The 72,089-nt window shown below is 41.9% G+C and overlaps 2 protein-coding genes across 2 annotated transcripts in view; one reads left to right on the forward strand and one right to left on the reverse strand.

Annotated features, from left to right (window-relative positions):
* The first annotated feature begins 1,074 nt into the window (after positions 1-1,074).
* On the forward strand, positions 1,075-60,565 carry wdpcp (WD repeat containing planar cell polarity effector). Its single transcript, XM_070841201.1, has 19 exons — positions 1,075-1,162; positions 6,338-6,422; positions 9,999-10,038; positions 10,073-10,125; positions 13,653-13,703; positions 15,717-15,787; positions 16,718-16,777; positions 17,611-17,725; positions 21,989-22,125; positions 24,800-24,991; positions 32,576-33,179; positions 38,110-38,298; positions 38,887-39,010; positions 40,253-40,316; positions 47,105-47,204; positions 54,094-54,208; positions 57,144-57,235; positions 58,966-59,009; positions 60,119-60,565. Exons 2-19 carry the CDS (start codon positions 6,362-6,364, stop codon positions 60,167-60,169), a joined length of 2,163 nt encoding a protein of 720 aa, XP_070697302.1. The 5' UTR covers positions 1,075-1,162; positions 6,338-6,361; the 3' UTR covers positions 60,170-60,565.
* A 10,075-nt stretch (positions 60,566-70,640) lies between these two features.
* Positions 70,641-72,089, reverse strand: part of otx1 (orthodenticle homeobox 1) — a 3,116-nt gene continuing 1,667 nt past the window's right edge. The window contains exon 3 of the mRNA XM_070841111.1: positions 70,641-71,397. Coding sequence (XP_070697212.1) covers positions 70,648-71,397 — 750 coding nt within the window. The 3' untranslated portion in view covers positions 70,641-70,647. The remainder of the gene's footprint in view (positions 71,398-72,089) is intronic.

The following is a 72,089-nucleotide window of genomic DNA, read 5'->3' on the forward strand; positions in this document are numbered from 1 at the left end:
CATCATACTGTATATGGCTTTCCATGCATACGTATGTGCTTGTGTGCCGTGTGAGTACACATATCAGGAGTCTGAGAGATTGGAGTGTATGCGATGTAGCATGGACTTGACTGCCTGAGTGTCCTTACTGAATACATGAGTGCATGTGTTCATGTAGTCTGTGACTGAGACTCGGTAGGAACTCCAAGGCACCTCAGATTGGAAAATATGCACTCATACATTAACAATTACACACTGTTACCCACCTATCTCTCTCTGTGGATATACTGTCTGGTCGCTCTTTGTAAGTTCCTCATGTTTGCCAAGTTTCTTTCCGAGAGCCAAAACAAGACCAGGCAGTCGCTGAGAGAGAGCGTCTGCGAGAGATAAAGGTTGTAGGAGAAAACTCAGAAAATTTGAAACTTTGTCCTTTTTGAGAGAGATGAGACAAAAGAGTAAGAAACTACAAGAGAGAAAGAGAAAATCAGACACTGAAATACTGTCCTTTGAGAGAGACGAGACAAAGACGAGACAAAAAAATTGCCAGGAAAAAGTGACTTAAAGCTTGCAGACAGGGTCAGAAAGCTTAATGCATTTCTAATAGGAGGTACCGCAGAAAAACATGGGAGACAAGAAGAGAGAGAAAGAAGATAAAAGGCAAGGGACAAGTAGGCAGAGGGATGATAAGTGAAGGTACATGAGGAAAAAAGAAAAGGTAAAGGGAAGGAAAAACTGACAGACAAACCTACACAGAGTCAGTTAAGGGTGACTGTGTGTATATGTGTGTGTGTGTGTGTGTGAGAGAGAGATGTGTAATGAAGGTGTGTGTGTGTGTGTGTGTTAGGGGGAATGGGGAAAGGCTGTGATGGCCTTGTGTCAGTCACACTATGGCAGCTCTTTAACCCTGTAATTTACCACATCACTCTTCTCATAGTGATGGGACCACTGCGCCAAATGACAGCACTGCCTCTGGCGTGTGTGTGCGTGTGTGTGTGAAGAAGGATCCTCAAGATGTCAAACAAAATGTCTGTGAGCCTGCCTTCATTTCTTGCCTGTCTCTCTCTCTCTTGTTGCAAAGGAGCTCCAGATCTGGATCGAGGCCCCAGCAGACCCTTGGGTGATCGCCAAATTTTAACTCATTTGTTCGTGACGTCTCTTCTTTTGCAACATAATCTACATTACTGTAAGTACCTCAAAGTTATCTCAGTAAGAGAGTAACCTTGATCACTGGTCGATGATGCTTGAAACCTAGATACCCTCCTGACACAACAGGTTCTTCACCCATCCAGAAATAATAATAATAATGTTTAGTCCGGGGCACCTGGTAGAGCATAGTTCTAACTATAGTGCCCAAGTCCAGCCTGTGGCCCTTTTCTGCATGTCATCCCCTCTCTCTACCCCCCTTTCCTCTACTCTGTCCTATCTATTAAAGCATATAAATGCCCCAAAAAAATCTTTATAATGTTTAATCGAGCCCCATTTACTTTACAAGACTACAGAATATGAGGAAAGTTACCTAATATCACATGATTCAGAGCAACACCACCACAAAAAACGTATTTATGCTTGATAAGGGATTAATGGGAGTCCCATCATAGATACAGATGGCATGAGCTTTAATTTTACAGTTTAGCATTGGATTGATGGCACCCCCACAGCACTAAATGGTTGGTTGGTATGTGATTGGGCCATATTGTGCTTTTGTTATTATCATACGTTGCTTAATTTCTTTCTTGAGCTAGGTTATATAGAAGAATGGTGGGGAACACACGTACGTTTCCCTCACTATCAAATATCTCTACCAGCATTAGAAAACTTGTAGGAGAAAGCACAAGCAACCAATCACAGGTATTACGCCTCCCACAGGATCATCTTTTCTTTGCATTGCCAGAACAATTAATGTGTCACTGATTGTCCCTCCTGCCACACCGTACATTTTCGTCTCACCTTGGCCGAGGAGAGATTTCAGTAGGAAAGCTCAATTAGAGGTTTCAGTTGTCTTCATCCATCATCTCTCTAACTATGTCTACTTTTCCTCATCCTCACCGTCATCATCTCATCCATCTCTAAGTAAATAAATTTTTGAGAGGTCATTATATAGTTTTATTTTAAAGGTTCAATAAAAACATTTCCCTGAAAATGTCCATATTCAATATACCAATAAATGATGCACTTCTGATGATACTGCTTTCCTTAAATATAGTTTTGGCGACGAAGCAAACACAATTTTTGCCTTGTTTTTGTTTTTGCGACTTATAAGAGTCAACAAGTGATAGTTCTTTCAGACAGGACTATTTATGGTCAGTTTTTAAGAAAAAATTCCAGAGAAAATACTACTCTTAATTTAATCTAGAAAATCAAATGTATAGATTTTAATCTGGTGATATTAGTCAGTGTTATTATACTATATAATGTAGAAAGGTCAGGACATGTCATTCCTCCACATCCTGCAGAGAAATGACATATTAGAGAGGCCATCAGTCAGATTCAAACTAGGTACATTGTTTGTGCCAAATATCCACTTGGATGTATACCCTCAGAGCGTATAGAACAATAGCTCAATGTTAGGTTCTGTTAGCTTAAATAAATGTCTGTTTGAGTAGTGGCTGTTGAGAGCAAGGAAGGGTGAGAGATGGGACAGGACTGTGATCCAGATATCTTAGAAAGACCTCCATTGTTTCTCTCTCTCACTCTGAGAAAACCCGTCTCAAATAAATATTTACTTAAAGTTCTGTCTTTGACTTTCTCTTTATATCTCTGGCACACACACATCCAAGCACACTCATTCAAAGACACTTTCTGTTGCTCTTGTTCCTCTTTCCACACACACACACACACACACACACACACACACACGCGCATACACACAGACACTCTCATACTCAGTAAGCACCCAGAGGGGACAGTGAAAGAAGAGCAGAGAAAGAGATGCAGAGAGCAGACAAGGTCGTAGTTCCTGTGGACTGTCTTTGAAAGAGGAGTCGCATGTTTTCCCTCCCCTCCTTTGATGTTAAAGCAGCCTCTTTACTAGTGTAAAGACAGGGTACAATAACCTAGACCCCCCCCCACCCCTCACACAGCCCTCTGTACACTTGCTGTGCAACCCCACAAAGCTCTGCGGGAGGACAGGTAACCCACGGCAACCCCAGCCAGATATCAGAATGAGTGTGGCAGCTGTCCAGGACCTGTACAGCATGCATGTGTGTGTGAGTGTGTGTGTGCATGAAACTTTTTTGAGTGCAATAGCTGTACCATTTACCCAAATACCTATTTTATATACTACTGTCCTCAAATTATCATCATGGAGCCAAGCTCTTCATATGATTATTTTTTTTCTTCTTTTTTTAAAGTGGACCATTGTGATGATGTATGCACATGCTACCATATGAGTGTGAGGAGCAAGAAATTGGTTCATCTTCATTGTTTCAAAAGCAAATTTATAAAAACAAGATTGTTGATCTGATGGTCACCCACAAAAATGAGAAATATGAGACACATATATACAGTAACCTCATACTTTGTGCCAAAAACAATTTTAATATTCAGTACTGTCAGTACTGATACACTGACAGACCAAAATAACTAAAATCAGCCTCACCAGATGTGCATTTTATTTTAGTTACTTAACAGTTTGATTCCCTAGAAGTGCAATTCTGACTTGTTCACAATCTACAATCCAATTGGATGTCACAGGTCATCATGAGGTGATTCTTTTTAAGCACATTTTTCTATTCCACCAATGTTAATGCAAGTAGTCAAGTGATATGTTTGCCTTTTGTGTGTTTGTGTAAAGAGACTGGAGAGGCAAGTCATTAGACAAACAAAGCTGTTGCTTAGAGGACTGACAGCATAGAAGAATGACAGCCACTGTAAATGGGCTGATCTTCAGAACCTGAACAAACCCTCTCTCTGTCCTTTGTTAGTGCCTCTCTTGCTCTCTGTATTTCCTGTATTAAGACTTATGTGGCCTCAGGTCTCATGGACCCACATGTCATTTTTGTCCCGCACACCCTCACTCAATTTGCTCACATTTTCTATATCTGTGTCAGCCCCCTTGTTTCCTCTATTTTGCCATAAATTCCCTGAGACCTCAACAGCTGGCAGAACAAGGTCTCAAGAACTCTTAGGTTAGCCAGACTGGCAATAACTAAATGAAAGCAGTCTGAAATGAGGTTTCCCCTCCAAAAGGGCTGACTTCCTCTAAAAAAGCTGGTTAGGAGAGGATAAAAGAATCCTCTTATGTCAGTAAACTCGTTACGCTGTTGCTGCCATGCCATGCTAGCCCCAGCGTTTCCATGGCACCCGGTGTTATCTATGTGTATTTTTGTTGGGACATGTAGTTTTGGGGGTTGAGTGGCAAAATTAGATTTTTTTCTTCTCTCCCACACCAGGAGGTGCAAGAGGGGAAAGATAAGAGACTGTCCCCTCTCAGCGTTAACGAGAGAAAATAAGAGGGAGAGGATGGAGAGATCCAGAGCATTAGCTGCACAGATAGAGAAATAAATGTTGGATGCAGCACCACTGCTACACCTTCACTATGCTATACAAAGAGTCTGCACTGGCCTGTAATTTACACCGAGTCTTGAACACTTGAATGTCCAAGAGTCTGTCGCTCCATAATGTTCTGAGAAGCTTATATTCTTTGTTCAACGTGGCAGACACTTGGCGTCAGACAATGAAGAAACATTGGTTAAAGATTAGTTTGGTTTTTGGGAAATATACTTCTATCCTGTTTTCCCAGAAAACGTAATGGAAATACCAGGAGTGGCTTCTTGGAAAGATTGGTGGCAAGGCTGGACGGCAGCCCAGTATCCAGTTCTTATGACATATCCATGGATCAAATATATGGGATCTAAGACATGCTAGGTTAATCGTGACTGTCATTACAACTTCAGATTGCATGTAGGGACATAAAAAGTCCAGCTTAGTACAAGTGATAACGCCATTCCTCCCAAAAACAGACTACTATCAAGATTGAACTTTAGAGAACTCCCTTAGACCAACAGACATTTTCATATGGAATGGTATTAATAGTTCTAACATAAACATTAGTAACATCATCAGTAATCTTAGTTTTACCGTTAATTCAACAGTAGTGGTAGTCTATTGAAAGGACATGCCATTTTTACACACTATTTTTCAACTATTTTTTAAATCAGTTGTTATACTGAAGAAGGCACACAGATGTGTTAAATTGCTGTGTTAATGTACTGATGGTAGTATAACACTTGTAATATTTGCACTGAAAGTAGTTGCAGTGGTTCTATTTTAAGTAGTAGGATTACAGAGCAGTGAAACGTAATGCTTGTTTCAATAACAGTTGTAATTGTAGTGATGCTGGAAATGGCTGTAGCACTGATCAATAGTTGTAAGAGTAACAGCAGCAATAGTCAATGTGATTGTTATTTTATTTATTCCACAGTAGGGAGTTCTTTTATATCACTGAAACATCATAAGTGATACAATACACAGTCAGGACGAAATACAATTACAACGTACAGTAACAAACCACCAATACTCCAGGACAAACCCCAGAGAGAGGACCGGAATAAAGAGACAGATTAACCCTCTAGCAAGTGTAGAGAAGTGACTGGAGAATAAAGTCTGTAATAAAGAGGGAGGGGTAGCCCCAGCACCTGTCACAGACTCGTCCTGTGTTCATTATCTGATGTGTGGAATGCTGCCTGCTTTGTCTTACTGTCAGCTGCAAAGTGTGTGTCCATCACTGCTCACCTGTGATGTGTGAGTGAAGGTACGAGTGTTGCCGCCCGTGACCTTACCTCAGTGTCAGTCTGAGTTCATGTGCATCTCTGTCTGTCTTTCTGTTACATTGTTTTCAATTAGCTTTTTTGGTCAAAATGTGCATTCATGCCTGTATGTAACCCAATGCTATTATTCCACCTTACTAGTAATACAGGTATAACAGGTACAGGAAGTGGAGCTGCAGAAGAGTATAATGTTGCAGTATTTCTTTGATAAGGAAAGCCTGCAACTGCTACAATTACTAACTACTTAAAATCCATCACTACACATTACAGCAATGTTTCTTCACTTACCTTTGCGTTTACATTATGTGGTTGTTTGATGATGTTTTGCACTAATACACTGCCTTATCTTACTTAATCAACTGTGCCACACTCTTAACTTAGAGAAAAATGACATTCTGCCAGCATAGATACATGGTCAGGCGCTATGTGAGCGTGTGTGCCTACACGCATGCTTTGTTTGACCCTTAGGCCTATTCATGTCAATCTATTATGTTGTCTCGTCAAGATATGCATCTGCGGTTGTGTTTGGTCTGCCCCGTCTCTTTCTCCTTCTTTCATTTGTTCTTTCTCTCACTTGTCCCTCTCTGCAGACTCGGGTTACACTCCTCCATCAGATGGCGTTCTGCCTGGCTGAACTGCACTTGTGGTCCACCAAGAGCTCACTCCAAGTCAAAGGTAGCACTTATCGTCGTGTTCAATCTCCCACTCTCTCAATAAATCTCTCCCTGTCTACTTTCTCTTTTCCCCCTCACTCGGTCTTGCTCTGGCTCTTTCTGTCATCACACACTTTGTTTTCACACCTTGTCCCCACCTTACCTATATCTGCTTTAACAATCTGACCCTCAGTCAACACCAATTCTCACTCTGTCTGTTTTCACTTTATTCTTGCTCTGACATGACTTGCGCTGACATTCTTTATATTATTTCTGCAACATTAAACTGTATTCGTGCATTGTTTAAATTCGGTTAGGATGACCACAAGCAACTCAGGAGACCGGTGAAGCATCTGTGCGTCCTGGTCAAATTAATTAAGAGATGCCACCATTTGGCTTTTGCTGGCAACCAAAAATTGTTGTTTAGTCTATTAGTGAGATACCTTTCCCACTATAAGTTTACAAGTTTCCCAATACGGATGTCATGTTTGATTCACTTGTGACATTCAGACATTCAGCTTATGATGTCAACATGAATGTACATGTACATAATTACATGCACACTAATTTGCAAGTGCACAGGGATCAGTTCTGTGAAGTCAGCTGTACATCACCACCTACATCACCGTCATTCATACACGGAGAGACATTAACAGCGGATAAATGCTGCTTTGTGAGGCTCAGTGGGAGGAATGGGCGATATGACCTAAAATTATCAAGATGTTTTTCACTTTTTAGTCGGTGCTGGTATAAAATCACAGTTTTGGCAGGAGTAGCCTATTCTGTCCCCTGTCCCTGGAGTATGGTCACAGCATCACACCTGTTCCACAACACTGGAACAGGACCCTACCGCACTTCCAAGGAGTGCACCCACACATGTCCAGGCCGTGAGACGCATTAGCACAAACGGAGCAGGGAAGTGGGGACGGAGGTGACAAGAGGCTCAGGTGAAGACAAGACGTCACACCTCAAGTAACGCCCTCGGAGAGTTACGCAGTTTTGAAGAGACTGAAATGTCTTGTGTTTTAGAGTTATTGATGATTTATCACTGTGATGACACTATTGCAAAATCGATGTGATGGCACAACAGCGCACCGGTGATGACCATGACACCAGTGTACTCCCCACTACCACGAGTGGGCGTGGTGTAAGTTTAACTTTTCTGGCAGTTTTTGTACGTTTTCCTGCTCGCCACCTATCAGTCCATCGCTTATGTTTGACAGAAATGCTCTGTTTCTCCATTTTCTTGTTTTTTTTCCTCCCTTCCATTCTGTCTTGTCTTTCACAGTCTGCTGAGCTCTAGACGAAGATAGTGTCTCTCAGAGGCTGTCTGTGGTGTCTGTGTGTGCGTGTGTGTGTGTCTTTATGTGTATACACAAAGCTACGATCCTAGGTGATGGTGACATATCCTTATTTGTTTGTTTTTTTCCTGCTGTGTGTGTCTTCTGCTATCTTGGAAAAATGTGGATGGATACATCTGAGCGAAGAGGCCTGGTCGCTGAGGTGTGACGCTTCCTATCACCTCCACCTTACATCATATACATTCACCTCCAAAACAAAAATAAAGATTCATGAAGCATCCACTATATAATGCTGTGATATATAACGCTTCACATGGGTTCCTTTGTTCTTGTGGACCAAATTTGGGGAAAAAAAGGAAATCCTCCGAAGTAAAAATATTTTGTCTTTACTTCCACAAGAGACTAATTTAGGCAGCAAGGTAAAGTCAAAATACTCTAAATATGTTATATACTTAAACTTCTCAGGTGTCTGTGCAAAGACTCCTGTGTGCTAACTACCATCTACTGTAGGTAATACTCAGACAATGAATAAGTTACCTCATACAACCCCCACTTCAAAAGCCCAGACAGTCCCTTTAAATCTGAGTGTGAAGGTCCCATATTATGCTCATTTTCAAGTTCATACCAGTTTTTTATTTTTTACTTATTTATTTGGAGGTCCTTCTAGAATAGGTTTACGGGGGCATTATCTTTCTCATACCTCAGCTGCTGCAGCTGCGTTAGTGAGGAAAAAACATTGGTGGACAGTAAGGAGGACCTGCTGAAGGGCCAGAGGAGGTCATGTTCAGCAGATCTCCTTATGACATCACAAAGGGAGCCAAATCTAAAGGGCATGTTTTCACACACATTTACTGAAAGATAAAACGGGAGAAAAAGGAGAGAGGATGGTTTTCTCTTAGTTTGAGGGTCTCTAGGAACATGGGAGACACATTTATGTTGAAAAGATATTAAAAAGCATATTTTTAATGATACAGGACCTTTTACAAACCAACAATGGTTCAATATTCAACTTACACACGTATAGTGAAATTATTATTGAAAGCAGATCTTTATATGTCATAATACATGTCTAGAGGGCACCTTTTTTCAGTCCATAAAATCCCAGTCCCAGAAATCTAGTTTGGTCTGATATCATACACACTGAAACACCATGCAAATGCCTGTAGCCTCACTTTGAACAGCATGCTTTAAATAAAATTTGTGATGTGCTGCAGTTGCCCTCCTACACATTCAGCAGACAAAGAGCAACATGAGCATCCCATTGTAGTCATGTTTCTAACCTGCTGATGAGTGTAGGTCGGGGTTTGGTCCACAAACACCCGAGAAAGACATGGGTCTAACTTGTTAGATACTCAGCTGTCTTTGCCAGCCTCTTGTTACCTGACCTCTCATTTTTTGTAGTTACAGCATGCTGATAACGGCCTCATATGGTTATAGGAGGATGTGGGCCAGATAATCAAAACAATGAGCAAAGTGGTCATATGCATATAACTGTTTTATGCAGGTTTAAGTGTTTTCATACAAATGGTTTAAGGACACCTCAGTTATTGTTTAATGGGAAAAAGTATCACATTGGTGTTGGCAGATACTCAAGGTTATAGTATCACTATCCCTGTCAGAAATGAGAAAGTCACATCAAGCCATTACTGATAGTGTTCTGTTTGTGTTTGTCTGTGTGTCTGCCATCAGCTCTCCTGTTGTATTAGTGTGACCTGGCCTCAGGAGCAGCAGCAGCAGCAGCAGCGGCAGCAACAGCAACAGTAGTGTAGCGATAAAGAAACGATGTGTTGTGCGAATCTGAGTCTAGCTGCTTATGGTTTTGGGCCTGCAGGAATAACACAAAAAAGGCTCAGCTCAGCAGTTTGTGTGTGTATGTGTGTGTTGTTTGTGTGTGTGTGTGTGTGTGTGTGTGTTGTTTGTGTGTGTGTGTGTGTATGTATGTATCTATCAGTATGTGGGTTTATTGCCTGCTATTTGTATGTTGATCATATGTATTCGTAGCTGCCTGCTGAGTCTGTGTGTCTACTTTTAAGTGTATATGTTGCATGTGTTAAATCAGTCTGTCCCTCAGGTGGGATGGGTTAAGGCACACTCCTGTCTTTATTAATACCCCTCTGCCCCCCACCCCAGTTGGACTCGGACCCCCCCTACCCTCCCACCTCCTCTTCCTCCTCCCTCACAGGGCCTTATCTCAGCTCAAACCGTGGTGCTGGCAGACAGGACAGGCCACTGGCTGATAGCGATTGTTTATCCCACGGTGCGAAATTGCTGATCTGTCTTCTGCTTTTCCCTGACAGCTAGATGTTCATCTCTCTCTCTCTCTCTCTCTCTCTCTCTCTCTCTCTCCCTCTCCCTCTCTGTCTCTCTCTTGCCCCACAGATACAGATATTGGCACCTATCAGTACTACGATAAAGGAGAGCCAGGTAAATAGTGTTTATATTGGATGCCTGTTTGTGTTTAAGATAAGCTGCATTTGTCTTGTTTTTGGAATGTATGTGATTTCCTTATATATGAAGAAGGGCTTTTTGTTGCCTCCCACACTCCCATAAGCTGTAACACACACACACAGACACACAAATTATTGGTCCTGCGTGTTTCAGTGCCTTGCACCCGTTTGCCACACATACACTTGTCCACACAGTGGCTATTAGTATGTACGGTTTACACCCTAAACCCTTATATACACATGCACATACCAGGCACACTCACACACAGGTTATTAGGCCTCTCTGGTTCTATCTCTTACACTCCCTGTGTTCCTGTTGACCCGGGGTCCTGCCACACAGCGATAGGGAAACTAAACTGTTGACTTTCTCCTAGATCACATAGCAAGAGGCCCCATGTAGTTCAGCCTCATATTGCCTCAGGCCAGGATGCTTCCCTCACCATGAGGAAGCGCTCAAATCGCTCCCCCACAGCCCTAGCAGAGCAGTCTCTTCCTTCGCTTTTCTCTTTTCTTTGGTGTGTATTCATTATTTCATGAAAAGGATGTATCTTGTTTTTAAAAATGACATTGGGTGGCCGTGGAGCGCTCCTACGTAGTTTGTTTTCATCTGAATGTCGAGTCTTAGGAGAAAGAAAGTCAACTGTTTTTCACAATTTAGTTAGTATATTTTGCAAATGCAAATAGTGTTAAATTAATATTTTAGACTACAAGTGTGCACCGTTTAGTATGTAGAGTCCAGTATATGCTTCAGACCAGTGTGACTGAATTCACATGCCAGGAGACTTAACCTGTTGCAGCACCACAGGAAGAACTATATGCCTTCATGTATTTGACCCTTCTGCTATGCTAAACGATGACTTACTTGATAATATTCTTAAAAATATGCATTAGAGTTTAAAATGCTGCTACTTTTCCTTTGGAAAATGTTTTGACTCCATCCTTAGCAAGGGATGCCACGTGTATTTCTGCCATATCTATGTTTTAAAAAAATGTTTTCAGTTTTCATCATAAAGTAATTTTACATTTTTGGTTTTTCACCTTATTTTGATAACATTTATTTAAACCTTCTTAATTTTTTCTTTTTTTCACCATAAGCTGTAAACACAACATTGGATATTAACCCCTTATTAAGTTAATATGTGGAACAGCAAACAGTTGCTCATTTACCCATCCAGCAGACACAGAGCAACATTATCTGTCATTTGGAGTCCTGTTTGTGTCTACCTGACCAATGTACAGCCAATATTTACTCTCTTTTAGCTCTGTTTCAGTCTCCGCCACCTCTTGAGACAAATATCTGTCTCCTTAGCAGCTAAATGGTCCACTATGTTCACTAGCTAGTCGCCAACTATCTGTCTGCTACCCTTAACACAGCGCACGGGAGCGCTGAGAGTGAATCAAAAGTAAAGTTGTGGGCCATAAAGCCAAAGCAATGAGCTCAAAAAAGGTAAAACACTCTGTAGAGCTGAGGGGAACAGCAGAGTCGGGCGATAATTCTCTGTGGGTTCGATTGTCATTTGATCCATTGATACTATGAAATATTGGTTAGAGCAGCTGTCAGTTATCATTAATTTCAGTGAGAGTGCATTTTGCAACATGATGGATCAACCAAAGTACATAAACCCTCTCTCACCTTTCTTTCTCTCTATTAAAGACATACAGTTAATATCTCTTTCTTTTCCCTGCTTTCCTCCTTCAATCATTCTTTCTCATTCTCACCATTGGCAGGTTTTTCCATTTGTTACTGTGCCCTTCTCAGATGTTTCTGCCTCTCTCATCGATTTCCTTCTCTTTGTCTCAGTTTTTTTCTCTCACCATGTATATTTTGTTCTTTCCCATTTTGTGTACACTGAGTCTTCCTGTCTCTTCCTCTCTCCCTCTCATCACAGCCTTCTCTCCCTTCTCTCTCATCTGAGTAGCTGCCTTCTCTTTCATTCCAATCTTCAGTGGAGAGACGATGCTCTCGCTCCAAATCCTTTCATTTGGAGGATTACTAAAGTGTGGCTTGATATCAGAGTGGGGGGAGGAAAGGGGGAGGACGACGACGAGGGGAGAAATGGAGTAGGGGAGGCAGAATCACTATCCAAAAATATCACAACATTTTTACACAGCGGCCTAACAATGGCTCAGGTCATGATGCAGTTGCATATACAGTAGGGATTAGATTAGATTCAGGTTTGTTTGTTTTATATTATGTATGGACTCTGTGGCATTCAGCTTGAACAAATGAACAAAGTGTGTGTATGTGTGTTCAGCCAGTTTGAATAAAATTACATTTCAAAATAGTATACTGCCTCAGCATTTTGGCTCTTACAACACAAAGACTATCTAGACTTGAGTATTTCTCTATAACGTTAAATAGTCATGACTAATTAAGCAAAAAAAAGGCTTTTGTTATTATTTAGCACTCAAAAAATTAGCTAATCTGCTTCACCAGAGCTGTGTGAGTGTTATTTGATCAAATTTGATTGACACTAATCAAACAACCCATCAGGTGTCTTTAGATTCAGAAATCTGTCATGCGAAGTAACAAGGTATTTTCATGATGGAGTTTTCATGACTCCGTCACTCATAGCAAGAAGCTGTTTGAGAAAACATGTTTCATTGGCATTACGTACGCTTATTTGCCAGTTTATTAGGTACAGCTAGCTAAAGCTAATGCAGTCTAATACAACAGTCTTAGAAGAAATCCTCCCCTCATGGAGGTTATATTATCCAGGTTTGCTTGAAACACTGTTAGAAAGGTGTCGATTGAACTGTAGGATTATTTTTGATTGTGTTGCTGTTGAATTGTACTGACAGGTGTTTCTCTTGTTTTGTCTGCCCAATTTACATAAGGGTAGACTAAATAACAGAAACACCTCTCTGTAAAACATAATACTGTTCAACAGCCTCACAAACTTAGTGTGTGTGTGTGATGTTGCTTTTACTTTGACATTTAGGTGACATTTACATGAGCATCTGTAACATGTCCAAACACACTGTGGATATCACATTTCCAATGAGGCCACATTGATTGGTTCATGGATTGTTCTTGTCTCTCTGGATATCACTATCATTGAAATGGTTATAAAGTTAAGTGTAGTTCCACATCTACCCACTAGAGGTAGACCCAGGCTCACTGGAGCAGCTCCGGGGGTCCCCTGCAGCCAAACACCCCCTTTCCCAGCCCCAGAGCAGGTGCCCATGTCTGGGCCTGTCTGGCCCCTCACCCCCTTATCTGATTAATACTACTAATCCTGGAGGTGTTCCTGCCTGCCAGAGAGGCCGGCCACCAGACTGGCCACTTTCTTGCTTACAGTGACCGGGCCATGAGGCACGGTTATGGGTCACACTTTGCCAGCAAGATCTCTTGGAGCTAATGAGGGACGTTTGAGCTCCAGTTTAGCTTTCTGTTCCTCATTATCTGCATCATATTCATCAGACTAATATTATTTACCCTGTACACCATGCTATTTTCATATATCCAAGTCAAACCCTCAATTGGCCTTCTTATTTTTTCAGATAGTTCACTGGAGCATCACTACTACAGTGAGAAACTCCATTTCTGTGAGGGTAAGTTGCCTACAGTGAAACTCTAAGAGTGATTGAAACAATTTCATTCTTCAGTGTGTGGACCCTATTCATCTTAGCAGTGGATGACCATCTTCCAGAAATCGCTGTCCTAGTCAGTCAACTGTCCTACTTCCTCCATTCTCTCTCTGCCTCCCTCTCTTCCCCTCACTTGCTCTGCTTTTCACACAGTAGTGGAATACAAACACCCTTATCAGGAGACGAACACTCATCCCCCTGCCCTCCCCTCCCTCATCTCTCCCCTGACCCCCCCCCACCCACTCCACCACACCCTCCACACCCTCATTTGCATGCATCTGTTTACCTCTCCCCTCATTCTTAATAGAGAATCTCACTCCTTAATGGTTAATTTCAGTGAAGATGAAAAGGGAGACTGTAAAATAAACAGATAGGCAAGTGATTGCACCATATTAAAAACAGCAGTCTTTCCTTTTCTTTTTTTTTCGCCTCCTGAACTTTATGTATTCGTGTGGGCAGAAGCAGATGCACAAATTCAATTAGCTGTTTTTTTTTCATACCCTTCCCTCCCTCTGTTTAACCACTAGAGATGGAGGGGAAAGGGGGGGGGGCTGGGAAATTAAAATGAATGGGCCTTGGTGTTGTACGTGTTGAGATATGTGCTGCTAATGTGTTGTGAGGTTGCATTTGAGAGATAACTCAACTCAAGAGCGCCAAAAGTCCTCACGATTAAATATTTGCTTCTCCTCAAGGACCATTTTATGTGTTTTGAAGGGACACTTTGCTTTCAGTAGAATATTTTCACTCCTTTAGTGCAGCTATATCAATCTGTAAAGAGCAGACTTCACACTTTTGCTGCTTTGGGGATATGGTGGTCTGAAATATAAAACTTTTAACTACATTAATATAGACGCTCCATACTAAATAATGGTTTCACATCGGGTTCTAAACATAAAAGTAAATGAGTGACATAGCTACTGTATCAAGAGTAAGCAATGGTGGTGTCAGATGTTCACAAAGTCACTGCCATATACTTTCAATTGGAATTGAGCAAAGAGTTTTTATCATTTCATTAAATTTGCTGATATTAAATTAAATTCATCCACAGATGCCTGTTGGTTGCTCTTAGCCTAAGCCTTCATGTGCCCACATTTGTGCTTTTGCTGTTTGTGGGATCATGTGGAGCTCTTTACCCACAGAGCTTAAAATGGATCTTGACTGGGATCATTTGATTATTGTGTCATATTTGCTATTTTGTGCTGTTTTGTATTTATTTTCTGGTTCAGTTTTGTGTCATTTTAAGGCCCATCTCATGATGGTCACTGCAAACTAGCCAAAGGTATAAGACTGTGGTATGTAGCACTGGTTCATGCTATATACTTGTGAAATACATTTTAAAATTAAAGTAACACTCTTGGGAAAGTGACTTCTTCAAATTTTATGCTTTTTGTCTGCTCAACAGTCCAAAACCAAAAACTCGTAAATTTACATGAATATGGAAACAGAGAAAATCAACAGAGCTTCACATTTGAGAAGCTGGAACCAGCAAATGTCTGGCCTCCTTGCTTGATAAATCACTAATCAAAATAGTTAATAGAAAAATGCTCAATTGATCGAGTCAGCGACTTAATCGGCTTCTTGTTTCAGTGTTAACTGGAACTGGATTTCTCCCTGTTGTCAAAATGGAGGCAAAGTTCATGAGAGCAGTGATTTCTACGTATACATTCAAGAACAGATTCAGCATTGCATTTTGGAACACCTGCTTCATGTACCTGCACCTCTTTTATTCCGCCCGACCATCTTGTCACCACCCTTTATTCCTCATGTCACCCCTTTTCATACTTAGATCTCACCACAGATATAAAGTTCAACCCTTTTAGCCTTTCCGGATTTTGTTCCCGCTTTCTTCTGAATTCCCACGAGGGCCTTTTTTTTTTTTTAGGAAAAAAAAAGATAAATAAATTATTTCTCCAAAGTCTGTGTTTAAAAGCTGAAGTCACATGATCTTTAGATTCTTCTCGTGTTTTTCCTTCATAGCTCGAGGCTTTTCGTGGACCCCCAGGAACCGCCGACCGGAGAAGCTACGCGATTCGCTGAAGGAGTTGGAGGTACCCGCCTCCTCTGTTAAACCTTCCACCACCACCCCTCCGAGTTCCCCCCGCCCCCGTCTTCTTCCTCCCTCTGGGGATTTTCTGAGTTTTCCCTTTCCGAAACGGCCGATTGATTAACAAATAGGGGCATTCTCTCTCTTTTCTCCCTCTGCCTTCACTCTCCCTGTCGTTCCCGTTTGTTCTCCTCTCTCCCTCTCCTCTCTCATCACCTCTCTTTCGGCCGAGCTCTGTCATCGAGGGGGATATTTGAGGGGATCAGGGGGCTGCAGGCTGCCCCCTCATCCCTTTTCTTCCTCCCTCCTTCTCTTCCTCCTCCTTCTCCCCTCTGTACTTGTGGTAGTACAGACCTAGCTTTGTTTGCTGGAACCTGTCTGTGGCTGTTTCACTAATATACACACACACACACACACATTCACACACACTCCCCACCCATCCACCTCCTCCACCTCCTTCCTCTCACCCGTAACCATTGTCTGAAACTAGAAACACCCCAGCTCACCTCCACATCCCACCCTCCTCCTCCCTCTCCGTCCCTCTCTCCTCCCATCCAATCACCCCAGCTGGGTTTGGAATGTGGCAGGAATGACTGACCTTACACACACACACACTCTCATGCACGCAGGCAGTCCTTACCTGCATCCTCTTTCAACTCTCTCCCACCCCTCCATGAGTAGGAACTGCTGCAATGGCCACCTGTGGTGGCAAGTGTACCGTCAGGATAATTAATGCAAGTATGAACCTCACTGGCATTACAGTTCAGTGTTTAAAGACTTTGGCAGAGGAAAGCAGATGCCAGAATAACACATTTAAACCATTTAAATCAATTTCCTGTAGTTACTGGGTGCATTAGATACCTGGACCCCAATTCACCTCCTATTTGGTCTATTTTTCTCTCTGCCTCTCTTTTTATTTATCATGCTCATTTAGGAACAATTGCAGACAAATACCTGCGTTCACACCAGATGGAGGAACAAGCGTTGCTGCCAGGTACACACCCTCCACAGCCCACCACAGCCCACCACATACTGTACACACACACACATAAACATGTTCAACCAGAATCTGAACGAACCTCCTATGGTCTGCCCAGACCACGCCTCAGATAAAGAGCTTCACTGGAGTCTAAACCAGTCACCAGGTCAATTAAGCTAATAGCGAACATCTTAAACATCTATATCAATTATCCTTAAGGGTCACGGGGGGGCTGGGGCTATCCCCAACTGACATTGGACAAGAGGCGGGGTACACCCTGGACCGGTCATCAGTCAATCACAGAGATAGACAACCACTCGCACTTACATTCACACCTATGGGCAATTTAGAGTCACCATTTAACCTGGAGAAAACCCACACAAGCACAAGGAGAACATGTAAAGTCCACACAGAAAGGCCCCAGGCGGCCAGCAGGATTGAATCTGACACTTTCTGGTTGTGCTAACACTGTGCTGCCCACATCTTAAACAATGTCATCACAATTATATAGTGAAGCTTTTTGATCCCATAAGGCAAATTCTCATGTTGCTTGCTGAGGTAAAAACAAGACTTCTGGATGCATATAATATTGTTGAAATGTTGAAATTTGTGTCTTAAAAACTTTGTTGTTCCCCTGTACATTTGATAGGTTCCTACTGCAGCTTTATTTTCTTTGTTGCATTTAAGGGCAACTTAAAACTGTATTTTAAGTATTATGTTTAATTTAATCTCTTTTTTTAATTCTTTATTTTAAGTGATATTATTCAGTTTTATTGCCTATTATTTGAGTGTCTTTCTACCTTGAAGTGTGTGTGTGTGTGTGTGTGTGTGTGTGTGTGTCCTTGCAGTTGTTTCTGAGCAGTGGAGTACTGGTGACCCTGACCGTAAATGGACCTCAGCTCGAGCAAGTGTGTGTGGACCGCACATTAGTGGGCCGACTACCAGCCAACACTGTGACTGATGGTTAGTTACAGACAAACACACACACACACTTGTTGTAAATAACAATACTCAAGTTCCAGTAGACATCAGCCTGGTTGGTCCTGTGGACATATTTACCCTCTGTGTTTGCTTACCATTAAGCTTCAAGGAGCTTGGGAGGTTGTTTTTTAGCCTTTGGTATATAATATACAGAAGAACAAAATGTTTTTATTCTTTAATCCATCACTGGTTCCTGGTACATTCAAGTCTTAAGACATTTTTTACTGTGGTTTTGGTTACTTTGGTGCTGCTGGTGCTAATTAGAGCTTTTGCATAACCACTTGTTATTGCAGTGAATGACGCTTTCTCTTTGTTGGGATTTTTGCATTTGTTAAATGGTGGTTTATATGTGATTTAGATATTCCAGGGGTTCACCATGGTGTAAGCAGATTTAAGCTGATTTTTTTGTTTCCACCAGATGGCTGGGTTACCTATCTCTGCCCACAGCACACACAAACAAACATTTTCATTTAAATGTTCAGTATTTTAAAACCACAAAACCACGTACCTTCTCTCACACTGTTAGCACCTGCCATGTGCTCACAGCTGCTCAATACACATGCAGCTTGACCTCTACCACACACACACACACTCACACTCTCCCCACTGTCCCCACCACTTTGTCACGCAAGCACTCTCTCACACACGCACCGCCTCACACACATAACAGGTGCCACAGGTGAGCGAGGCGACTCTGCTAGCTAATTGCGGGCAAATCCTTTTGTGCTGTGTGTGTCCAGGGGCCTTCCCTTAAGAGCATCCATCAGTGTTTTTCCTCCATCGCACGTTCCTCCAGGGAGTACCGCCCCGCCTCACACTGCACTCCCTCGCTCTGCAGACCTGGCAGGAGAGAATAAGGGGCCGTGGACACCAGCCCAAATCTGCTAATTATTTCTTTCTTTCTGTATCAATTATTTGTTCATAACACCGCCCTACCTGCTTCCGTCGGGGTCTCCAGACACCTGATAAAGCCCCTATAGTACACACACACACACACACACACGCTTGCACTCTCACGCGCTCTCTCACATACACACAAACAGGCATACACACACCCGTTCATGTGTAATTACAGACGCGCATTACAAACTTTTTCCTTTTTCTTTTTTACAGACCAGCAAGCACTTACTCTACGTCCACTCACATTTACAGGTGTACCTGCACACAAGAGACCGGAGCACACACGCACATGCCCACATACACAATAGCACATATTGAGGTACACACCCACACAGACCCAGGTACACATACACCCTCTCACCTCCCGCTGCGCTCCATTCAAAGCCTCAGAGGCACTAATTATTAGAGTAATGGTTGTGAGAGGGTGGGTTCCGGGGATTGTGTGTGTGTACGGGGGGGGTTTAGTAGGTTAGAGGCTGTTCTCACATCTGCCACTTGTTAAATTAGCCTGAGACAATTAGAGTCAAACCAGATCACACCATCGAACACATTCACAATGTACAATTCCTGAAACAGTTTACAATTACCATCAAGTATGGTTTGGTGTAAGAGTGTGTGGTGTTGTGATATATTCTATAGATGGTATTATCCTGGTGTTGTCTGTCAATGTCAAATCAATTTTAAAAAATATATGGTGGCAACTAAGAATTATTTTAATTATCAGTTAAGCTGCCTATTATTTTCTTGATTAATTGTCTGTGAAATGTTAAAAAGTAGTAAAGAACGAACGCTTGTTTCATCTGACCAACAGTCCATAACCAAAATGCACTCAATTTATTATCATATAGGATAAAAACAAGCAGAAAATCCTCATATTTGAGAAGCTGCAACTTGCAATCTTTTGCCATTTTTGCATGAAAAACTAAATGGAAAAATGACTGAAACACTTTCTCAATTACCAAAACTGTAAGAAATAGTGAAATCTTAAATTAAAATGTAATTCACTGTGTAATGACGGAGAATTCATTTTACATTTTCGGAACAGGATTTGACAAGTTTCTAAAACAAAAGGTTCTCAGTATTTGAATGCCGAGAAAATCCCCTCTCTGATTTGCATGGATTCAACTGAATGTGAGGCCTGTTATGTATTTGCCTCTGTGAGACAACAAGCAATGGCAGCCAGGTCTGTCTTTTGTCTTATGATATGACAAAGCAGGCTTACTGTCCTGTCTAAAACTTTGCATCCTCAATGCTGGTTACCTTCCTGTTTGTACCATGAGCTCTGATTGCATCATACACAGCAGTAGATTACATATATTTTACACCATCAAAGTATTACTGGCGTCCTTTGGCCGATGGCTGGGCCAAGCTGTGCATATGCTCCACGATTAACCATCCTTAAGTGATTTTTTTTTTTTATAGCCGGTTTCATTTACCCATGTTTAAATGTGCTTTGGTTAAGCCCATTCGCCTCTTATGTCAACATGCTGCTGAGGAGATGGCATTAAATGGATTTAAGGGACTGTGTGTGTGTGTGTGTGTGTGTGTGTGTGTGTGTGTTTGTGTTTCTGTCTGTGTGTGTATATGAAGGAGACAGAGTGAGTGTTTTAACATGTGTTTGGTTTGTTTTATGCTTGTGGGCGTGCATGTTTGTATATTGATGTGTGTAACTGAGAATGCATAAGGCATGGTTGCAGGCTTGCATGTATGAATGTATATGTAGCTATCTGCGCCTGTGTGTATGTGTCTAGAGGGTAAGTATGAAGGTATACATGTATATACTATGAGTGCGTGTGTCTGGGGGTTGTATCAGGGTGGGTCATGAAAGTCTGGCCCTTAATGCCAAATCAGCCACCTGGTCCCAGATTGGGCCGCAGCCTGGTTTCATATCCCCTCCTTCATTTGGGAATGAATGGGATTAAACCTAATCCCGTTTATAGACACCCATAGAGATCAATACTAAACTGCATTTAACTTGATTTGTCTGTAATCTATTACAAAGACGCTTACTATTGCATTAAATGTTGTTTCGCAAAGCCAAGGCATCGTTAATGGCTGTATTTTGTAATGGTTTAAGCCTTGAACCAGTTTTCATTACAAATGCTTTATAATCCAACTTCAGCATAGGGACAGACTGACTCAATTGACCTGATTTAAGATGCTAGTTTTTCTGTATTTTCAAGCAGTGTTTCACTTCCCTCGTGAATATTTGCATATTAATTTGAAATTTTCACACAACAGGATGATTTGAAGTGTAATCATACCAATACCCGCACGTTTATAAATACACACATGCCATGGTTAATTGGCGGTTAGATTTCTAAATCTCGGGGTGCAGCCTTACTCGTTCAACTCAAAGCAGGATATCTGAGAGACATGTGTAACAACCCCCCCTCCTTTCCATTTAATTGGTTTCATAAACAGATTAATTTGAAGGAGAGGGGGGCTTAATTGCTAATCAGCGTTTCCATGCAGCTCCTGAAGAGTTGTACAGGATCAAGTGTGTTCTTCTACCACAAAAAGGCCTTAGAGCCTGCAGTACACTGACAGGGGAAGAAAGAAAAGAACAGGGAAGGAAAGAGATACAAAGAATACAGGAGGCGGTGGAAAGGGGAAGAGAGGGTGCTGGGAGGTGGAGAGAGAAGAGGGGGACTAGAGTGAACGGGAAAGAGTTTGACAGAAGAAGCAAAGGAGAGGGGAAGGAAAGAAGAGAGAATGGGGGACAGATTAAGAAAGACAGAAACTTCTGTCCTCCCTCTCCAAACTAATCAAAACTATATTACACAGTATAACAGGGATAATGATAAATGGCACTGCGGTATAATGAAGTGAGAAGAAAACAAATCAGAAATGTCTGAGAAAATAGTTGGTTGATGACTTTCGAGTGCTGCAGTCTTCATGCAATCTCCTTAGATGTAAGCTTCTGAGATTGTAAATCCAGAAAGTTTCCTAAGGAAGTTAATGTCATCCCCTCTGGGTCCCAAATCGCCCTTATCAATGCTGATAAAAGCCAAATCCATCTGTGAATGTTTGGCCTCTGAAAAGTGTGTGCCTACTGGGTGTGTTATGTCTCCCATTTTGATTGAGCTCCTGTGTTCCTGGAAGCTAAAAGCCTTTCAGAATATAGAATTGTATCAGAAAACACTTGGGCCTTCATTGCTCTTTATTGATAACTCATTTCAATCACATTTGTCCATGTATCCTAATTTCTATTCCGAGTATCCTATTTCAAGTTAGCACAAAAAAATTGCAGACACATGGAAACCCAACTGTGTATGTGTCCCCTCATCAATATGCAGTTGTTTTTGTCTTGAATCATGACAAGTGTGGTGATGTCATTCCCAGCGGTGCTGAGCGACAGGCTGATCCTGCTGTCCTTCCTGGAGCAGAGCCAAGTGGCTGCAGTCTACCTCAACCAAAAGAACCAGGACTCCCCAGAGACTGGCAGACGAACAGACAAACTCTCACCCTCTGAAATCAAGGTACAGTAGGACACATTGATAGAGTGTGTGCAAATCTTTGTGTGTCACTGTGTGTCACTCTGTGTGTGTGTGTGTGTGTGTGTGTGTGTGTGTGTGTGTGTGTGTGTGTGTGTGCATTTAGGTGTTTGTAAGAGAGAAAGAAGTAGAAGAAAGAGAAAGGAAAAGACAAAAGCAAAAGAAAGGTGTTAACATTTCATCTTGTATCACTGTCCAACTCCTTTTTTTTCATTGTTATAAAGAAAGCTATTAGAAGCATACTATGAAAAGTAGAATACAGTTGCTTTCAATTTGAAAATCCCAAAGATACTAAATATTTGAAACCCAGTCTGTTTGAATTGAGGTTTAGCAAGCAGAAACACCTGCTGGGTCTTCGCTACATTATTGACTTTTTCCCCATGACAGCCAGTTAAACAACCTACTCTGGGTCTGAAAGTCTACTCAGAATATTTGCTGTTAAATAAACAAGTATTACTTGTACAGACATGGAAATGAGGACTTCAGATACATCACTTATGTAACATTTATGCTATTTGTTACAATCTTGTAGCAAATAAGCTACAATCTTGTAGCAAATAACATTATTACAGAACTACACACTATTTTTGATGCCTATATATCCTGCCCCTTTAAATAGAACTTAAATATGATGGGGAAGGCATGAGTGATTGTTCGATTCCTGTTTGTATCTTTGTGCACATAATTTCAGCAGGTTCAGTGTAATCACTATGGGAATATGGCCCTTTGTGCCATATGCCTAGTGCCCAGGTCGCCTTAAACTCCCTACGTCTTTCTCGTTTCTGTCTATTAATCTCTCATGAAGGTGTGCATTGAGAGGCAGTGTGATCTGGAGGTGTTTTCTAGGTATTAGTAACAGGTCTCGTTCTTCCCTCCCCCAAAACAAAAATACACTGTGTCCTCCTTCACTAGCTGGCTAACCGCTAACCCTGGCATTATCACATTACTGCCAGGCCCTTTTGTTAAGGTGTGTGTGGGTGTGTGTGCGTGCGCGTGCATGTTGGTGTGTATAAAAGTAATCGTTCATGCCGTGCGTCGGTCTCCAGAAGCAGAGTCCTGATAACACCCCCCTACCACCCCATATTGTACACCCCACACCTCTGTCAATGCATGTGTATGCAACCTGCAATATACACACACGTGCACACCCCCCCCACTACCCATCCCCCACAACAAACACACACATGCACAACCACATACACATCGCCCTGGTCCAGTGGGCTAAGCTGGAGAAGGGAGAGTGGGGGGCGTTGGAGGGGGGGTAAACTAATCCGGCCCACAGAAAGTGGTTTTTGATTATTGCTGACCAGCAAACGCCAGCAGAAAAAAGACTAGAAGAGGGAAGAGATGGGTAGGGATGGAGGGGGCATGCAGGGGGTAGAGATAGAGTGTGTTATTAACCCCAGTGATTTTCAGATTTTCTTTTTTTTTCTTCTTTCCCATTTCTAATCTGTCAGTGATCTCCCGTTCAGCTGTTTGGGGCAACTCTTTGTTCCTTTTATCATCAGATGCTCTTCCATCATTTTAATTTGTCTCTGTATTTGTGTCCAAAGCAAATATCATCCCAAGGGGGCAAAAAGGGCAGACATGGACCACTGAACCTCAAATCTGTTCCACTGATACAGTACTGCTTGTCAATTAACTAATTTCTGCATGTTTCTGTACTTTAAACCATTTTTTGTACTGAGCAGTGTGTTGTTTTTTTTTTAATCTAAATTTGTTGAGAGATAAACAGGTATTCCTGCTTTTTCAATATGCTTTTCCGTCAGGCCTTAGCCACTCCTCTGCACTGTGACAAAGGTCATGGACACATGTCGTGTGCATGTGCGTGTGTGTGTGTGTTTGTGTGTCTGTGTGTTTGTGTGTGTGTGTGTGTTACCCATTGACTCTTGTAGCTCTGATGGTTCATTGTGTTAGTGAGTCATGTTAGTGTGAGTGGAGATATAGAATCATAAAAGGCCTTTAAGATTATGGGACTGTGCGTGCGCGTGTGTGTGAAGAAGGAATGAACTGTGGTGTACATAAAAGGCAGGGTCACAATGTAAGACCTGCAATTTCACCTGCTTAAAAGTGCTTCTGGATCGATCACTGTGTGTTTAATGGTGTGTGTGCGTGTGGGTATGTGTGTAAATATATGTGTTAATATACACTTTTTACATCAGTACCCCCACATGTATGTACATGTGTATTTGTGTGCATACATGCATGCATTCATGTATGTGTGTGTGTTTCTGTGCGAGTGTGTGCACCCCTCCCTCCCCCCCAAGCACCACGAGAGCTCATTACTGTGCGTCTCTTTGTTGTGGCCCGTAGAGCGTGGCGGACCTTCCCAAAAATATGCACATCACTAAAACAACAAGCCCGACAGAACAAAACACACATACAAGCATTAATAATGGAAGATAAAAAACAACCTTAGACACCAACAAAACCAGGATGGGGGAAGGACAGGATGGGGATATGTGGGACTACATGTGAAAGTTTCAGAGCCCTCCGGCCAGGCAGGTGAATCCTAATGGATGAATCACTAAGAGACTCCGATAGCTTCCCCTTCTTCATAAGACATGTTTTAACGCTGTGGGTCTATCAGACTGCACTGCTCATTCTGACTCTCTTCCCAGAGCGTACATGACATTCATGTGTGTGTTTTCATGTCCAGGTGGTGTGCGTGGACATGAGCGGGCGGGGCCGTAGGCTCCACAGACATGTGGGTCTCAACCGTCTCCAGGATGTGGCACTTTGCTGGTGGAACCTGGACGAGCCCGGTGAGGAGCTGTGGCCCTGGACTCCCACAAACACACACAGGAACAACTTGGTCCTGGTCAGCTGCTCACCTACTGAAGGCCTCAGGGTACACACACCCACACACACAGAACAAATCAGACAGTGAGTGACAATCAATTACCAGGTCAATACTCGCAAATGCTGCTTCATCATTTCAGAGTCTATTCATACAAGAACAAATATAAAAGAAGCCATTCCTCTTGCTTTAAAGGCAAATTAAATCATTATGTAGAACACAAAGAGAGTATGCACCACTGAATGCTGCATTTATAAAATAGAGCAGGGTAAAAGTTGTGGAGTGCAAGCAACATGCTCCTCAAAATGCCATAAGGTAAGATAATTAAACCTGTATCGGACCATCCCTTTACCTGTGCAAGTATTCAGAGAGGGGAAGCTGGGGGTGGTCATCGATGGAGTTTGACCATCCAGTGTTTGGTTGACTTGACTTTTCTGTGAGTGTTAGATTGTGTTTGTGATTCTCTAGCCACTGACTAGGAGTGAAAAGAGTCCTGATCGGTGACCTTCACCAGCAATCCACCAGTTTATGGAAAATGGTGGATTCTGAATTGCCTTAAATGAAGGAATTCAAGTATTGATCATAAGTTACTAAGATGGAGTGTTGTGTGCTGTGTTGGTGGTGTTGCAGGTGTTGTACCGAGCTGTCACAGTGATGAGGAAGCTGAGGCTGACAGTCAAGCTCTAACTTTACCAGTTAAACCACAACATATTTAAAGAAATTGAAGCTCAGACATCCAGAACGAGCTCGGACTAGAACCGTTGCTTCTTTACATTGAAAGTGATCTGATGTGGATGCAGGCTAAACACCTTTTATGGAGGTATTTTGGTCACTCCCAGCTGGGGCGAGACCTTAGGGCAGACCCAGAACACGCTGTATGGCTTACATATCCCACCTGGCCCGAGACCACCTTGAGATCACCCAGGATCAGGATATGGCTGCTAAGCCTGCTGACAGAGCAACATTGACCCAGATAAGTGACAGAAACCAGGTGGATGGATAAATGTAGAATTAAATAGGGATCATTGAAATGTGTGTCTCTCTTGACTTCAATTGAAGCCTTTGTTGAGACTTTTTAACCCATCGCTTTCACACTAAAGTGTCTTGCTCACCGAACGAAACTTACTTGTTCCAAACAGAAAGCAGAGCTTTTTTTTTCCAAATTTCTTACTAATCCTAGCTAATTTAGGAATTTAAAGATTATACACAGGTCATGGATGCAGCATACAGTAGGGTCTAATAGAAGTATAAAATCAATGCTTACATTGTAGAAAATTGCATTGTTGGATAATTATTGTCTTTTAGTATGAGACACTGAAAATCTGGCTCTTTCAAATTAAATCAGCTCTCATTATAAGCATGTCTCCCAAATTTTCAAGACTGCAAGCTAAGCTAAATCCACTTGTTTTATTTACTGTATTTAATCATTACAGTCATTAGTTAGATTTAGTTAAAGAAATGAGACAGAACAAAGCGTAAAAACACCCATGACAAAAGTTCTTTACCTTAAAGCTTTTTTACTACCTTTTAGAGCAGTTTGAAGCCTTAAAATCAGTACACAAATCATAACTCCAGCTGTTTATTTTTGTACTTTCTCACACACGCTCGCTCTCTCAGGCACACACACACACAGTGAGGTCACTTAGTAAAAGGCAACAAAGCTGCTGTTTTGAGTGGAGACCTGTGTTGTTGTGGATGGGATTGGGGATGGTGTGTTAGTCACCTCAAGGGTGGCACCTCTGTGTTGCACCTCCATGCATCACCATATGAAATAAGCAGGAGAGCTAAGCTGTGGTACAGCGTGAAGGAGAACGCCTACACACACACACACACACACAAACACACACACGTGCATGCTGAGACACGCATCCTCATGGCCTCTGGCAAAACCCTACCCGTGACCCGATTCTATGTCAACGTAGGATTGGCCTCATGCCGAAAGCAGATGAAAGATCCCAAATTACCGAACCGAGCTTAACTCTACTCCTCATACCGTGTACCTCGGTAAGCATATGCAAAATATTCACCACACCAGAGAGACAAGGGAGAGAGTCTGCGAGAGGGAGGAAAGATGAGCGTTACCAATTGCATGCTAGGAAAACAAATTCACACAGGAGAGAGTGAGGGAGGGATGGGAGCTAGGGGGGCACTTGAATATTGAAATAAGCAAAGCAGATGTTGTTCGCTGCTTTTTCCGCTTCTTGTTTTTGGAACGCTCTCTACATTTATCACCTAGTTTATTCTCTCTGTCTCCTTCAACCCCCCCCCCCCCCCCTCCACCTCTCCTCCTTCCTTCCTCCACGCTTCAAGAACATTAAAGTCTCTTCGTGGGGCTGCGGCATCGTGCTCTAATGAAAGCGTTTGTTGTCATTTTTCAGATGCGCGGTGTGAAATTAAGCGAGCAGTTTATGTAAGAGCCGTGGCGGGAATCAAACGCCGGGCACACATCGGGAGACGCCAGCTACTTCAATCACTTCAAGCTCATATATATGTTCCTTTTGTTCAGTTCGCTATCTGCCGCACTAAGCCAATTTTCTAGCCAGTCTCTCGGCATTTAAAAAAGTCTGATTTCTTTCCCTATGTGGTCTTAATTCATATGCCCCCCCTCCTCATGCTGATAAGTGGAGCCACAGCACGCAGGGGGTGGAGGGTGGGAAGGAGAGAAAAACACATACATAGTTTGTTTTTATGCAGCCAGTTAACATTTTTAATTATCCTTCCTTCATGCTTCCCTCCCTTAACCCCCCCACAAACACACACAAACCATTTTCTTGAATTTAATAATCTTAATGAAAAGAAAACACCAGATAAATGCTTTTGCTTTTTTTTTTGTCATATTTGATTTTGTTTGTATGTGTGTCTATGTTTGTGAAGACTTTTACTTTTTTTTTCTTCTTTTTTTTTTTGCTTTTTTTAAAAGCGTATGACTATCCTGTTATCTGTCACCAAACAGTTTCTCTGCAGTTGTTTGATCTGCGTTTGAGTGATTTCTGTTGTCTTTTAATTATTATTGACTTTAGCACTGTGCTGCTTGGCATTTTTCCTCTTGCAAAACAAGAAAAGCCTAAACATATTGTCAATGGAAGACCATAAATGAAATCAACTGTATAGAAAGAATGTATAATTCTATAGAAATTGAATAATTCAAAACTGCTAGAACACTGCACCTAAGAGTGTATTAGGAGCTAAATTAACAGTGTAAAATGGCCTCTAGAACATAAAAGCTGCAGTCTTAAGCACGTGCAGTAGAAAGCATATTTTCAGCAATGCGCCACAATCAATAATTTGGACCATGAAAGGGTCGGGTGTGGAATCCAAAGTGCAGAATTACCCCAAGCTCCATTGCTTTATAAAAATCACAGAGGAAACACTGCTTCTACAGTTTCAGGTCTTGTGAACAATGTTCCCGCTGCACTACAATTATGTTCAGTGGCACCAATTATGACAGTTAAGGTGTGAGGAATATTTTGGTTCGTAATCCCACTGTGCCTGTGCATTTTCTCACATCAGTACTTCAACACTAACCCTAATTCACACACCTAAAACCAGTCCCCCCCCCCCCCCCCCCAAAAAAAAAAAACACCCCTCATCCCTTCATCCCTCGACTCTCCTCCGAGTCCCTCCGTCTCTCTCTACCCGTCTCTCCCTGTCTTTCTCTGCTCCGTGAGCTGGAAAATTGGCTTCAAAAGGCCACTGCTGTGAACAAGGGCCAGCCACACAGTTGGGCCCGTCCGCTTTATCTTTCACGCCACGGAGGGGAAAAAAAGGTGCTGGCAAGAGGGAGACAAGAAGAATGGAGAAGAATAGTTTTGACCAGTCACTGAAACCAATAACCAGGAGAAAGCTACTTACTAGAGGCCTCTCTCTGCCTCTCTCTCTCTCTCTCTGCCCCTCTCTCTGTCTCTCTCTCTCTCTCTGCCCCTCTCTCTGTCTCTCTCTCTCTTTGCATCTGTCTCTCCACCCCCCCTTTCTCTCTCCTCTCTTCCTCTGTCTCCTTACTCACTTCCATTCTCACTCTTTACCATCATCTTTTGTGCATATTTCTCTCTGTCTGAATCCCCCTCTGCCAGTCTCTCTTGCATGTTCTTTCACTCACTTGCTCACTCCCTCTCTTGACCTTATTCGTCATTTTTCTATTTTATGCCCTCAGAACCAGGCAATACAGTATGCTCACATGCCACAATATATTCTGGAGAGTTCACAGGCACACAAAGCTTTGCTTTTATGAATATGTTAAAATGACACATGCATACTGTATTTCAGAAGTCCTTTCTCTACATGTCTGGCTTTTGTTTTGAGTTCCAAAATGTATTTTCATTAGACTTTATTCATGCAGCACCCTGTAAAACGGATTCAAATTGTTACTTTAAAAGTAACAAAAGAATTGCAAAAGTACTGAACATCCACAGCCAGTATTGTAAGATCAATGCCCAGAAAACTGCCCTCTCACCTGCTTTTTGTGAATGTTTATATTTAACATGCATGGTCACATTAGTGCTCCCAAAAAATCACTCAGCCAGCTGAGTTTTTCACTAGTCTATCTTCAGATGACGTCTTCTTAGCTACACAGCTGACCATGAGAGTTCGTACAGCTGCAGATAAATCTATATGTCATCATTCATCTGATGTTCATGTCTCATCATGCTTACTGTAGCAGAGTGTTTGCAGTTTAAGAGTTTATGTTTTTAAAGGTTCAAACCCCATGACCCTGAAGGTCTCGAGTGCAATGCTCTAATCTCCTAATCAGCTGTGTTGCCTTCAGGGGCCTTTTGCTTGCCTTTGCCCAGTCCAGATGGTATATAAAACGACTCACAGCGCAGCCTTAAAAAATGACCCAGGGTCAAAATGCTGCTGTGCTGACTGTAATAAATGTTGTGACTGTAAATGCATGACTGAGTATGAGAATTTTCTGTGTTCCACTGTAGCTCTATTGAGATTTGTAGACTCCACCTTTTCTAAATATTGCACGTTTGTGAAATACTCAGAAGGCTCAAAAGTTCAGGTCCAGTTTAGCTCAAAGGCATAAATCATGTAGCTGGAGTTTAGGTGCTGAATATTGGTTATAGATATCTACAGTCTGAAGGCCTTTAAATCATTAAATCATTAAAAGTATCTTAAACTGAACCCTAAAATATCTTGGAAATCCTGGCCACTCTTGGACTAATACTTCTTTCAGTGCTGGTCCGAGATGCCTTCATGAAATAATGAGTATATGATTACGACATTTCTGATTTCTTCTCAGTATAGCTGTGAATCAGTTGTATTGTGTACTGTTTCTTCAAGGATCCACTTAATATTATAAAGTTGTTTGAGGCCCATAGATTTTGTGTAAGATTGAGTAAATACCTAATATTGGTCCGAGGCAAGACCATGGCATGATTTATCAGTGAACTGAACAACCGCTGCAGACATGGGTTGAACGTGTGCTCACTCTCCCACATCATAGTTTTGGTCTTTGTATGTGTCAAAATGAAAAACAAGACCTAACACCAATTGTTCTTGAACTCTCTGAAATATTGGCCGTCACAGGTTGAACAAGGCCATGCAGTATTTACTGTAGCTGACACTGCCCTCCTCCTTCTTTCCTTGGAGGGTCACCTATCGGGGGAGGCAGAGCTGAATCAGCTGCACCTCATCCTTGATGGTGCCACGGTGGCATGCTGGCACAGCGGGCAGCGGGCACTGGCAAGCCGGGCACAGGATGAAAAGCTGAGAGGATGAGATGTGGTTGGGGGGTCAGAGTCTGTGGAATTGAAGTAGGTCCTGTGATTCCTGTGACAGCATTCTGTGGGATGGACTCGACAGATCCTCGTCTGCCATGTGTTTGTGTGCAAGTTTATTTAATGCTTGTGTCACTTTGTCCCTGCAGAAATGCAGCTATCCAAGGAACCACACCCTCCCAAGGATACCCCACCCCTTACATGAGCTGAGCCCCTCTTGCCTGCTGCCTCAAATAAACCCACACACACACACACATACAGCACCCACCCCCTGGGGAGCAGCAGGAGCTAGCTCTGGGGGATTATGGAGAGGAAAAAAAGCTTTCAGGAGGACAGTCATCTGCTTCTCTCCTGCTGTAGACCATGGGCAGGCAAAAAAAACTCCTGTCTTCCTCCCTCTAAGTCCCTTTTTGGCTATGCCTGCCAAAAAACTGGGCCGGGCAGCTTTGTGAAAGGAAAGGAAGGCAGGCAGGCAGCAGATCCCTCTTTCTGTCTGCATGGCGAAAAGAAATGGGCTCATTTAGCCAAAGCTGCCACGGTCAATGCAGGGCTCTGATAGAGGCTTTGGTAAGGTGAAATCCCTCCTAAAAAGCTCTGTTAGTGACTGGAACTGTTGGACTGCTATTTAGTACGGGCTGTTGTCTGCTGTCATCCACCTACTGTTCCTGGTTCCTTGTGGGTGTTTTATCGACAGTACCACCCGTGACATGTCCTATCTCCCTTAATGTCAATGCTTGCTTGCTTAGCAGGGCCATTGTGCCCTCTCCCACCAACTGGTTGTGGTTCAGGAGCAAATAATCTAAATTCTGGATTTGACCATCGGTCAAATAATTCCAAGCTTTCTCCATGTATCATCCTCTTAATATTGAAAGGGGCTCATTTCTTGTCATTCACCACGTCTTGTGTTGAGCTCTTGGCTCCTCATACAGGTAAACAGAGGGGGTTGTTTATCGCTGGGTGCTGGGTGCCAAGCCGTGGCACGCTCAGGGAGAAGATGTTGTTGACCTTGAGTTAAAATGGAGCTCTTATCATTAGCTGTCTTGATTGACAGCCGTGTGTTTATGAGCAAAGTGGAGGGCTCTATTTCTTCCATCTCCAGGGGGTTTGGGGTTGCTGCCATGTTGTGACTCATTTCTCTGTCTCCATCTTCCCCTCACATGTTCTCTCTCCCTTTCCTTATCCTTCTTTTATCCCAAAACAGGTTAGTTCACTAACAATATTGGCACAAGTCAGTGTCTTCCAATCCCTAAATAGAAGAACGTATTAAAACAACAATATTATGAGACGAGGTTCCTGTTGTGTCGCTTATACTATTTTTAGTGAAACTTAACTACTGAAGGGGTAGTGGGTCAGTCCTCCGTCTAACCACTCCAGTATCAGTAGGGAAATCTGGTCACTGACAACCAAAGACCAATACAGACAGAAGTAAAAACAAAACATATAAATTAGTCAAAACTAATCCCGTTCTGTACATGGACTTGAACATGGTGAAGTAGCACTAAACACAAAATAGGCTGATGGGGAATTTTTTACTAGATGAAAAGTCAAGGGGTGACCAAAGTTATCACAGTTCTTCCTAAGGTGACATGAATGTGTGTAGCAAATTAAATGGAAGTGGATAGTATGGCAGTGCATTATACTTGCTAATCTAAAGTCAATGTAGAATCTAGAACGTTGTGTTATAACTTTTACAGCCTCTAATTTGAGCCTGTAATTAGTGTTGCAGTCAACAGGACTGAACAACTAGTCTGGCGTGAATGAGAGAAGAAGAAGAGAAGAGAAAACAGTTCATGCAGGATATGTTATTGTGTGTTGTCGAATCAGATCAGAATCAGAGGGAGGATCTTTAAATGTGTCTCATGTGAACACTCTGTAATTGTTCTCTCCTCCTCTCTACATTTACTCCCTCTGACAGGTCCTCAGCTCTGTCCGGACAGAAGGCAATCCCTTGGACTGCCGCTTCAGCCTGCTCCAGCCCTACCAGCTGCTAACAGTGGAGCTACCTCCAGGACCCCAAGGATTCAGAGACGGGTCCTGGGCAGACACCTGTATGTACGAATGCACACGAGACCGCCTGCACCGCCTGTCTGTCACCCGCATCCCGCTACCATCCCATCCTGTGTCCTGCTCACGTCACCCCTCCGAGACCACACTTCTCCTGGGCTTAAGTGACTCCTCCCTGGTCCTGTATGACCAGCGACGGGGCGTCTCTCTCCTGGCCTCCTGCCCAGTGCCACCCACCCTCCTCGCCTGGCACCCTGCTGGGGCTGTGGTCACAGTAGGGGGAGGACAGGGGGAGCTGATGTGCTTTGATGTAGGCTTGGCACCTGTAAACATGGCACTGGTAGCAGAGGAGGTAGTTTCAGCTGCCACGCTAAGACTAGTGCAGCACCTGCGCTGCAGCGGAGGCCTAGAGGGACTGCAGTGGGGGACGGGCCTTGAAGGAGGCCCAGAGGGGACAGACACACTGATGTTGGCCTTTCATGGGGGGCCACTAGCAGCCTTGAGATTCAGACTAGGTGGGTAAAACAAAACAAATGACGACACTCTTACTAATAGCAAAAACTATGGTTGTTGGAATATGGTAAATGAACTGTACTTGTATAGTGCCATTCTAGTTTTGACCATTTAAAGCGCTTTAACACATTCACTCATTCACACACCGTCCATACTACGATGGCTCTGCTTATCAGACTGCAACTAACTTTTATTTCCTTTGTTGATTAATGTGTTGATTCTTCTTCAATTAACTAGTTAACCGTTTTGTCCCAAATCCCAAAAAGTTCCCAAATCCAAAATTAGGTTTTCAGATTTTTTCAAACCAACACTTTAAAACCAGAGATGTCCGATTTGTAGTGATGTAAAACAGAGAGTCCTCACTCTTGAACCATCGGTTAATTTTCATAATTTCAGGAGTCCCCCACAGTGTTTTATGCACAAAGTACTAGAAGTTAAATATGTTGAGCAAACACTGCTTTAAACAAAATTTATATTTCATACACAAGGCTCCCTACACTACACCACTATGCTGGTGGTGACATAGTAATATACACTACTCACAAAAAGTTAGGGATATTCGACTTTCAGGTGAAATATATGGAAAATGTAAAAAGTGAATGCTACAGTGATATTATATCATGAAAGTAGGGCATTTAAGTAGAAGCATGCAATGGTCATTTTATTCATCTTAAATAATTTATTGAAAGAAAATCTAACAACAGTGGTGGGTATACCACAACAAAAATTTTTCGGTGCCTCAATAAATTGGGATGTGGCCAAAGGACGTCCACTCCTCTCCTTTCTGTGACTCTTCCAGTCTCTGTATCACTGTTACAACCTCCTGATGACACTCTGTGACCCTCTAAGCTCAGTGAACACCTCCGTCTGAGGACTTCCTGTTTGAAGCCTCCAGTGTTGAGGTGCTGCTGATCAACTGTTAGGTGTCGTCTTGGTCTCATGATGTCAGAATGTGAACAGCATGATGAGGAGGACTGTTTAAATACCAATTCTAACTGAAGCAGGAAATGTATTGGTAGATTCATGGATCAAACCTGTTGTGAATTTTGCTGTTAAGCTTCTTGTTAGAGAACAGCAACTTGTGCAAAAAGTACTGAAACACTGAACAGTTGGACATGTGCATTCAAAAGTTTAGAGAAGGTCACATTAAGTTCACCTGGAAAGTTTAGAATGCATTTTAGGTTCATCCTGAAATTTCACCTGAGAGCCGAATATCCCTAACTTTTTGTGAGTAGTGTATGTGTGACGTATGAATTTCTGTAAAAGCAGCTGTAAAACGAGCCTTTAATATGCTGTTTTAGAGCGATGCAGTCACACCACTTTGATTCAGGAAATGAACAGGTGCCTCCGGGGGACAGGCTGCACTGGTAGAAAATAGATAGAAAATAATTTACAAACCTCCCACACCATCATAGTCATCTGTTCCTAATGAAGGTGCCCTCCTCCCTTCAGAGACTCACTCTCTGTTTTGGATCTGACACTGTATATGAACCCCACTGTGTAAATATGGCTGCTGAACGGGTCGACCTCTTCACTGCTGAGGGAAGTTAATTTGTTGACAGGCGGGAAGGTTAGCAGGAGTCACGCTCTCAGAGGTCATTCAATAATCGCCCCGGGGCAAGAGCCCCCCAGGTGCATTCTGGGATGCATTTTTCCGATAAATCGTTTACAGTGGCTGCGCAGTCCCTCAGGGACTTGGCAGATAAAGTTTGCCAATCAAAATTTTTCCGAAGCAGCCACCTCACCCTCTAACGTACGCTTACACAAACACTCTCATACGGCCTCATACACACTCACACATAAACACATTCAGTGTCTTTAATTGTGACTTTGGAAAGAAGATGTGACAGTGGCACGCAGCTCTCTGCTGAAGTTTGAAAGCAGGAGTGTGGGGGTGGATGGAGGAAGGTAGGAGATTGTGTGCATTTGAGTTTGTGTGTGTGTTTGAGGGTGTGTGCTCGACTCTGTGTATTCAACTGCGTTTGCCTGTGTGCGCAGAGAAAGGGGAGGGTGTCTTCCAACAATAGCTTCCCCTCCTCTGATCGTCTGCCAAGGTTTTGATGAAGAAAGTCACTGCACGTCTTTCCTCCATGATAATTCTTCCCCCCACACAGACGTGAATGTGTGTGTGTGTGTGTGTGTGTGTGTGTGTGTGTATTCTTCTATTTCTGTGCTCCTATGCACACACACACACACACTCAAGCTCATTTGTTTGTTTGCTTGCACTCCTCCTCTGTATTGAGTTATTTCATAAGGCCCGCTACATGACAGAAGGAGTGAGTCGGGAGGCGGCGAGGAAGAAAGACTTGGCCAAGCTCCAAATTCTCTTTTTTCCATAGGAGGCAGCCCTCCCTGGTGCCCCCCACCCCCACCCTCCTGCCTGCACCGAGTTATCTCATCTGGGCACACGTTGGCCACGGCTGGGCTTGCACCGGTACAGGCTGTGGAAGGGCAGACCAGGGAATGTGTGCACGACTCGCAAGGAAAACATTTTCATTTTTTTTGAGGGGATGGGAATGTAGTGAAATATTCTTGATGTTTAGGGAAGAATTATGTAACTGGGGTAAAAAGAGAGTGAGATGGAGAGCAGAAGCCATTGTATCTTTATTTGATGTTTATTTTGGTTCCCTACTAAAGATGTGCTCAGCAGGCATTGAGGTAACATTAAGGTGTGTTCTGTCCTCCACTGCACAAGCTGGTGCTTGTTCATTTGGAGGCAGTGCTCATTAATAAAGCACTGTTATTATGTCAAGTTTGAATGACAACAGTTTGAATTTGAACCATCATGCGTTTAATCAAATAGTTTGGAAGCTTATATCAATTATCAAAAGTATTGCTTGATTTCATCTCTATATTTTTTGCATTTCTCAAAAGGAGATTGTTGTGATTTACTGAACATTGGTCACAATATAACAGCCTTAATGGCTAATTCTTTCATATTTCAGCTATATATTATACCTCGTTTCTCATTGTTTTGTCTCAGAGGTCTCCTTGTTGCATCTGGTGCAGAGTGAGAGTTCTCATTCGTCACTGCTGCTTATTCGTGCTGCGGCTGATCTTGTGCTGCTTAGTGTTGTTTTGTGCCCAAAAGAGTGACGCTGTACTGAGCTGGCGAAAAAAGTTGGAGGAGACAGGAGTGGGACGGAACTGACTTGTCTTTGCCACCACAATGATCGATTGTCTGTGCTCTGAGGTAGCTTAGAGCAGACGTTGATGCCTGACTCAAGGACCCCCACACATACTATCTCTCACACACACACACACACAAACATAGACGCACACAAACTGCACTACTGCACATGTATTAGCCACATTAGCCCACTCTTTAGGGGATTTAGGGCTTGCTAATTGCCAGCTTGTCATTTTAATTGCCCGTACACCCCCTCACACACATGGACGTACACACACAACTTCTTCAATTAATTAGACAAGAGTCGGTGGTGAGTTTGCCTGACTGCTGCCTGGCCCACTGACAGTACCGCTGTCAGTGATCACCTACGCTGTCCAGAGCTGTGCCACTAGCTATGTCCAAATAAGGTTTATTGACTATATAAGCCTAAATACACCATAGCACAATGACATGTAGCACTGATGTGAAAAACGTCAGCATTTTATACAGCACTTCAAATTCAAGTATGAATTTACGGAGAAGTAAAGCTACAGTTTCAGTCAGGACATATAGCTGCACTGTGCACAATTGTGATCAAATAACAATAGACCATAATCACCCCTGGCATTCAACACCTGAACTCCCCGTATGTGTCCTCTATAAAGCCACAAACACCCACCATTGCCCTTTTACGCACAGAACGAGACACCTGCACTCCCGGTAAGGGTACAAAACCATGTCCTTCCATTATTTAGTAGAGTCCCAATGTACACACGCACACACAAACAAAAGCATAATCAATCAAGTCTGGTGTGGCCTAATCAGTTGTAGCATTCCTCTCATCTTCTCTCATTAAAAACCAATAGACAGTAGTTAAACGTCTTACACACATTCACACACAGCATACATTTTAATACAATTTAGACATATTATTGATGTTGGTGATTTTATTTTGCATTTACACACACAAATACAGATACACCAGGGATTAAATAGACTCCCCAGCTAGTTGATTGACAAGTCAATGCCCTACTAACCAATGCAGTGCTGCTTCAGAGTTCAGACAGATCCACTGGACACTTACTTAGCTTAAGTGCTCCAGGATGTTCTGCATGGTCACACGCAGCTTTTTTTTCCACAGAAATGAGGGGAAACATTATTTTGTTGTTTCAGCAGCTGCATTTTTGCACATTTAAACCCATATGTCAGTAAATGGGAATATACTTTATCAATGCTGCACAGGTGTTTAAATATAACAAAAAAGCATAACTAAAGAAATTGTGTCAACTCATGCTAAGCAAAATTCTCCAAAATAAACCAGCGTAATACAAAGAAACAAAGAAAATAAATATTAAGTAAATAAAACACACTTCTAAATGATGATCACAATGACTGACATGGATGGATGGACACAATTTAAAAGATTTTTGCCAGATTTGTTCCAATAAAGATATACTCAGTGCTAGACATTTTGATCTTATAGCACAGCTGTTGCACAATATTTTTTTCGAAATTGTCCTTTTGTCATTGATGGTAGACGTGTCTGAGTTCGTGCTGCTCTGACGTATGTTGTTTTTGGCCTTCAAACAATAGAAAAGTCAAAAAAAATTTGGGTAAGGTGTTAGAAAATCTACAATAACTTAGTTATTATTAGTGCTAAAGATTTATTTATTTATTTCTACAGACCAGACATGATAGTCTGATTTATTAATGTTATATCATGTCATCAAAATATACGTTTGATGTGTCACAGAGATGAACAACATCGCTCTGGTGCATTTAACTCTTGATAATAAGCTAAAACCAATCTGTGGGTGTGACAGGGGCTCTGACTGGGGGCCAGATGGGTCCTGGGGAGCTGCTGCAGCAGTGGCTGCGTTGTGGCCAGGTCAGAGAGGCGCTGGGCATCCTGGAGGCCATGGATTGGAGCATCATGGGAGACGAGTGCTGTCGAGGCTTGAGCTCAATCATCAACCACCTGCTGAGGCTGGAGCTGAATGCAGAGAGAGAGGGTGGGTCTCTGGGTCAAACTCTTCACATTAGATTTCTGTGAATTAAAACCGTGTGAATCCAGCTACAGTAGTCAAAGTACAGTTTTCTTTTTCTGGATTTGTAACATTACACTTAATCCCAAAGAGGAAGAAGCTAATATTTTTAAGCTTATCACTGTTCCTGCTAAGAGAAATTATTATGTAAGCTAGGCAGATAACAGACCGCCAAAGTTCATGAGCCATATTAGTGTTAATACAAGCCATTCCTTTTAAATTTTTGTTTACATTTCATTTTCTGTCATAATTTGCTGTTAATTATAACTTTGTGAGTAATAGTTTAATTTCTTGAGGGAAGCCATATACATTATTTGCTGAAGTTAATGTATAAAAAGAAGCTCACGAATATTCAAAGGATTTAACTGCTAGTTACATAATCCTTAAAAATAGAAATGGAAAACTTTTCTGTATTTCACTGCTAGGCAAAACTGTTTGCTGATATATTTACAAAAACACTGTGAATGTTACTTCTATTCATTCATTTATTTATTCATTCATTTCATGTTACTGTGTGTGTATGTGTGTGTGTGTGTGTTTCTGTTTGGTCTGTAGCCCAACTAGAAGCAGCCCTGGGTGTGTTTTATGCCCCACCTGCCCCTCTCTCTGATATGGTGATACTTGAGTACAGGGAGCCAGTCAGCAAGTACGCCCGCCGCTTTTTTCACCACCTCCTCAGGTAACGCCACCTACTCCGTGCTGTTGCTTTGGTTCTAATTTGATGTTCTGAGAGAAATTTGTTTAGCATAACTTTTCAGTGAGGTGCGGGTCAAAGGTCAACGTCAGCTGTATTTGAGCAGTCTTGGAGCTAAATGCATTTAAGTACATCGACAGTATGTTCCTTCATCAGGTTACAGATCAGTCATTAAAATATAAATCAAAAAGTAAAATGACATCTGTCCTCATAAGACATCTGATCAGTGATTGTAAATTTGTTTATGCAGAGTTACATGACCGAAGGCAGCAGCTTTCAAACTATTCTTAAGGCATTAGCAGAGTATTTTAGTTTATCATCATAGGGTTCAGAATCACAATAACAAACACTGTCCAAAAAAGGTCTTTTTAGGAAATAGCATCCAATGGAACACAATCAATTGATCAATTGAAACATGATTTTCCTATGTTACTCTTCTATATTTTTAACAAATTATTTTTTTTAGAAAATAGCATCCATTGAAGATACAATTTAATACTGCTTATTTGCTGCTCACTATTGCTATTTTAAAAATTCTAAAAAGGAAATCGCTTTTGAATTTCATCTCACACACACTAATGCAGCTTTGAGTCATTCATAAGGCAAAGCACCTCACATGCACCTGTTTAGACTGTTGTTTCATTTTCCCTTCTGCCATGAGAGCCTTTTGAAATGCCTGTTTGACTGAAATAGACCCTGTTGTTCCCACATACTGCTGCTTACTGCTCTCCATCCTGCAATTACCTCCTGTTTCCTCTCTCTTTCTTTCTCTTCTTCTGTGGCAGAGCCGGAGCGGTGTTTGGCATCCCTCCTCCTCTCCTCTCTTATCACCTACCTCCATTCTTTTTCTCTCCATCGACATCAAATGAAGGAAGCCCCCCACACCTCCTCCCTCTGCTTGTGTTTGTTTGTTTCATGTTGGCTCTAGACAGGGAAAGTTGAGGTGTTTTGTGCTGGGAGATGCAGCTCTCTCTCCCCCAGCTTTAATTCTGGATAATAGGAAGAGGACTCGCTACTCTCAGTTCAATTATTGACAGTTTTGTTTGCAGACGCATATGTGGATGTGTGTTGATCGAGGTGTGAGTCTATTTGTAGACTGAAGGAAGAGTACTACTACTCACCTTTCTATTGATACGTTTTCACACAAAATATGCATTTTTAGATTGTTAGTTGTTTTTTGTTCCACTCTTCCGCTCTGCACTTTAACTGCTTTCACTTTCTCTGCAGATACCAGCGCTTTGAGAAGGCCTTCCTCCTCGCTGTAGATTTAGAGGACAGAGATTTATTCATGGTGAGTGGAAACCTTTTTTCCATTTCAATTGCTTTTTTTTTTTTGAAAAATTACACAGAAAGTGTTAAGAAATGTTTGCTGCCAATCCAATTTCTCAGACCTAAGCAGATATCACAATTTGTGATCATCGTGGCCCATTAAATGACATGCAGCATCTCTGCAACATTTTCCAACAGCCAGTGGTATCGTTAAGAATGGCATCACCTACATTTTAGATATTAACTCATGGATCATGAGGAGCAATTCGTTTTTATGTAATAGTGCTGCTGCGTCTCTAATACCATATAACCTATTTTAATTGTTCATTAAATGTTGTACTGTTGTTACTTTCATTTGCACATGACTTATACAATTGTGTGAGTGTGTGTGAGTGTGTGTGAGTGTGTGTGAGTGTGTGTGTGTGTGTGTGTGTGTGATGTATGTCAGAAAGCAGGTGTGATCTCAGTATGGGCCCCTATCTTTTCACAACCTCCATGGCCCCAGCTCAGCCTTTTCCTCTCCTCTCATCTTCCCTCTAACTCGCTCTTTCTTCCACTCACACGCTGAAATGCTCTTCTATGTGTTTGACCCCCTTTTTCATGGGGCCCCCTTTGCTCCATGCTTCACCAACACCCTAGACATTAATACAGACCCCCATACACACTCACACGCACGCACACACATACACACACACACTCCTCTTGCTCCCTCAATCACACTGATAGCACTGGTTCCAATTACCTCCCCACTAAGTAGTGCTGCTGGGAAGCCGAATTGAAAAGGTGGAGTCGAGCCTGTGGACCTTGAAAGAGCGCAAAGGAAGGGAGGGGAGACGGAGAGGAGTGGAGGGGGTGGTGCTGCAGATGGAAAGCTATATGACATATGAAAACAAAAAAGAGAGAGAGAGAGAAGGTGAGAGAGGAAAGAAGGTCTTGCTCTGTCACTTTGGAGGCGTTGCAGGATGACTGAGCAGGGAAAGAAAGAAACAGAAGATGAGCACGGAGATGAAAGCGGAATAGTATTTGCAAATAATTCTCAGCATTGGGTTTGAACTGACTACGATGGATGGAGTCAGCCACATCAGGACAAACGAGCCTGAGCTGTCAACAAAACATGCTCCAGTCACAGAGATTATTCCCATAGAGAAACGTATATAATTATATGCTTGTACACTACCATGTCAAAATCCCTGTCTTTATGTAAATTATCAGCACTTTCTCAAACTTAGTGGAGCATAGTTAAGAAACATTTGTTCTTATAGATGTGTGTATGCTGAATATGAAATAGGAAATGATGTGCAATTGACAAAGTGATCTTAAAGCCTGACAGTGTGCAGTTTGCATGATTTTATCCACAGCTGAAGCACTGCGCAGTGGTTCTTCACACTGTATGTTCAGATGTTCAGAACTACAAAGCCTCTCCAGTTATGAAGCCAATTCACTCACACCCCCTCCTCCTGTGGCTCTAAAACTCCACCTGACGGCCAGCATTTTTTAATATATTCCTTTTTTAATCAAATCAATGTGTAGCATTAATGCTGTACAGGTACAATCTTTCCAAGCTCTTTAAATATATATGATGTCATAAGTAGTAGTTATTAGCAATAGCATGATGAAGATGAATTGGTTGGAATCAATTGATCAATTGAAACATGATTGATTTTCCTATGTTACTCTTCTATATTTTTAACAAATAAATTTAAGAAGCATACTTAGAAAGCATTTGAGCCCTTTTGTAGTGGCCAGTATGGCAGGAAATCAGGCTCACCAAACACAACATAGAACAGCACATAGTGTACTCCTTACCATAGATCTCTAACAAAGTAAATCCTCACTCACAACAAGCGTTTTCAAGCACTTTTTTGCCTCAGCGACCAAGAGAGCAGCAACTCATGTGAAAAGAGCGATAGAGAGAAAGAGTGAGAAAAAGAGGACGTTGACATTTCACCCCTCTGCTCTGTCCTTCGCTCTAATTAGGTCGTGTTGTTGCTTTAACCTGCTGATTGGCTGATTGAGTTGGGGTGAAGGGGGTTAATGAGGGCAACCCCCATCTTCACCAAACTCTTTCTAACTTCTAACAAACTTGCCCACAGAACTCAATAACGCCCCATCGACTTAATAAAATGCACACCCTCACCTCTTCTAGAAATGCCCAGCATGACTTACCCCCCTCTATCACCAGACCCCTACCCCTTCAAGGCCCATTGTTTCCCACCTAACAATAGAGGCCCTCCAAGCCTTTTTGTCTAAAAAAGAAACCTTTTGTTAAAATGAAACACTTTAGTGTCGGGATAAATTGAGGGGGAGGAGGAATCAGTGGTAGGGGGGTGTTCTGGCAGAGGTGGAGGCTGGGGGATGTCTATAGAGGTGGTAGTAGTAGGGGGTTACTGAGTCTTTTGCATCTTTTTTCATAATTGGCGCTGTTCTGTAGCTCCCTAATTAGCCTTTGATAATGAGTTGATAATGTAACCAATTAGGTCATTCGTCAGCCAAGTCAAGCCGATGACAAGTTTTTTTTTCCACCTCCCTCCCCTTTTTCTTCCTCTTCTTCCTTGGTCTTCAGCTCTTGATGTAGCTTGTTAATTAAATCAAATTGTGTGATAGCTGAATCTGATGCCGGCTCTTTTGTTCCCCAATGAGGTCTTGTACTGTTTCTTGTTAGATACGCTAGCAGTAAGGCAAGCTGTGTCTGTTGGGTTCACCTCCTATCTTCCTCCCTGATCTGACGCTGGGCTTGGCAGCACTGGAGGTATCGCACGTCTTCGGCAGTAAGCTCATTGTTGTTGCTCAGATGACTAATTAGCATTATTAAAACGTTAAGTCCTTAACACCTATCTGATAGAAGTGTTAGTCAAACACAAGGCTTCTGGGTAACAGGTGTGTAAGAAAATAAGTGTGTGTGTCTGTGTCTGTGTGTGTGTGCAGGTTCAGCAAATGTGCTCATGTCCAGGGATTATGCCTATGTTAATTAGTGAATATGTGTTTTTGTTTACATGCTTGTGCCCGTGTGTCACGTTTCCAAAAACATACAAAGTCCAACCAAAATACTGACAGAAGGAAAATTCAACCCTAAAACACACAACAATACCTAAATTGTAATTTGTGTATATTTCTTATTTTTGGGTTTAACTGGCTAAATGCAGATGATGTGACATTTGCATGAGATGTTTCCAGGGGTTACAGTGGAGCCTGAAAGCTTCTAAAGTAATTATTAGGATTTGATGTCCTTCCCTCACAATCAAAGAGCAGAAAGCTTCTCTCTAGAGCTGCCTTTTGATGCTGATATTTTAAAATCACACAGGGAGAAATGCATCTTGAGAAACACAGAGACTGTGTCCGAAATCCCTCCATCGCTTGCTCATCCACTATTCCCAGCATATTGATTTTCAGACATTTATAAATTATCACTTAAAGTCGTTACATTGCTTTGCTGCATTTTAAACAAAAGTATGGTGGTATAAAAATGTCTTGCAGTTTTTTACTCACCAAAAAGATGATAGAAATATTTTGAATAGGAGTTAATTGCCCTTTTGTTGCATTACACCTGAGCATAATCCCAGATAAAATCACTTTAGACTGATGTGTAAATGTCTGCAGATAAATCCTCCAACAAAGGATGACTGGACTGCAGTTGTCAATGAAATAAAACACATGGACTGGAGAAATGGCCCTTTGCTTTAAGTAAAGACTACAATTCCAAAAAATATGTTAAATACTGGAATAATTGGACAGTATAACATATATGTGCCTATTGTGTTGCCCATGACACTCGTTCACTTGTTTTCTTTGAAGCAGGCAATGAAAATAAAGTTAAAAAGGAGATTCCAGATAATCAAGTAAACGACAGCCAATAAATGTAGTAATATCAGATACAGAATACATCTCTACAGACACAATAAGACGTACTGGATAAGACTGTTTTATAGCCACAAGATGTGTGATTTTCTAAGCAAGGAAATACTTTGATGTTATTGCCATAACACTAATCCTGTTAGTCTTTGCACCTCGACCTCTCTGTACCAAATGCAACAAGCTGTTTCACATTATCTGTGAGGTGTTAACAGGCATTGTCAGAAATGTATGTGCAGATTTATATATCAAAATCATAAATAATAATAACAAAATAGCTCTGGGGATGCTCTAAACATTACATATGAATGAAGTATTAGATTCTGCAATAAGATTTCTTCCTTAAAACTTTTCCCCAATCACTTGCATTTCTCGTTGTCAGAACTCAAAAAGGTCAAACTTTCAGTCTCTGCAGATGGTCCACATGCTGACTTTGTTTGACCTTGTTCTTCTATTACTTAGTAATACGTTTCTCTGTGCACAAACAGTAATGCTTGAAAAGAATGTAAACCCTCACTGAACGTTCATTTATGTACACCCCATCGATCCTGTTTGACAGTAACCCACAGACTGCAAACATACAGACATGAGCCCGTCTATCAATGTGTTGTAAAGTGCTGCTGTGTGCCAGTTAACCTAATCCCTCATTTATTTGGTAGTAACCCAAATATCAGTCAATATCGGGCTCTTAGCGTCCACCCCCCTCCCCCCTTTGCTCGCCAAAAATGGCCCACTAAAACGCCCCTCTTTATCAGGCGCTGCAACCCCTAAAGCTCTTATATAAATAAGATTAGTGTCGCGTTTGAGCGTCGGGGAATAAGAGGTGTAATATCTGATGGTTTTATATGCAGTATTATTGTTATCCCTTCTTAGTCGAGCTGATACTCCTCTCTCTCTTAGTTCTCAGTTTGTCTCTCTCTCTCTCACATTTCACGTTTGTTCATTCGTTTATTCTTTCTCTGGGTCCCTCTCTCCAGATTCAGACAGTATTATGAGGAGCTAAGCTGGAATAAAGCGCCCCGGCATCAAATGTTCATATTGTTCTGTTCTGTCTGTCATACAATCTCTCTCTCCCTGCTGCTCTCTCTCCTTTTCACTCTCGCTTGAAAACCCTTGTTGTGAATTTTGCCTTCTTCACGTCTTTTATGTCTTCTTCACCGTCTCTCTCTGCTCTTTCCTTTTTCTCTCTCACTCACTCACCTCACTGTTGTTTCACTGAAATGCCTCCTTTCCTCCTCGCCTGTTCTAATCTTCCGCTGCTCTGTTTGTTATCAATTAGGAAGCCTCACTCATATCTAATTGAGGGGCCATGTCCTCGTTCACAGCGGCTGAATTAGCCACCTCAGTCCTGGGAGCCGATTTATGTTCTTTTGAGGCCATTTTGTTGTCAGCCATTTTCACATTTCCTCCTACCTCCTCGCCACAGAGGGCAGGCACCACACTATAATTACCCAATCTGTTCCCATTCATACTCTTCAATTTCAGCACCTCTCTCTCTCTCATTCTCTTTTACTCCCCCTCTTTCCCTGCCTCAATCCCTCTTTGCTCCCCACCTCTTTTGGAAACCAGCACCCCCCTCTTTTTTTCCCTCTCGGGGTACAAAAGCTGGGTTACAATATGGGGGTATTAGGGCCGGGTGCAGGCTCAGCTGGGGGCTGGCTTTAGCCAGCTGAGGGTTATCCATGGCAAGCCCTGAGTCACGGCACTGATGTCCTGTGATGTCGCTGAGGCGGAAGACTTCCCTTAACACGCTGTACCCTTTGATGGGCCCTCAGGCCCTGCACGAGGAAACCCTGCAACCCTGAGCAGTGAATTCACTCTCTGTTCAATCAATTTAAGAGGGTTGGTTTAGCAGGAATTCTGTACTTTTCCCTCTTTTCTAATTTAAAATGCTGCCTCAGTTAATGTTTTACAATGTATAGTTTACATTTTTCTCACGTCATTATGCATATTTTGTTCCTTCAGCAACATTGTGCTTTCCATTCACAGCAAAACATTCACACTGGGAGCTGAACATTACATTTTCAGCTCTTATTGTTGGTCAATGATGGGCTCCACTGGGGCGACTGGAGCAACATGTTGATTGTTGTCAAGGCTGTTTTTTATTTACTTCACCTGGGAGAGTCAAATTAGTGAACTTTCTGCACAAGAACAAGTTTACACCATCATGCTGCTGCCCCTGCTTGTTTCTCAGACTAAGAAATTTGAAACTATTGGTGGTCACTTTTCTCTCTTTTACTCCAAACCTGCTTAGAATTAGCACATAGTATGAATTTTGGACATGTCCCTCATGGGACAATCAGGATTTGAACTGAACTGAATCTGATTTATTAAGACCACAGTTTGAGAATTGATTTTTCAGGTATTTAAATAGATGAACTGACCTCAGCCTTTCTTGTAGCCCAGAGAAATAGGAACAGCTGTCTGATGCAGTGTGGTTATTAATGAATAGTATGGTGTTGAGCTTCAAATCAGCCACCCTCAGACATCATTTAGCAATATTATCTCTCTTTATAGCCCTGCAAGACTCAAACAGAGAGATACAGAGGATACACGCTGTTTCCAATATTGTTGCCGCCTGATATAGTAATGTGCTCGGCTGGATATGTTTCTCCGCAAAGAGAGAATACCAGCGTTTCTGAAAGGTGAACAGTTCCTCGCCTCCTCTCCCACCTTTGAAATGTGACAGATAACATCCTCCCTAGTTCAAAACCGAAGAGACGAGGGTGGGTGGGGGGCTGATTTCAAAGTTTTTGGAGGAACCGGCATTTCATCCAACCGGTGCTCTTTCTGATGTTGGGCTTCAAACGGCTCATTTTTTTCTGTCATTTCATCTGTTTCTTCCTTCTCCCGCCAAAACACCGCCCCCACCCATCCAAAAAAAAACCCTATTGTCATCGGAGCCTAGATTCATTTTAGATTAACGTTCACGTTTCTTTCTTTCTTGCATTACCTTCAAAGGACCTCCATTATGTTGCCAGCGATAAGGGCGAGGTGGTGCTAGCGGATGTGGCCAAGAGGAAAGCTAATGAAATCGAGGCCCAGGCCATCACAGGCAGCGGTAAGAAAATAATCATAATGTCTAACCAAAAAGACACCAGATGTGACTCGTTATTCCTCCTTATATCTGAAATAAGAGGTGGACTCCTGATAATCTCAGTAACTCGCCCACTCCGACACACTTTTCTGACATCTAACACCAGGTCTTTTCTCAGGCTCTCACCTTCGTTTAATAACACAAAAGAAAATTAAATCAGATCATGTTTGACAGAGAAATATTAATGTTTTAAATGTTTAAAAGACGATATCATCTACAGTTTTATTACATGTTTGTAAAATGAAAAATAAGTGTATGAAAAGTGACATCAACCTTTACATAATTACAACCAGCAAAAATTCTCTCTCAAGTCTTTTTCAAGAGTAGTGGTAACTTGCAGTTCCACCTTAAGATTCCTTGTTTTTAATGCAGATGGTTCTAGATGAAGATTTTCTTTCCCCACAAATTGAATGAAACATGTTGCAATATAAAGTATAATATTGGGAAAAACAAAGTCTTTAACATCAGACTGATTAAATAAATTACTCAGAAGTTTTTTGGAGTAACCAGCAAGGGGAGGTAAACTCGTGAAGGCCCATTTTTTTGTCATTACTTCAGGCTGTGCTGCTGCCCTTTGACAAACACTCCCAAAAGCACATACCAGAGGGGATCAAGCCGAGTTCCTGATTACACACACACACACACACACACTCACACACACACACACACACACAATTCCTCACAGAGGCTTCAAGGGCCAACGGGTGAGCAGAAAACATTCAAATTTGTGAGGGAACTAGATGAACATGTCTGATGAGTCCTTCATTGGCGCTTAAAACACACCAGAAGGCAATGTGCTTGAGTGTGTGTGTGTGTGTTATTGTGTGTTCTCGCACATAACCAAATGAGGCAAGAGAGGTATTTAACTCCACTGTATAAGGTCAAACCCCTAAGGCTGAGTGTCTGTGTGTTTGTCTGTGAATGAAAATGAGCGTTTGTGTAAGTATGAGGCCTGTTTGCATGCAGTTTTTTTTTCCTAATGTGATGCGTAACACGAACACTCCTCCTCATAAGCCTCTTAATTATGTCCTCGATGATTTACCTCCATCACCTGCAGCACGTCCTATCCTTGGACAACAGCACTGCAGAGAAAGAAGGAAGGAAGGGACAGAGGAGAGAAAGGAAAAATTAGGAATGACAGAAGGGAAAGAGGAAAGACATGAAGAGAGGGGAGGAAGGAAGGGGGGGAGAAGAAAAAGATAAAATAAAAATTAGGGAAGCAACAAGGTTACAGGGAAACAAATAAATAACCAAAGAAAGGGAAAAATGAAAGAATATGAATGAGTAAAGAATTAAATAAAAATCAAAAGATGCAAGAATATAAACCTTATGCAGCCATTTGTTCCAATACAAGTTCTGACTTTCACCTCTTATGATTTCATAGTTTTAATGCAGCCACAATCAATATCTTTATAATAATAGCATATCAAGTGGCAATGTGAAGGACTTCTCATAGTAATGAACCTACACAGAATTCTCACCTGAATCTGCAGCTTACCGTGGTTTTGCAGAGCTTTATAAAGAGATTACAGAGACATCCAGTTGATCGTTCAGCTGTTCAGCCCGTAACTTTACTGTTTCTGCTCAGTCTCACCGCTCTGATAGTGTTGTTTTCAGTTTTCAGAGAAGTAGCACAAGAAACTTACTGTGTCCAAATGGACCTAACTTCTAGGTCTGAAAAGTGAAGCCAATGTGGAAGTGGCTTAACCGTGCATTCTTGCCGTTATACTGTAAAATGGCAATTCGGTTACAATTCTTTTCAGTTTTCATTGCAAACGTGTGGACTTGTAAAGCCCCTTAAGATGATATATTGTGATTCAAGACTGTAAATGGCTAAACGTGAACTGGAATTAGCCACAGGCTTTGGCTACGGTTAGCAAAAGGCTAAACTACTAGTTTAGCCTTTTTTTCATGGTAAGTCTACATACACAACCTAACAAACCACTGCAGAACATTTAGATATTTGAGGAAAATGAAGTTAGCAGCTTCAGTCATCTTGTCATCTTGTGTATTATAGTTTTAAAGGCCTTTTTCAGGTCTAAAAGATGTCCAAATGCTAAAAAAATTAAAAACTAAACTAAAAAAAGATATGTTTATCTCTCTCTCTCACACACACACACACACACCCACACACACACACACACACACACACACACAGCCAAACATTAGCCAACAGCCTGTTACATGGTAGATAGTTTGACTGAAAGTGTGTTTGGATACACTCAAGAGGAGGATATCCATGTCACCATCAGCAGTGATGATGGTTTAACAGATCACTCCCTCTTAAGTGCCCGTGTGTTTCAGTGTGTGTACATCAGTTGGTGTGTGTGTGTGTGTGTGTGTCCTGTACAATTGTGTGTCAACGTTCATGCAACCAGGCAGACCATATTAACAGAGAAAAAAAGCCAGGTCATCAATAATAAGTGACTCGCTTCAAGCAGAGGGGGCTCGCTTTACATTCGCACACACACACACACACACACACACACACACCCATACATACATATACGCACACATATATACACAGCCCCTGACATGGCCGTCACACACCAGTGGATCAGCTCTGGCCCCCAAGAACACACACACGTGCATGTACTGTTTTGTCTTTTCTGGTTAGCATACGTTTATAATTAGAATACAAATGCTCATAAAACGGGAATAGACTGACTAACCACCGGTTTCCCTTTGTGAATTCTCATAAAAAGCACTTGGAGCAGCACATCACGTTTCAAATGTCTATGAGTCGTTAGTAGTTCCACCACAGAGAGATTCTCCTATAAACCTCATAAATGGACTATTTGAGGGCCAAAACGGCAAAATTATCTACAGTGTCACAAAAAAGCAAATATTAAAGAAAAAATATAATACATACTATCTATCCATTGCCTATACCGCTTATCCTTCAGGGTTGCGAGGCTAATACAAAGTAGTACACAGAATTTGTTATTTCCTCCTCTCCCATTAATCATCTCATGACCCCTCACATTTATCTTTGGAGGGGCCGACCCCTAGGCTGGGGTTCTCTGCCACTGTTTGCAAATGTGAATTTTCAATTAGTGACTTAGTTTTGTTCCACAGTGATAATGTAAGCAAATGATGATATTGTTGTTTTTAATTACAGAAAATATTTAGTAAAAATTGTAAAATAATGAATAATGAATTCCATTATCAAAACAATTACAGCGGCTTATTAAACTTGTCTCCTGAAAGCAGAACAAAAAACTAATATTTGTCTAATATCTGTTTCAGTCAGTGTCAGGATTATATTGTTATTATCACATGATTTAATCTGAATGATACCTGCTGTCAAAGCACAACTAACATTTACAACTCATACCTGTATTTTGTAACGTGGCAGTCCTTGTCAAATGTATATACAGTCTATGATTTGAAAACATAAAGTCACTAAACACAGACTTGTGTCAAGTTCTCACATTGTAGCTAGAGACAAATTTTCCATTTGAACACACACAAGTCTGAAATTTGTTTGTTCTCAGTCAGTCACACACTACAGATCAAATTCAAAATGGCCCTGGGAGACATATGTGTTTGTGTAAATATGTGTACAGTATGTGTGCAGTTGGGTGTGACATGGGAGGCAGGTCATACTGAATCTGGCTTGAACAGAACATCTGAAAGCAGACTGTTTTGTTCATGTAAAGCAGGTGTTCCCTACAGTGAGGGAACAGAGACGTGACACATCCTGCTGTTTTCTTATACAAACAGTGAATGGCCTGTATCAGGTCAACTTCTTGTTACAAAGGCAAATACGGCACTTAACTGGCATTTACTGCACATGCACACACACAAACTTAACCACACTGTAAATTCTACACTCTTAACGTAGATGTAGAGATATTTTTCACCGGTATGTTAAACTGAATTTGCTTGCAGTATTATAAGACTGTGACAGCACTGAAAGCTTATTTAAAATGCAGAGTAATTATATTGTAATGTAAGGTAATTACTTTGCAACCGTCACAAGAAAATGTTGACAAAGCTCAGTTTGATCCCCTGCTTAAAGGCTGAAACAGGCTTCTTTGGGCTGCAGGAGAGGGGAACATGCACAGAGGTTGTTCTGAGACGTTTTGGCATGGCTGTCTCTGTAACACTTGTACCTTAACTCGTTCCGTTTACTGATTGTTTGCATTTTCAGTTTCAAACCTGCTGACTGACAGGAGTTGGAGCAACCAAAAGGTTTGGTTGGGGTAATGGGTGGATTACTGCTTCATGTTCACACAGTTTGACACTTCAGCACTAATAAACTCCTCTGCTGAGGCAGTTGGGGGTTTAAGTTGCTCAAAGGCAGCTTGACGGTAGTAGCTGTGAAAGAGGAAAACGTGCATCATTTGATTTATCCAGCTTACAGTTTTCCAGTAAGTCAGTGAAAAGAAGCAGCAGCCACTGCCATTTTCACACTCCAGTCTTTGTACAAATTAACAGATGAGATATAATATCTTAATTGCTGATTTTTAAAGGTGAACATATGCAAAATCCACTTTTCAACATAAATATGTGCCCCCAGTAAACTTGGAGACCTTCAAACCTCAAACAACCCTAATGCTCCATTTAGATTTAGTCCTGCTTATGACGTCACTTATGACCTCCATCAGCCCTTCAGTAAGTCGGCAGGCCCGCCCATTGAGAACCTGACTCCAACTTGCTGTCCACCATTGTTATGGGGCTAACGCTAGCTCTGGATAATAAGATGTCAAAGTTACAAGCAAAGCACACCGATTGTGCTGTTGTTGGCTGAAAAAACCCACACGGCATCTGTGTCCTCATGTCCTCCCACCATCTGAGGAAGTGAAGACCCAGCAGATTTACTTTATTTTGGATGAACCTGTGATGGTAATGTCCTCAAAACAACTTTTTAACGAGGTCTGTAAAAAATATGAGCTCAAGGTGGATCAATACCAGCTGTCCATGACGCAACTTCAGACTTTAGCTGTATGTCGTGCAGGTTAATCAGTTGAACTTGGTGTTAACATGCTGTTCGGCTAATGTGGATCCCCATCGGAGCGGAGACTGTGCTCTGGAGACTGCAGAGCTGATGTAGAGGCTGGTGGGCGGTGCTTGTTTGTCTCTGGGCAGTTGACCAATCATAGCAGATTGGTCTCCTCTGGAGGGGGGCCATAAAGAGACCGGAGCTAAACCAGAGTGCTCAGAAAGAGGCTTAAAGGACCATATGAGACAAATAACGTGATTTTTGAACATTATAACTTGTAAACATATTGGAGTAGGACCCCCCATATAAGAGTATGAACCTGAGAATTTGCATAATATGTCTCCTTTAAAGGTGGACAGAGTAAGGCTAGGTGTTCCCCCCTGTTTCTAGTCTTTATGCTAGCTAATTGAGTTTAACTAACTGTGTGGTAACACAGATAACCAACCAGCTGTGCTTTTCTTGAGGAGCATGAGTGAGATCAGCTGTCCTGGGCCTATCACCACCCTCGATTACTTCATTTCACTTTAAGAAAATCATAGAAAGGACTTGATTTATAGTGGAAAGAAGAACACATTGTGTGCTATTGTTCAGATAATACCAGATATACCAGATCGGGTGATTCTTTTAAGGTGGATGTCTTTTGAGATGCACCAGCGTCAGTCTTGGAGTCTTGGAATCAGATTGGGCAGAGGCACCTTATTTCTATGCATCTCTTCTCATCTTTATGTGCATCCATTGTAAATCCTGGTGTACAGAGAATCTGCCTTCGCTTGTTCACTCACACATACACGTAAACATACAATGGAGCACACGCATTTCAGCTTAGAAATGCTCCCTTTCATAACAGCATTGGAAATCGCTTATAGCTGTCTGGCTGACAAGTGTGTTGATTTGGATAGATACGGCTTTGTGAGAGGCAGAGTAGCGAATAAGTGCGAGGGAAGGCCTCTTTCTCTTCGTCTCTATCTCTTTTTCCGTGGAGTAGCGTTTTGCCAAGAGGAGAAGCCAAGTTGGTTGCCTGATCGTTCTGTCTCCCCCTCACAAAGACTGCTGTGGCTGCAGGGCCTTTCAATGGGCACAGAGACAAGAGCTTTATCTGAAGATCCACTTCTCCTCCTCCTCTCTGTCCTTTCTTGGTCGTTATGGTAAAACCCTGTTAGCTCCGCTGTTTGTTGATGGAAAGCAGCGTTTGTTTCTCTTCCCCTCTCAGCTCTGTTGGTTGCTATGCTCACACAACTTCCATTACTTCTCGACTTCTCGTCTCATTCAGAAGCTTTACTAGCATGACATGTTTATCAGAAACAAGACTGTGGAGGCGTAACGTCCAAATTAGCAAAACCTTACACTTGTAAAAAGATCATACTTTTGACAGAAATCTGAGAAAATATCCACACTAGCTACTAATCACTGCCAATAAATGTAATGGGCTATTATTTTAATCTCTCAGAAATCATCATCCGGCTCTGTCAGGTAAATAATGTGGAACATGCAATATAGAGATGGATGATGAATGACTGATGATTTTATTTGCTTTTATTTACACTTACCAACAGGAAAAGATCATGTCAGATTACGAACATGAAACATGAAACACAAAATACTTGTTAGAATAAGTTCTCTGTATAATAGACACACCTAAATCATCATGTGCAGCCAATCAGTTTAATAGCAAATAGTGATGATATTAGAACAAACTGGGTTGTGCTTCTGTTCTATTCTCAGGTAAAAGAAAACTGTTGCTCATCCTTATCCCTGTGTGTGTGTGTGTGTGTGTGTGTGTGTGTGTGTGTGTGTGTGTGTGTGTGTGTGTGTGTGTGTGTGTGTGTGTGTGTGTGTGTGTGTGTGTGTGTGTGTGTGTGTGTGTGTGTGTGTGTGTGTGTGTGTGTGTGTGTGTGTGTCCCCTAGAAGATCCTCTGAGAGGCAGAAACAATGTGTTGTCCGGTTCCAGTCTCAGGGACGGACAGGTGGAAAGGAACCAGGGTGCAGCAGGACCTTCATACCCCAGCACTCGCATAACTCAGTGAGTTACATGTACTTTGTGTGTGTTTGTTTAAGCTTTCTACAGATCAGTGTGTCTGTTTTCAATCAATAACTGAACGAAAACGAGATGTAAACCAAACACTGACATTTCATCAGGCTGATGTGACCTGTTCAGTAAACACTTGTTGATTCGGACAACCAGCAGTTACAGAACGACATTACAATTTATTTGTTTGTGTCCACCTGATGATGAAAGTCCTTCTCCTTCTCTCTTTTAGCTCTGTTTTTGGTCTGTACCAATTCCTGAGGGAAATATGTGGCTCTTAAGCTGCTGAATGCTCCACTGTGTTCACCAGCGAGTCACTAACTGTGTGTGTCTGCTGTATGGTGCTCAGCAGGTATTGCACAATGGGTTTTAGGGTGCTATGTGCTAACCTGTGGTCCTAAACAGATAAACAAAAAGCTGAAACTCTTTAAGCAGAGAGGAGCTGCACTGTTTTCTTTGTTGTTATGAAAATATTGAATATTGCCGAAGTCAATATTGGGTTCAACTTGTTATAGCTAAAGCCCGGGACAGATTTTGTGTGCAGATGGTTCACTTTTTTACTCTCAGTTGTATATGTCATATCCTCTCCCACAGTGATTCACTATTGTCTGTATGTGAATTGCATGAGAGCGTCTGTGGCCAAATGACCCAGCTGCAGCCTAAAAGCCTTCATTCCCTGTGACATTTCAAATGTCAAAGCCACATCAGTTCCGGGTCTTACGCTCGCAGCGATCCCAACGCTGAACCCGGAGCCACATTTAAAACTCCACCGGAGTCCATTTTCACCATGGTTCAGTCTCCGGAGTGCAGACGAAACTCACTGTTTCAGAGTGATTGTTTAATACACTCGTCTACATGAATGACGTGTTGAAACAGTGTGACTAAAGACACACTGAAAGCATCCCTGTCTTTGTCCGTCTCTTTCTCTCGCACACACATGCACAAACAGATACATACAAATATAGCTATCCACGTCTCTATTATTGTGGGATGGGGTGGTGGGAGGAAGTGATGGTGGGGCATTCCTTGTCATACCCCAACTAACATATTGGAGTATTTATATGGGATTTGTGTGCATTAGATAAAAAGGCGCTCTTGTTCTTTTCATCCTCATAGGCTTTTCATGGCTGTTTGACTGTAACAGTGATGACTCTCTACACCCCTCCACCTCCAACCCCTCCACTCTGCGTTTCTCTAAGCCCCCTCCATCCATCCCAAATCCCTTCCTATCAGCCAATTTAAACAAGCTGGGTCCAGAGAGAGAGAAGGGAAGAGACAGAGAGAGATGCTCTGTCCTAAGCTCTTTTTAAAAACAGTAAAAGGAACAAGGGGAGAAAAAAAAAAAGAGTGGTAAAGAGGGTTAGGGCAATTTGGCAGCCAAAAGCCCGGTCGTACTACCCCAGGTCTTCCCTTGCACTGCTGACAGAGGCTAAGAAAGCAGATCCTCAAACCTCCCAAAAGATAATAGCCACAGAGAGAAAGAGACAAAAACCTCTGCCTTTTTTATTCCACAATTTCCCCCCTCCTTTAGAACAATTTTTTATATTGAACCCCCCCCCTTTTTTTTGTAATCTGGTCTCCGATGAAGTTTCATTGTTTCTCATGTGAAGCCAATGACAGCTTAGCTGAGATGGAGTAGGGGAGGCATTGTAGCGCGGGCGTTCTCCCGTTTGGCTCGCTGAGAAAAGAGCAGAAAGAGAGAGGCAGGCGAGCACAATGGCAGTTTGGGGGCTCCTCGCCGATTCCCGCGTTCCCCAAATCCGACTGTGTGCTCGGAGAAGTGAGAGAGAACGAGACGGGAATCTGGGAAGCTTCCCAATGTTCCTTTGATGGCTGCTGGCCTCTCTCGCTCATCACAAACTCCTCTGTCAGCACAGTTAGGAGAACACAGGCCATTTCTATTTTTGCTTAGCGGAGGCCAAAATTAATGTAACACAAGTCAGGAGAAATGCAGAGATTTGACAAATTGATTTTCACTTTCTTAAAATTTATTTGATATTCATGTCTGGGAAATGGTTCAGTATCTCGCTGCATTTGCTGGTGAGAGGACAGATTAACAAAACTGATGCTGAAGCCCCAAACAGAGCCACTACACCTCTGCAGTGGTTCATATCAAAGTTATGAGTTCAGATCAATGAAGATCAGATATCTGCCTGTCAGTGATGTCCATTGCCACATATGATGGAGGTGAGAATATGAGAAAGAAATCTGTCTCACATGACCGAGAATAACCTTATAAATATTGAATTCCATAGTATCATTTTAATTAGGTTGTCTCTGAAGTGTTTGTAGGGGCAGAACCTGGATGGAGATATTATTATCACTCCCACAAAACTGAAGGAGAAGTCAGCTCAGAAGGCACAATAGACATGAGAGTGTGAATATATACACTGCATGCATCTGAAAAAATGAGATGAGAAGAGTTTTCTGCATTTTGAGGTTTGACTTAAATGGAAAGTACTTTGTTATCCCTGTGTTTCTTTGCCACAACACACAGTGGACAGCACAGAAAGAAATCCCCACACATGTTGTCTAAACATATTAAGGGAATCACTAACTAAGGTACCCACACCCCAACATGGACCCCGACAGAAAGCCGCCAACCTCTGAGCCAGGGACTGACTGAGGTTTCTTCCTGTTAAAGGGGAGTTTTTCCTCGCCATTCTTGAATCCTTACTTTTGAATTCTTGAATCGTTGGGACTCTCTTTGTAAAAGAGTTTGGTCTAGAGCTGCTCTTTTATGGAAGCAGCTTGAAGCGTCTTGAGATAACATTTGTTATGGATTGGCAAAAGAAAAGCAGATTTATGGGCAAATGCACCTCTATGAAATATATATAATGTTAATTTTTGGTGTTTTTGGATATATTTTAACCGTTAATCATTAAACAAATTGCAACAGATGGTTCTCAGTTTTCTTTTTGTCCCTCAGTGCTGATGGAGGAGCCAATCAGAGGAGACCACAGGCAGAGAGCATACGTGTGACCGTGAGCCCAGACGTGTTCAGGACACTGAGACAAACAGGTTTGTCTGTCTGTCTGTCTGTCTGTCTGTCTGTCGTACTTGAAGCACCTGTGTTATGCCTGTGAAGAGTTATCTAATGCTGGAGCTTAACCTTTCTGGGTTAAAGAATCACAGGAATATAGATAAGCAGCATTTAACCTGAAGATTAATGGCCGCTGCTTCTCTGCGATCTGTAGAGCAATCTGATAAACAAGAGAAATGAAGAGGTTTATTGGTCAAACTTCACATGTCCTTGAAGTAAATCACGAGCCAAAACATTAGGTCTCTTTTCATCTGATTATAAAACCTTCAGTGTTTCCAGAGGGAGCTGCAAATGTCCACAAGTGATGTCACTTGAGTTAGCATTGAGGCTGACGAGTTTGAAAATGAAAATAGTCTGGCTAGTTAGAAAGACGAGCTCACCACACCTCTGTAGCCGGCTCCTCATCACCGTTTGAGGCTCAAGGCTACACTAGCCGCTGCTAGCTTAACACGCCCACATCTCTTACTGAACTGTTGGTGGTCGAGCGGCATTGTGGGTAATGTGGGCACCAGTTTTTGTAAAGGATGAAGAACACATGGGATAAGAAAGACAATAAATTTTGTTCCACTGAATCAGTTTTTATCCTGTCCATCACAAGTTAAGCAATGTTATAGAAAGTAGTTTTCTACTTTTTTAAAGAAGTCACTTTTGCATGAAAAATGTCTTTCACACCTTGTTGTTGTCATTGTGTATAGCATATTCAGCAATAAGTGTCGTAGAGCCATATTTATATATTCATTCATTTAAAAATCTGAAAGATTTGACTTGGTAGGAAACAGTGGGCCTTTGGTGGTAACCTTGCAGCGTGCCAGAAGACGAACGTTAAAAAAGACACAATGGTCATACAAGTTCATTTCCTCTCAAAAATCCAACTTTAAACATTCGCACTCGCCCCAACTGGACATACTTCCTTTCCATTTGACTATAAGCAAAACCAGCTCCACCTTTTGCTCTTAATTCTCCCCAAACTACCTAAACTAGTAGGCATCTTCGTCCAGCCATCAGTAACAGTCGACAGAGAGAGAGTCAGCCCATTATATTAAAACTCACCATGTTCAACATGTTGGTTTCAGGTCACGTTTTAAGCCCTGCAGCAATTCTCCAGTGACATTCAGCTTGTTTTATTCTCTAAACGTAGCCTGAGTGCTCTCCTCTGCTGGTCTCAGATGTCTGGGATGACTAACGGGTCATTTAGGAAAAACACCCATTAAGAAAACATCACTGTTCCTTCATCTTCTTCACTTCCTCCTCTCCTCCTTCTTGCTCTCTCCATTTTAATAATTCCATTTTCGGGTGATTAGCAATTGTCTCGCTATCAAATCGCTCTGTCATTTGATAATCCGTACTGTAGGCTATTGGGGAGGAATTTGCATCAGCTTTTTAAATATCAGTATAAGGCACGCCGGGGTTTTAATGTCAATCAGAACCTTATTAACGCAGGGCTCAGAGCAAGAGAGATCGCCATGAGTGACAACGGTTTACGTTCGTTAAAACCCAGAAAAGGCGACATGTCCGACCCACTGAGTGAGCATGTAACCTGTTCAGGCATTCAGCTGTGTGTGTGTGTGTGTGTGTTTCTGTGTTTATGTGCTGTAGGGCTGCTGTGTGTGATTATGCATGTCTAATGTTTGGTGGTTGTACTTGTTTAAAGTGTCACGGCTGGTTTACAGGGATGTCTAACATCCTCAAACATCTCCTGTCATTCCAGTTTGTTCTGCAGGAAGCACTGAAGGTGACAGAGACAACATGAATGTGAGTTGATTGACCGCAAATTGATTTTTTATTTTATTTCTGTTGACAGAAGGCTGTATCACGTCTCTCTGTGGATCAGACAGAAATACAATCAAGTGTAATATTGTTGTGGCGGAGTTATAACAGTGGAAAACTAGAAAAAAACTAAATTATCTCGCACAATATTATGGTAACACTTTCCTTAAATACCCTATTTAGTATTTACAAGCATTACATAAACATTTATTAATGGTTTATACCACACTAATGTAGTTATTAGCAACTATAAAAACATTTAAAGTGTATATTTATCTATGATGTTTGTCATCATAATCATGTAATGATTATAGGTATCATAAAGGTAGACTTTATGGCAGAGCTGTTGTATTGGATTGCATTAGACTGTGCAGGTGTACCTAATAAAGTGGCCACTGAGTGTATATTGTCATTCATTATCTGTTTATACACAAGCCTCCACTTATGAGTGCGCACAGAAGGAATTGTAGTTGTTGCAAACACATTAATATGCTTATAATTAGATTATAGTGTGTTATAAACATGTATTAAATGTTTATGTACTGCTTACACAACGCTAAATGTGGTGGTTGAATAAAATGTTAATTAGAATTAAAGGATCTATTCTGCATCATAGTGTTTTACAGGATATTATAGTGTACTACAGTATGCAGTGTAGAGCCATTATTTTGACAAAGGATTCATCATCACTTCTCCAAAATTTCTAGTTCCAGCTTCTCAAATTTGAGGATTTATTGTGTATTTTTATCATACGATAAAAAAAAAAAAGAGATATTTCTTAGTCTTGAACTATTTGTTGGATAAAACAAGCAATTTTAGCAATAGGGATATTAGCTTTGGCTCTGGGAAGTTGAGACAGGTGTTTTCACTGCTTTTTGATAAACTAAACAATTAAATCAATCATCAATAATCAATAAAATCAATAAAATGAGATTAATCAACAATGAACGTAGTCATTAGCTGAAGGCTTCAAGAGAGTTTCAACTGGTGAATAGGAGGCCTCTAAAAGCTCTATGCACTGTCGACCAGCTGGCTTAATATTCACACACTGTTCAGGTTTATAATATGTAACATTTCTGTTTGTTCTCTCTCAGGACGATGACGACCCCGGGATGCTTCATGTGGTCCATTTAGGAATGGTTTGAAAAAAGTGAAGACGTGGTGAGAGTAAGAGAAAATGAAGAGACACAACAGGTCTTGTTTGTCTGTATTTCACATGAAGTAGTTACTTACCTGTGAAGTTGCCTGGATAGGGACTCAAATATCATTACACAGAACAGAATATGGTTATGTAGATCTCTGACTATTATGTGTAAATACACTAGTTTTGTATTACCAGTTTTGTTGTTAATTGTACATTTTATACAGAAAAAACTGTTTGTTAAACCAAAAGCTTTTATTTTTTAGACCTGTATATCATAGTATATTGTTGAAAGTCAGAAAGGGTTTTTTTTCTGTCTTAGTGAAGTCTAAAGCAAATGAGCCTTAAAAGAAAACAGTTACACCGAGTTCTCCCTTTAAAAACATGACAGAAAATGTTTTAAACCTTGCCATTAATCAGCCTGAAAAATAAAGACTTCTATTATACTTCCATCACCACTGATATTGAATGTTCCAGGCTTCCTCTGTGTGTGTGTGTGTGTGTGTGTGTGTGTGTGTGTGTGTGTGTGTGTGTGTGTGTGTGTGTGTGTGTGTGTGTGTCGGCCGAGATTACGGGCCACAGTTTTTATTCATGAATAGGAGCCAACCAGCGTCTTTAAAGCATCGCGCGGAGCCCCTTTCCTGAACAGCAGCCATAGCCGTGTCAGAGCTGTCGACGCGCTGCGCTCACCGACTAATCTGACAGCGCCGCGCGAGCCCTAATCCCTCACTGTATCGTAATCTATTTACTTTGCATTCTAAGAGGATTTCCACCAAAAAATATACAAGAAGCGATGTTGGAAATGGACAGAAGATCAGCGAGGATGCTTTTCTGCTCCTTTTTTTTTGTTTTGTTAGCTTAAAAAAAATCATTGTATGTTTTTTGGGGAGTCAATCCCCTGCGAGAGGAATGGGTGAAAGGAATTACATTTCTGACTGATACTAATACTTCTCTTATGTAAACATCAAAATGTTATATTTCCCTTCTGATGATACAGTCACACTGCAGAGGCTGCTGGAGATAAGTGGCATCTGTCGATGCCTTTAGTGCATCTCTTGACACGTTTATAATTTACAAACCAAGGCTGCATTATCTCCTGATTGTTTGACTTGACAGCTTGAATAAAAGCTGAAAAATTGCTTAACAGGCGAGCACGAGTTCCTCCCATCTCACTGATGGCCTACACAGTAGCCTTTTTGACATGCAAACAGTGAAATCTCCTCTTTCATAATGCAGGAAACAAAGTACAAAGACCAAATGCTCTCCTCAGTTACCCTTTAAGCAATTATGTCAGCTTTGTTAAATCATAAATAGTTATGCTTCATTTAAAATGTGGCCAGCAGCTTTATTGTAGAACAGCCTCGCGTTCAAATCTCTGCCATCCGAGATGACTCGCAGAGATAGGCTTATTAGTGGTATTAACATACTGCGCGGCATGCTGGAGCTGTGAAACGGCCTTGTTAACATTTGGAAATGAATCAAGCCTCCGGCACTTGCTATTATCCAGGTTATCTGTTTTTTTTTCCTCTCCTCTGTGCAACAGCTGTGCAGTGTTTCTGCGGAGGCCTTATCGCATCTAATGATGGCTCTGATTGGACTGATACTGTTCCCCCTCAGGGGGAGTTTGTATGTTTTACAGGTTTGTTTCACTGATCTCCACAAGCCAGATCCCCAAAATATTATAGACAAATATGTCAGGACCATTAAAGACATCAAAGAGACTAAAGTACTTACAACTGAGAGCAATTAGAATGATTTTATTCCCCGGAAAAATGACAGAATAGACTCAAGTTTCTCTTAGTTATTGGTTCTCAGATCAGTGAATGAGATGTACTTTGCATGAAGATCATGAAGCCAATCTGTATTGAATATCTTCCTGAACTGCTTCCTGAAAAAGCCTAAAGACAAAAAAAAACATTATGATTTGATACTGTGATTAAAAGAGAAACAAAAGGACTCTGTTGAGACTGAAGTTAAGATAAATGTTATATTCATGGTCAACTTTTGATCAGATATCCTCAACACTAATGTTCTGCAGGGAGTCCTGGAGACCCCGGGCCCTTTTTAACAGCTAAAAAAAAACACATTCAACGTTACTTTATCAGGCTGATGCTTCCTCACTTTGACTCATTTTAATGGTTTTTGATGAGCTGCACGTCTGTGATTGGTGTTGACAACAACTTTGTACCCCAAAAACTCTGAGGATTCACGTGATTGGATTTTTATAGCTGATCATAAGAAGTAGGTCCAGCTTCGTGTTAGACGGTCTGTATTACTTATTTTTGGATGCAATCAGAAGACAATGGATAATACACTGTGCATTTCTCTGTCTGGTTTAAAAGAAATGTATAGTTGGTCCTGCATAGCTGGTAGTTGGTCTTCATATGACTTAAAAAACACCCCATATTACCTGGAATAACGATGCTTTATGGTAATTTCACAGTTATGTTCATAATTTTCATTGTTGTTTTTATATATACATATATACTTCTAACTACTATTTGTAAATAGTAGTTTAATATATATGTTAACCCATGTTCAGCTTTATTGTTTGTTTGTCTATTTCTATGTAAGTGAGAGCAGCAGATAAACCGGAGTCAAACTCGTGTGTGTCTCGTGTTTTTTCATCTTCATCAAATGTGCAAGTCCAGTTAAGGTAAAAGTCACTGGCTCAGTACTTTTCTACATATTGGGTTTTAGTAAGGTCATAAGAAAAGCAGATAAGTATGTAAAGGGGGCGCTTGGTAATTTTGCAATTGTTTTTTTTTTTTTACTATTTTTACGCATAATACCGTGAGAGTTATTTCCTTTTCCCCCCAGATTCAAACATGTTTTAAAGGTCAAAGTTCACGAGGAAGGTTTAGATTTTGCAACAATAACCACACTGCATGTTCTCTTAACATGTTACACATCAGTTGGCATAGTTTTTCTGAGTTGCTGCCCTCTGGCTCCATATGCAGAGAGAAATTTGTCAGTGACGAACAAACTAAATAAATGAGGAGATGTGGCCAACACGTCAGACAGCAGTCTGTTGCACACTGAGACGACGTCCTCGGTGGGAAACACTAAAGCCTGCAGGCCAACAAGCCTCCATTAGGCTTTCCCATGTCTGGAGGGCTTAAGGGAAAAGACAAGTTGTGACCTGGGACGAGGGTCTGCTGCATCCTTTCCAGATGAGATAATACAAGCCCTCTTCAAATACCTCTCTACTCCATGCCTCCTCACCCTGACGCTACTGATTCACAAGGAACAGGAAACAGGATGTCATCAGGAGGAGAAAAAAAAGCATCTAAAGTCAGATATGAAGGGAGTTGTTCTGTCCAGAAAAGCCCTGAGCTGCTTTCATCAGGCCAGTCTTGTCTGATTTCCCATCAGCTACTTCAAAGAAGAAAAGAAAGTAAGAAGGAAGTGATTGGCTGCTCCGCTGACCTCAGAACAGCTTTCTCTGCAGGAGAAAAGCCTCATTCTTTAATTTACTGATAAACTGCCCAAGAACGTCATTGAATTTTGGGAGTTTGGCCAACTGATAATTATATTCAGTAGCTCACGAGAGGATTGATGCCAACAGCATCTGTGTGTCTCAGGGAGGTGGCTCTGTTTAGTGAGCATGCTTAAACTTCAGCAGGTAATGTGATTAGTGATAACCTTAAAATATGGAAATAAACACTTTCTGTTTGTATTATTTTTGGCCTTGCTTGTGGCTCGTCCCTAAGCATGGTAACGTTGGTCAGTTTCTCCACCACTTTGGTCCAGACTGAAATATAACTGAGGGTTGATCACCATGTTTTATAGACATTCATGGTCTCAAGAGGATGAAATCTAATAACTCCCTATTGATCCCCTGACTTTTCATGTTACACCACCATCAATTTTAATTTGTCCAATACTTTGCAAATGCAAACATAATAACAGTCTCGGCCCTGCTTTATGTTTATCACTAATTAGCAAATGTTAGCATGCTAACACGCTACAATAAGATATTGAACATGGTCACAGATGTTTTAACATTGTCATTAGGGCTGGAACCAATGACTCTATTCATTACTTGGCCTATATATCATCATAAAACAATTTAAATGCTCACCGCAAAGTCCTAGAGCCCAAAGTAATGTTAGCAAATGTCTTGTTCGGTCTAAAAATATTTAATTTACTTTCTGAGTGTTAAGATAAGGAAAAGCAGCAAATTTTCACATTTGAGAAGCTTAAGCAAGAGACTTTACTTTTAAAATAACTGAAATATTCATTGATCGAAATAATTGGCAATTAGTTTTCTGACGATCAATTAATTTCTTTGCTTGTTACTTGTTTTTGTTAGCATGTTAGCGGCTATTGTTAGCATTTGCGTTTGCATTTACCTGCCTCACAGCGCGGCTGGCGTGGCTGTAGACTGTTTTTTATTCCTACAGCTTGTAGATTCATTACTTGTAACAACTGAACCTCGGCCTTCAATATAATTTCAGTAATTTTCAAAGCAGCAGAGTAAAAAAACATCTGCTTTGTGGCGAAGTTAGCTCAAATTTTCTGTGAAAATGTATCCTGTTCTGCCTCTGAAAGTGCTCTGCTCTTAAAGTGTTTGTCTAATTTATCACATTTCTTTCACTTCATTCAGTCGTGTATTTGACATGCAGAGAAGAGTCCGAACCTCCCAGCACATCCCAGTTAGTTCTGGTGAGCAAAGACCCAAATTCCCTAGAAGTCATCAGTGTGCTGGAGTTGGCCTGAAGGAAAGAAGCTCGACCTTAGAGAGAAGACGGTGCGTCGTCCTGACAGTGTCCTCTGCTCAACTTCGATCTACAGTGTGTAAACCACAGGAGGAATTTCATGAATGCTCTCGGTGCCTTGTGTCATGGGGGAGACTAAGCTGCTTTCACTCTTCGCCACCTGGACTCAGCTGTGAAATCCCCTCATAGGAACCAACGGTGCTCTCACCTTCTTTGAGTTTGGCTGACGGATTCAAGAGGTTGTTGGTGGCTTCATTGGATTCAAGACCAACCTTTATATCTCAGACTCTGAAACACTTCAAAATGACCAAACAGCTGCTGGTTTTACGTGTTGCATTAAACAAAACAAGATGCAAGAAGAAAAAAGGGGAAAACATGAAGGCCTTTTCTGACAAAGCAGAGAAACCAGAGACGGCGGCCTGGACTCCACCCATGTTGGTGTACAGTTGACCCCAGATTAACCCCCCCAGGTAAATATAATCCTCCTCTGTATCACCTCTCACTCCTCATACTGGCCTATGAACACACCGGGATGCTAAGGTCTAGCGACAGTCGACAGCCAATGAAAGACAAGTGTGAGTGTTTTTTCTTTCCTGTCCTGCATAGAAATGGAAGACTAGAAAACAGTCCCAGCATGCAGGCTGCTATCAGTGCATCTCCTGGTCCTTCGAATCTCTTTCTCTCACACACACTTTGACATATCGAGGCCTGTAAAAAATACAGGAGGTTTCTGTCTCGCACTCATCTTTATCTGTCCGCCTGTCTCTGTTTCTCCTTCCCAGATACGAATCAACAGCCACTCATGCAAAAAAATAAAGAAAAAAACAGTCCGGCTGGTTCCAGTTCATTTCCTGGACAAGTGTGAACAAAATGTCAACAGCTTCCAGTCCACCCACATTCAGACACCTTCAGTGGAGCAGGCGAGAGGCCAAAAGGTCGACGGCTGACAGCAGGCGACGTGGTGCAATCGATCGTCCTATTGAACAGAGTATGAAGGCTCAAACATCACACACACACACACACACACGCATTATGATTGTGATAAACTGGCCCAATAATGTGCTTTTTAAAATTAAGTATCAGATATCAATCAGTCGTGACAGACTTTTTTTGATAGAAAATTGCAGGAAAATCTTGTGACATTTATTTTCTTTGCAAATGTTATATTTTCCTGTTTAATTGGTTTTAAATTCAAATTCTCTGACAACATTTTAGAGGCTTTTCCAACCTGGAAATAATGAAATCATTCGCTTTGCTTTAAAGATGATAGTGTCCTCATTTGGGTTGTGACCCTTGTGTTAACCTAAAATCCTCTCAAAGCGCTCCAAGAATGTGGATCTAAAAAAAAAAAAAAAAAGGTGTGTTTAAACAGACAGGTCAACTATTTGACTATTAGATTATATCATCACCTTAATCGCTCGTAAAGCTTTTCTGAGGTGAATGTGGAGCCACACCTCTCACTGCTGCTCAGGACAAGACAAACACTTTGGTACCAACATGTTTGGCTTTTCTACTTTCTTTTTGTTTTTCTACATGATCAAATGTTTAGTGTGTTCATTCATTACCTCTGACCTTGTTTTTCTAATAATTTCCATCAGAGGATTGATAATTATGCCCACACTGTGTGTTCATGGTGGTTTATCAGTCAGGATTAGTGTCGGATCATTTTAGGACACTTGTTGATTCGGACTGTGTTTAAATACATTTAATACACCGTAGGTTCTTGTGGTGTTAAAAGCTTCACTTAAAAACTCACCAAGCTGATGTGTGTGTTTGGTTTGCACTGTCTAAACTCAACATTAATCAGTCAAAATAATTTCTACGCAGTCACACATAACAATATATATTTAGCTGGCTTCTGATTTTTTTTTATTGTTTTAGAAAACACTAAATCTTGATTGTTAAAATGTGGGTTTTTTTGGTTGCTTTTTTAAACATGAATGTTATTCAAGTTTTTATTTTTTGGCCTAATTTAAATCTTTCTATGTGCTTTCATCCCCATCAAACTCATGACATGTTTACCACAGATTTCTGCTTTTTTTTTTTTTAATGGTCCATATTATATATAATCTTTTTTTAAGTGCTGTTTTTGTGTCACTAAAAAGACAAGTTCCTTAATGTAACGCTGGAAAAAACCGTCAGCAGACTGTAAGTTACTAAAAACACACAGAACAATATAATAAATATTCTGATGTCTTTTGGGGCACGTTTGAAAAGATCTGAATAAAGACTGGAGGAGGATTTTTTTGCTCCATAAACAGCCGCAGGAAACAATTTACATGTTGAAATTCACGTGTTATTTTTCTCACTCGACCAGCAGACGAACCCACACAAATCTACGGATCATACACGTTATATTTTCTCCTGTTTTTTCTCCCACAATAACACGTTTGTCATTTTGTACCGTCTCCTCCTGCATGCTGGGAAACAAACCCGCACTTTCACCGAAACAGTGTGCAGGATTAAACAAATTTCCAGGAGTATTTCAGCCTTGAAGTGCCGTTAATGCGGAGGCCACAGCTGCTCTCATCCCGCCTTTATTCGTTCTGTATCTTTATGCAAGCAGCTTCTTTGTGTTTGCTTCTTTAATTTCACATTTTTATAGTTAACTTGGGTCCTGAAGGCTGCAGAGAAACGTCTCCTGCACGTCTGCCATGTGGCCGCAGCCTCACATCCTCAGAGGGGACATTAAACAGCGGATCTCTAACGCTTTTCTTTTCTGCGCGTGTTTGAAGGTGAGCAGCTGTCTCACGCGGGACCTGTGGCTCTCCCGGACTCCTTAAACAATCCCACAAGATTGGCCGCAAATGTTTGTTTGATGCAAATCCGAACAAATCCGCCGCTGTTCGTGGACGCTCGCTGCGCTGTTTGCGCGTCTTGGCGCAAACATGTTTAATGTCCTGGTCTGCAGATATTTATTCAGCTGCTGCCAGCTTCATTTACATAAAGAGGGAGAGAAGGGGGAAGGGGGTGGGGGTGGCTGCAGCTGAAACATGTTCTGCACAGGCAGGGGGACACCCACAGCATGTATCGATCAGGTCGATAATCTGATCAGGGTGGATTATCGGTTCCTAGCATTTTAGGCCTCTGAGCTTTTAAAACGAAGCTGTCCGATTAGTCACCTGAAACAGAGCGAACATCGGAGGAAAAATCCCACATGAATGAACTTAATTTTGTGCATCTCTGCTCACATCTTATTGATCATCTTGAGACGCACGATCTCTGGCTCGCGACCCTTCAAAACAAAAGCACAGGATCAGCTGAGCCTTCAAAAACGTTCCCATTTTTCTATCACGAGCTGTGAGCTTTTCCACCAAAGAGTGATTTCTGTATTGTCGGATTATTAATCATGTGGTTTTACGTCTTCAGGCCCCTAAAAGTATTCAAAAAATCCAAAGCAAAGATACCAGAAACATGTCAGAAATGTTCGTCTCTCTCTTCCGGACTTGTTGATCATCTTGTGAGCCCCTTTAAGACTTTTCTGACAACCAGTTTTATTAATAAATTCAAATATTAGCGTCGAAATGTAAGAATTCTGCTGCTTATGTCTTATATGATAACACTAAATATCTTTGGGTTTTCTGCTGGAAAAAAAGGCAACATGAAGGTGGGCATAATTAATAGACAGAGCAATTGTATTAATCAATGAAATAATCAGGAGATTAATGATAACAATAATAATGATGATAATAATAATAAGCTGCAGTCCTGACTGTCACCGGACCCTGAACAGGCCTCAGGAAAAACTCTGTTTTATTCTTAATGGGGGGGGGGGGCTCATTTGTCTCAATTAAAACAGGAGACGGAGGGGCAGAAAAGTGCGCACAACCTGCCCTACTGGGGGGTAATTTCTCTGCACAAGGACGGTGTTTTTATTTGGGGCAATTAATTAGCATTAAAGCCTGTTCTGCTTTCATTTTATTGCCTCCTGAGCTCTCAGTGCGGCCTTCAAACACACTCGTCCAAAACAACCTTGCCAGAGAACTAACGCGATATTTTCTCTTACAACCCTCCTCCTCCTCCTCCTCCTCCTCCTCTTCTTCCTTTTTTATAATGCGTTTATGCTCGCAGGCATCACACACACACACACACACACACACACACACACACACACACACACTCTCTCTCTCTCTCTCTCTTACATCTGACCCCCTAACCTGGCCCCACCCACGTAATTACCGCATCAGAGGCGGTGAAATTCCTGCAGGTTATTTTGGAGAAACCAACTCAGGGCGCAGGAGTAATTATCACGCCATTACAGCGCTGCATTCAATTACGCCTCGATCAAATGTCTCCCGGCTCAATATTTAGGGCTTTTTAACGCCGCAGTTTAAAAAGACACTTGGTCTCCCTAAAGCGAGGGGAGATGTTAGTGTTTCAATTTAAAGACGGAGACAGAGAGGATTAAAACTGGCTGCTCTCTAAAATGGAAATGCGGGCCTACACGCGTTCATGGCTTGTATTAATTATGGGCCAATTTGCATTTACCCGGTTATAATTAGGAAAAAACAAAATCAACAAGCTTTTGAATAAAAGTATGACTAACTCAAATGAGAAAACAGGAATCCTGAGTTTGTAATTTGCTCGTGTACATGCATCTAAAAAAAAACAAAAAAAAAAAAAAAAAAAACTTGACTCCCTGTTGGGACTCAAACTGAGACAGACTCCACTGAGGAAAATAAATGTGACTTAACGGATCTTTATTAGATGAACATGTATGTAAGGGTGGTCGCCTTAAAGATACATTCAACATCTCACTGTCATTTTGGAGCTATAAATCCACATTTCCTCTCCAAAAATAATAAAAAAAAATGCTCTGACTCCAGCATCAAGCCAAGTGCTGCGGTTCAAACATGTCCAATATCACGACAATGCCCAAGAGAGGAGGTCTGCTCTGAAAATGTAGAGGCTTAATAATATCCGGAAAACAGACTGTAACCTGGACAAATGGCCTGAAGAGTTCTGCATCTATATTTTAGATTTAGAGTTTTCCAAGACATTTCAAATAGCCAAAACATTTTTTTTCTGAGTAAAACAATGTATATAAAAGCTGAACTTTATGGCCAATTTGTTCTCTTTGGAATATTTGGAAAGATTTACATACAGGCTTTTTTTTTTCTTTTTTTTCTCCCAAAGTGGTAATAAACAATTTCAAATTCGGAAAAACACCAACTAAACATGGTCACTGTAACTGACCCAAATACATATTTACATATTTCAGCTCCTCAACGTCGCTGACTAAAAATCTCTGTTGTCCTAAAATAACAAATTTCAGAAATAAAAACTTTACAGGATTTGATTGGGTTGGAGGTAAAGAGGGCACTGCAGGCAGTTCCTGTCGGTGCACCAGAGGGGAAAATATTCCTCCCATCCAGAGAGCTGGTGGTCAAAGGAGTTTGGTTGAAATGACTTTTTTTTGTTGTTGTTGTGAAAAACAGTTCATCCAGGAAGGAGGGCGTCTTTAAAACCCCCCACTCTTCATGGTAAGGACTCTGCTCCTGATGTTTTCTCTTCACAGGACTAGAGGGACTGCTTCTCTTCTTTTTTTTTCTTTTTTTTTAATTTTAAATTTTTAAAAAGACGTGGAGGATGAGAGGGAGAAGAAACGAAGTCCGATTGCTGAGCATTCCTGCTGCTATCTTGTTGTCTTACGGTTCATAAACTCTTTTTGTCTTTAAAAACAAGCAATATGCTAATCTGGAAAGTAAAAGAGGAGGGAGCAGACGAACACGGAGGGAAGGAGGGGAAAAAAAAAGCCCGATCACAAGACTTGGAACCTCCAGGAGGCCTGGTCTTTGTAGTCCAAGCAGTCTGTGGTGTTAAAGTTGAGCTTCCACGAGGAGGCTGCAGTCTGCTCTTTGTAATCCAGGCAGTCAGAGGAGTTGAAGGCCAGGCTGGAGCCGCCGTAGGCCTGGTGGTGGTGGTGATGGTGGTGGTGGCCTGACGACTGGCTGATGTGGTGGTGCGGGTGGCCCGACATGGAGGAGGCCGTCATGGGGCTGAGCTGGTGGGGGTGGTGGTGGGAGTGCATGGGGGCCAGGTAGGAGCCGCAGTCCACGCCGCTGAAGTAAGAGCTGGACGGGGTGGGGTAGCCCTGGCCGTAGCCTGGCGTCTGGTTGTAGGACATGGGGTAGGAGGTGGCGGCGGCGGCAGAGCCCGACATCGAACGCTGCATACAGGAGGCATTAGAAGGGGGTCCGGGCTCAGGGAGCGGGGCCACGGCGGGAGCAGGAGCATTTCCGGGGGAGATAGCGGGGCTCCAGATGGAGGAGACGGTGCTGATGGAGGTAGAGGTGCTGCTGAGCGCCGCCGGGCCGGTGTGATTGGTGGAAGAGGATGAGGACGAGGATGAGCCCGTGCTGGAGACGGCAGGAGGTGTGAACTGGCCGCTGCTCTCGGAGCCGGTGCTCTCCCGGGCCGGAGAGGACTTCTTCTTGGGCGGCCTGGCTTTGGCACTGCTGCCGCTCTGCTGCTGCTGGCGACACTTGGCCCTCCGGTTCTTGAACCACACCTACAAGCGAGAACACACAAACAACCTCAGCATTTCATACAAAAAAAGAAAAAGAAAAAAAAAGATCCTCCCAGGCCATGCTGGGAGTACATTATGGAGGAAAATTGGGGGTTATTAGCCATCAAGGTTCATTTCCACCCTGGCCCCTTGGCTCGGACCAGCCAGGGGTCTAATTTCATACCTGGTAGACGGCTCTAAGATAACAGGCTATTGGGTTTCACCACACAGTAGGGTAACTCTAGAGCACCGAGAGGGTAGGATCATGTAGAGCATTTTGTTTCACACACACATTCTGAGAATAACTCAAATTGTGTGAGAGAGGCCGCTTGGTTTTCCCCTAATGCCTTTCAAGAGTAGTATTTGTTCAACATGGTCGTACAGCAGAGGGTTGTTTGTGGAGTATTTGCTGGCGTACTGCTCTCCTCTTCATTAGAGATCCCATATTTCAGATCAAATTACACATCTGCATCAAATAATAATGAAACAGTCAACTGATTCAGCTTTTCCCATCTGAAATGAAGTTTTGTTTCTGTCACTGTGTGCAGACTGAGAGGTCTGGGTGACTGAGGAAGGCCAATGAAGTGAGCTACAGAGGTGGGGAAGAGAAGATTATACAAATAACCACAACACTTGAACGCATCCCCTGCTCACCAGTTTAATGGTAATAAACTTTACTTTTTCTTCCTCAGTAA

Source organism: Pempheris klunzingeri, chromosome 12 (assembly GCF_042242105.1).
Source record: "Pempheris klunzingeri isolate RE-2024b chromosome 12, fPemKlu1.hap1, whole genome shotgun sequence".
Taxonomy (NCBI): Eukaryota; Metazoa; Chordata; class Actinopteri; order Acropomatiformes; family Pempheridae; genus Pempheris; species Pempheris klunzingeri.

Coding starts and splice junctions, on each gene's coding strand:
- wdpcp (XM_070841201.1), top strand. CDS start 6,362: ATGGCGTTCTGCCTGGCTGAACTGCACTTGTGGTCCACCAAGAGCTCA. Junction 16,778..17,610: donor GGAACAAGCGTTGCTGCCAG/GTACACACCCTC, acceptor GTGTCCTTGCAG/TTGTTTCTGAGCAGTGGAGT. Junction 17,726..21,988: donor AGCCAACACTGTGACTGATG/GTTAGTTACAGA, acceptor TGTCATTCCCAG/CGGTGCTGAGCGACAGGCTG.